Genomic DNA, 72,089 nt, shown 5'->3' on the forward strand with positions numbered 1-72,089 from the left:
ATCCACCCCTCCACTGCCTCATCCACGTGATTTGTCAAAATCCCGAAGAGTAAGCACCCCAGAACAGATCCCTGAGGCATAACACTGGTCACCGACCCCCATGCAGTATATGACCCGACAACAACCTCTCTTTGCCTTCTGTGGGCAAGCCAGTTCTCGATCCATAAAACAAAGTCCCCTTGGATTCCATACCTCCTTATTTTACCAATAAACCTTACAATGGCCACCTTATCAAATGCCTTGTTGATATCCATGTACACTACATCTACTGCTCTTCCTTCATCAATGTGTTTCGTCGCATCTTCAAAAAAAAAACAATCAGGCACAAAAGCCACGAACTGCCCATGCTAAATATTCCTAAGCATATTTTACCTCTCCAAATGTTCATAATTCCTGCCTCTCAGGATGTTGTCCATCAACTTACCAACAACTGAATTAAGAGTAACTGGTCTATACTTTCCTGGGCTATTACTACTCCCTTTCTTGAATAAAGTGAAAACATCCGCAAACCTGTAGTCCTCCAGAATATCTTCCGGCACCGTCTATGATGCAAAATCATCCCCAGAGGCCCAGCTATCTCCTCCCTGTTTCCCACAGTAGCGTGGGGTAGATCAAATCCTGTTCTGGAGACTCATCCAACTAGCTGCTTTCCAAAAGCTCCAGCACATCCTCTTTCTAAATATCCACATGCTCAAGTTTTCAGTCCGCTACAAATCATGGTTATAATCACCAAGATCCTTTTGCATTGTGAGTACTGAAGTAATGTATTCATTAAGTACATTTGCTATTTCCTCCGGTTCCATACATACATCCCCACTTTCACACTTGATAGGTCATATTCTTTCGCGTCTTATCCTCTTGTTCTTTGCATACTTGTTGAATGTCTTGGGACTTTCCTTAATCCTGCCCGCCATGTCCTTCTCATGGTCCCTTCTGGCTCTCCAAATTTCTTTCTTGAGCTCCTTCCTGCTTGGCTTATAATCTTCTAGATCTTTCAAATTACCTAGCTCTCTGAAAATTTTGAAAGCTTTTCTTTTCCTAACTATATGTATTACAGCTTTTGTACACCACAATTCATGTACCTTCCATAACTTCGCTGTCTCATTGGAACGTGTCTATGCAGAACTCCACACAGATATCCCTGGAACACTTCCACATTTCTTCCGTACTTTTCCCTGAGAACATCTGTTTCCAAATTAAGCGTCCAATTTCCTGCCTGATAGCCGCATAATTCCCCTCACATTTTTTTCTAACGTGTGTGTTCCTATCTCTCAACAATACTATTGTAATGGAGACAGAATTACGATTGCTATCCCCAAAATGCTCTCCCACTGAGAGATCTGGCGCCTGGCCAGATTCATTTCCCAATAACAAATTAAGTACAGTCTCTCCTCTTGTAGGCTGATCTGCATCTTGTGTGAAAAAGTCTTCCTGAACACCCCTAACAAACTCCACCCAATCTAAACTCCTTCCTCTAGGGAGATGGCAATTTCTATTCGGGAAATTAAAATCTCCTATCACGACAACTCTGTTATTACTACAACTTTCCAGGATCCGTTTCTCTATCTACTCCTCGGTATTCCTGTTACTATTGAGCGGCCTACAAAAAAAAATGATATTCAGATGCTGGTTTTGAAACAAAATGAGGCTGATCTCAGGGTTAGCCACAAACAAACGATGTTCTTATATAATATGAATTGTAAGACAACATTGAAGTAAGATTTTAAGTGTGCCAATAAGGCAGGAAATTGTCCTAGCCGACAAGCTGAAGGAAAATTCTCAGGGATTCTACAGATCAGCTATAAGGCACAAATTTGCAACGTAGAACATTGGTTGCATGGGAGACTGTAATGGTAATTCATGTGTTGAACTTAAAGGGATGGGGGAGATATTAAAGTATTGTATCTTTTTTCCATATTTATTTTTAAATAGACGTATATGGAGTCTATTAAAATTAGATAAAGCGTCATCAATTTCAGAGACCCGTACAGATTACAGCGAAGGAGGTGTTTGTTGCTGTGAGGAAAATCACCGGATACATCCCAAAGGCCTGACTATGTGTATCCTCGGCTCCTACGTGAGATAAGTGCAGAATTTACCAAGTCCCTATCAGAGATATTTAAATCATCCTTTTTGACAGAATACGTAGCAGCAGATAACGTTGTTCCGCAGTTTGTGAATGTCTCCAAACATAAACCAGGAAATTATTGGCCTGCCAGTATGCCATCAACTGTGGGAACGTTATTAGTCGGGATTCTCCCCGTGTGTGCATGGATTTCATCAGGGTGCTCCGTTTTCCTCCGACATTCCACGTACCATAAAACTATAAAGTTTAGAAGTAGAATTAGGCCATTCGGCGCAGCTTGTCTGTTGTGCTATTTCGTCATGGCTGATCCCATTTTCTTCTCAGCCCCAGTCTGCGTCCTTCACTCCGTAATCTTCAAAACCCTGGCAAATCAAGAGTCTATCAAACTTTGCCTTAAATACATATATCAGCTTCTCTATTAAACATATTGTACATGATACGACCTTCACAGCTGTCTGTGGATATAAATTCCACATACACACTGCTATCTGGCTAATTGAATTCCTCCTCATTTCCGTTCTCGAAATACGCCCTTCTATTCTGAAGCTATGTCCTCTTCCAGCACATCCTCGTCGCATCCACTCCATCAAGATCGTTCACCATTCGATAGATTTCAATTGGACATCCCTCATTCTTCTGCATTCCAGTCAATGCAGGCACAGAACCATCAAAAATTATTCAAATGACATAAGACATTAATTATAAGCACATTAATTGGTCGCCTCTATCTGGGTGGGTGACACGGCCTCGTTAGGTCGAACGGCCTTACTTTATTGAATTTCCAAATAATAAAAACGTGTTTTCCATAGAAACATAGAAAACCTACAGCACAATACAGGCCCTTCGGCCCTCAAAGTTGTGACGAGCATGTCCCTACCTTAGAAATTGCTAGGCTTACCTTTACCCCTCCATATTTCTGAGATCCATGTATCTATCCAAAATTCTCTTAAAATGCCCTATCGTGCCTGCCTCCACCACCGGAGTCGGCAGCCCATTCCACGCAGTTACACATTTCTGAGTAAAAACAAACTTACCTCGACAACTCCTCAGTATCTACTCCCCAGCACATTAAAGCTGCGTCCTCTTGTAGCAAGTATTTCTGTCCTGGGAAAAGGCCTCTGACTATCAACAGGGTCAATGCCTCTCATAATCTTAAACACCTCTATCAGGTCACTTCTCATCCATCGTCGCTCCACGGAGAAAACACCAAGTTCACTCAATCTAGTCTCGTAAGGATTGCTCCCCAATCCGGGCAACATCCTTGTAGATCTCCTCTGCACCCTTTCTATAGCTTCCATAGCCTTCTTGCAGTGAGGCGACCAGAATTGAGCACAGAACTCCGGATGGGGTCTGACCAGGGTACTATATAGCTGCAAAATTACCTCTCGGCTCCTAAGTTCAATTCCACAGCTGATGAAGGCCATTGAACCGTACGCCTTCTTAACCACAGAGTCAACCTGTTCAGTTGTTTTGTGCATCCTGTGGACTCGAACCCCAAGATTCCTCTGATCCTTCGCACTGCCAAGAGTCTTACGACTGATACTATATTCTGCTAGCATATTTGACTTACCAAAATGATCGACTTCACGCTTGTCTGGGTTGAACTCCATCTGCCACTTTTCAGCCCATTTTTGCATCTTATCAATGTCCCGCTTTACGCTCTGTCAGCTCTCCACACTATCCACAATACCTCCAACATTTGTATCATCAGCAAACTTACTCACCCGTCCCTCCACTTCCTCATTCAGGTCATTTATAAAAAGTCACGAAGAGTAAGGTTGCCAGAACAGATCCCTGTGGCCCCCATTGGTGAACAACTTCCGCGCAGAATATGACCCGACTATAACCTCTTCTTGCCTTCTGTGGGCAAACCTGTTCTGGATCTACAAAGCAATGTTCCCTTGGATCCCATGCCTTCTTACATTCTCAAGTAGCTTTGCAGGTGCTACTTTATCAAATCCATATAGACTAATTCCACTGCTCTTCCTTCATCAGTGTGTTTAGTCACATCCTCAAAAAAATTAAATCATGCTCTTAAAGCACGACTTGAGCTTGACAAAGCCATGTTGACTACCCCTAATCATATTATACCTCTCTGTATGTTCATAGGTCCTGCCTTTGAGGATCTTCTCCATCAACCTACCAACCACTAATGCAAAACTCACTGGTCTATAATTTCCTGGGCTATCTGTGCTCCCTTTGTTGAATAAAGGAATAACATGCGCAAACCTTCAATCCTCCGGAACCTCTCTTGTCCTCATTAATCATGCAAAGATTATCGCCAGAGGCTCAGTAATCTCCTCCATCGCCTCCCACAGTAACCTTGGGTACATCTCACTCGATCCTGGCAACTTATCTATCTTGGTTCTTTCTAAAAGCCTCAGCACATCTTTTTTTTTTAAATATCTACATCCTCAAGCTTTTCAGTCTGCTGCAAGTCATCAATACAACCACCAATAATATTTTGCACAGTGAATACTGAAGTAAAGTATCCATATACACTTTCCCACTATCACACTTAATTGGTCCTATTCTTTCACGTCTTATCCTCCTGCGTTTCACATAGTTGTAGAATGCCTTGGGCTTTCCTTAATCCTGCCCGTCAAGGCCTTCTCATGGCCCCTCTCCGAATTACTTCATAAGCTCCTTTCTATTAGCCTTATAATCTTCTGGATCTCTTACATTACCTAGCTCTCTGAACCTTTTGTAAGTTTTTTTTTTCTTCTTGACTAGATTTATTACAGCATTTGTACACCACGATTCCTGTACCCTATCATAACTTCCCTGTCTCATTGGAACGTACCTATAGAGAACTCCACAAATATATCCCCTGAATGTTTGCCACATTTCTTCCGTACTTCTGCCTGAGAATATCAGTTTCCAGTTTAAGCTTCCAATTTCCTGCCTGTTACCCTCATTATTCCCCTTACTCCAATTAAACGTTTGTTTAAGTTGTCTGCTCTTATCTCTCTCTAATGCTATTGCAAAGGAGACAGAATTATGATCACAATCTCCAAAATGCTCTCCCACTGAGAGATCTGACACCTTACCAGGTTCATTTCCCAATACCAAATTATCGTTTCCGGCTGACAACATAAACAGCTCCGTGGTCCATTGATTCCTTCGCTGGACCGTCACGTCAGCAAACCGTCAGAAACTTATTGCAAGTAGCTCGGCTTCCAAAACGCACACCCAGAAGCTCGGTACGAGAAACCAGTAACCAGAAACACGTGACATCAGCCAGTGTAGATGTCTGGACCATTATCAGAGCTATCGAGTATGGTGGACTCTGAGTTGCTTCTGTGCCTGTGGCTGCTTAAATAATTCTGTAGTTTTCCCGTCCAGTTCAGTTGCCGGCTGTCTGCCGCTGCTCCAAGTAGGGTAGGAAATCTGACTTTTTCGGGGCCAGCTGAGAATTGCTGGCTGTTAGCAGTAAGAAGAGTCCCGGCTCTGCGTCCAAGAAGTGTCTCAGCTCTGCATCCAATGTTGAGTCCCGGCTCTGTATCGAAGTTTGTGTCCCCACTCTGTATTCAAAGTTGTGTCCCGGCTCTGTGTCCAAGGTTCAGTCCTGTCTGTGTGTCCGATTTTCAAGTAAAGTTAAGTCAAGTCTGAATTTGAGTCGAGTTCTAAGTCAGGTAAAGCTTAAGTTTCAAGTCAAATCAAGCCTGAGTTCCAGGTCAAGCCAAACGCGCGTTCCAGGTCAAGCCAAACCCGTATTCCAGGTCAAGCCAAGCCATGGTTCCAGGTCAAGCAAAGTCTGAGTCTAAGTCAAGAGCCAATTCAAGACCACGCTACCGTGTCCCCGCCAAGACCGGGGTTCCGCGTCGTGACCCGAGTAGACAGTTACGTCCGTGTCCAACCCAAGCCAGGTCCGAGATTTGATGAAGAGCGAAGTCAAGACCCAGGTACCGAGTCCCTGCCAAAACCCGAGTTCCGAGTCATGAACCGAGTTCCCAGTCAGGTCCAAGTTCGAAGTCCTAGCCCAGGTTGTATCCTACGTCTATGTCCGTGTTGTCATCTTGTACTCGCTCCTTGGCTTCCCTAGTATTCTTAATAAACATCGTCCTGTTCATACTGCTTCAGTGTCTATGTCTTGTATTTGACGCGACCTTGTAACAAAAATACGGGAGGGCACAGTTTTAACGAGCTTTGAAACAATTACAGAGCAGATATTAGGGGTAAGTTTTTTTTTACGCTGAGACTGGTGAGTGTGTGGAATGGGCTGGCGGCGACGGTGGTGGATGCGGATAGATAGGGTCTTTTAAGAGTCTCCTGGATAGGTACATGGCGCTTAGTAAACTAGAGGGCTATGAGTAATCCTATGTAATTTCTAAGGTAAGGACATGTTCGGCACAGCTTTGTGAGCCTGTAATATGTTGCAGGTTTTCTATGTTTCCATGTTTCTAAGTTACGAAATGTATTTTTAAATATGTGAAAGCTAAAAGAGTGTTGAAGGTAGACATAGGATCAACAGAAAACGACTTTGAGGGTATTGTAATTAGAGACGCAGAGATGGCACAGGAACCAAATGCGAATTTTGCATCAGTCTTCACAGTGGAAGACGTGTAGTGCATTAGACATTCAAGAGTGTCAGGGAACTGAAGTATGTAGAGTGAGAATTACGACTGCGACGGTGCTCAGGCAGTTTAATGGTCCGAGGGTGGAGATATCTACTGGACCTGATGGAGTGCACCCTCGGGTTCTGAAAGAAATAGCTGGGGAGACTGCAGAGCCATTAACAATGACCTTTCAGGAATCGATAGATTCTGCATTGTATCGAATGGCAGGAACATATCAGATGTTTCTCCGCTATTTATGAAAGGTGGGAGGCAGGGGAAAGGATACTATAGACCTGTTAGCCTGACATTAGTAGTTGGAAAGTTGTTGGAATCTATCATTAGGGGTGAGATTACGTCTTACCATGAGGCAAATGACAAGGTCGGGTACAGCAAGAATCATTTCCTAAAAGTAAGTTCCTGCCTGACTGACCTACTGATTTTTTTTGAGGAAATTACAAGCAGGGTAGACATAGTAGATATAGTATACTTGGATATTGAGGATTTCCCTGACATGGGAATGTCACATTAGGCTGTAGCAAGATGGAATTTCAGGGAAGATACTAGCATAGATGGAGCATAAGCTGATCGGCATAAAACAGAGAGTATGAATGAAGGGATCCTATTCTGGCAGGCTGCCAGTTACCCTTGGAGATCCATAGGGATCGGTGTTGGGACCGCTGCTTTTTCCAATGTATGTCAATGATTTGGACTATGGGATTAATGGATTTTGCTGTGATACAAAGGTAAGTGGAGGAGCGACTACTGCTGAGGAAGCAGATACCCTGCAGATAGACTCAGATAGGTTAGGGGAACGGGCAAATAAGTGACAATTGAAATATAATGTTTAAAAGTAAATGGCCACACACTTTGATGGAAGTATTAAACGGGCAAACAATTATTTAGATTCAAGTTACAGAGCTACAAATGAACTTGGGAGTCCGTGCGCAGGACCTCCAGGTTTAGTCCGTTTGAAGAAGGCGTATGTATTATTGTCATTCATTTCCGAAGGAATAGAATGTAGAGCAGGGATGTGATATTCACGCTCAGAAAGGCACTCCTGAGACAACACTTGGAGTATTGTGTGCAGTTCTGGACGCCTTACTCCTGGAAAGATATCCTGACTTTGGACAGGGTTCAGAGAAGATTCGCGAGGATGATTTCAGGAATGAAAGGATTATTGTATGAGGAACGTCTGGCAGCTATTAGGCTGAATTCCCTGCAGTTCAGGAGACTGATGGGGGTTCTTATAGAAACAATCCGAATGTTAAAAGGCCTGAACAGATTAAATATGGCAAAAAAAAAAATTCCAATGTAACGGAGTCCAGGACAAGAGGGTTCAACTTCACGATTGAAGGATGTCCATTTAGAACAGAGATGCGGAGGTATGACTTTAGTCTGAGGGCGGTAAATCTGTGGAATCTGTTGCCAAGAACAGTTTGAAGTATCCTGGTTATTGGTGTATTTAAGGCAGAGATAGGAAGAGAGACAAAGGAAGAGATTGGAAAGAGAAGGCTGTTATAAATTGTTATTGTTTTTATTTTAATTCTGACAGCCAGAGCTAATTAGAATATTTCGCTGGAGTCGAAATATCAAATACCAGAGGAGAAGGTTAGAGGGGCAAAATTTGAAAAAACTCAAGTTTCTGATGCAGAGGCATGCGGGTGGCGGGAGTAAATTATCAGGAGTAGTAGAGGGAGAAGACAGTTTTCTGTTTAGGAGGATTTAGATAGACATAGAATTATGGAGTGAATAGAGCGATATGAATGATACACAAAAGGAGAAAATTTAGTATAACTGAGCATTAATAGCTGCATATCGTGCGCCAAATGGCCTGTCCAGTGTTTGAGGTTTTTTGGTTCTATGCTTTATTAACTATTGAAAATGAAAACACTCTGTTAGCGTTCCAAGGACGTTTGAAAGTTACAATTTTCTCAATGTAAACTTTAACAGACGAAGTACCGCCCTATTCCTACTTTTTCTTCTTGCAAAGCAAATCGCACAGAGTCTATCAATGCTTCTAACAGACATCATATCAAATTACTACTGGAAATTTCAGTGAGTAGTCCCCGGCTGCTCTCAAATGTTTCATGTTAACTACTCCTAACCTATTGTTAGTCAACCTTCTATCATCTAATTAATTAGCTCAGTTATTTAAACAGATTTGCATTTCTATCTATATCTGCACTAACCGTCTGTTCTCAATTATTCCATGTCACCTTTCAATTAGGTAAAACATATTAATCTAAGAAATGCAGATTTTAAGTAGCACATGGCCTCTCTTGAAAATTCCTCCACTGATCTGACGTTGACCGTTGTTAGCATGTCCTTCCAAAATGTCATGATAAGTCCAAACACCTGACAGAGATAAGCTGAAGCAGAAAATAAAGGGATTCTGATGGTTTATCGACACAGAATACCGATCCTTCATTCACCTGCATCGGTGCTCACCGGCATGATGAATTCCTCCAGCATTTTCATTGTTAGTGTGGAAATCATGCACCTGCTGTATCTCCTGCGTTTATAGATAAAAATCATCAGCTCACTCTGTACCTCTCTCCCTCCTTTATCTCCTCTCTCTCTATTTTTCGCTTCAACTCTCCATGTACAATGCCTGGTCCGCTGAGATATGGAGAGATTTAAAATCATAATAAATTGGATTAGAATGCTGCAACTGGGCCGCAACAATGAAAGGGAAAACGTGGAGTCTATTTCAGGCAGACGTTGAAACGTTCCTATTAGTTAAGGGGGTTGCAAAGAGAAGGAAGTAAACATGTGTTGAAGGGATAATAAATGGATCACACAGAAGGGCTGATGGGCCGAATTCTGCTTCAATGCTCAAATAACTTATGGCCTCTGTAGCGCGCGCGCACACACACGCACACACACACACACACAGACAAACACACACACAGACAAACACACAGACAGACACACACACACACACACACACACACACACACACACACACACACACACACACACACACACACACACACACACACACACACACACACAAACCTATGTGTGTGCGCGAAGTTCTCACTCCGACAAACACACACAGACGAATATTACAGACTTGTTTGTTTTTTGTTTATCTTCTTAAATTATCTGAGCTTGCATTGCAACTGTTGTAAAAGATTACGTGGTTATCCGCACATATACAAACCGTGCTTCAGTTAGATGTGAAACAGCTATGCGTGAGGCTGCTGGTATCAATAAAGCAAAGGACACGTGCTAGCCTTATCACTTTATGTGATCTATGCTTAGAATTGCAACAAACGCACAAATCAAAACAAGAAACAGTTGTCTGCATGAAGACTCTCGGCCCGAAACGTCGATAGTTGGCCCTTTACCGTAGATGCAGCCTCATCTGCTCCGTTGTTCCAGCATTTTGTATGCGTTGCCTAGGTTTACAGTAACTGCATGTTTTCTCGTCTATGTGCTGCAAAAATAAAAGTAATTCGGATTTCACTATCAATAAATATTAATCGGCATTTGGGGTGGAAACTGCGGAATGGATTCGGGGGAAAAGGCATCTCATGATAGAAAAAAAAAGTTTCAGACCGCTTATCAACGCCGACTCTCCACCGGATCAACAGCTGTGTCCCTGGATATTTCTTACTAATGCCGTCAGTTCGTTCCAATGGGACAGGGAAAAGAAGGTATGAAACAGGAACCGTGGTGTACAAAGGCTGTTGAAAATCTACTCAGGACGAAAAGAAAAGGTTCCGAAAGTTTCCAATAACGAGTTATGATAGGCATCTAGAAATTCATAAGGCCAGGAGGAATGAGCTTAGGAATGAAATAAGGAGAGCCAGAAGCGGACATGAGAAGGCTTTGGCTGCTGAATTAAGGAAAACCCTAAGGCATTCAACGAGTATGTGAAGAGCAAGAGGATAAGACGTGAGAGAATAGGACCAATCAAGTGTGACAGTGGAGAAGTGTGTATGAACCCGGAGAGATAGCAGGATACCTTGCTTCAGTATTAATGAATACTTTGCTTCAGAATTCAATACGGAAACAGATTTTGGCGATTGTAGGGATGACTTACAGCTGATTGAAGAGCTTGAACACCTAGACATATAGAGTGATTAGCTTGAGGATGTGCTGAAGCTTTTGGAAGACATACATTTGGATAGATGGCTACGTGTAACCCTAGGTAAATTCTAAAATATGTTTACATGTTCGGCATGGCATCGTGAGCCGAAGGGCATGTATTTTGCTGTAGATTTTGTATGTTTCTATATTTCTATCTATGATAACTTATGCCAAGTACCTATACAGTTCGACTGTCATTTCCTTGTTCAACATTTCTGACTCTCCAGCATCATTTTACAGCGGTACGTTATGGACCTTGGCCTTTCTTTTGCACTTTATATATTCGGAGACACTTCTTGTATTACCTTTAATATCATTGGCAAACTTACATAAGTATCCCATTAACATTTTGTTACTTATTTTTAAAGATTCCCAATACTTTAACTTCCCTCTAATTTTGGTGTATTATATCCCATCTCTTCGTCTTTTATGTTGATTTTGACTTCGTCGTGGCATCCTGACTTTAGGATACCACTGACTCTTTGGGATGTATATATCCTGTGACTCTCCAATCCCCTCCAGTTATTCCAGCCATTGCTGCTGTATGATCTTCACTCCAGGTTATTATCTTTATCATTATTTCTTTCATTCGCCAACTTCTTTTTTTCATATCTGTTATTTCCTTTATTGCATTGTAATACTGATACATCTGACTGTAACTTCTTGCTCTAAAATTTCACAAATTCAGCCTGAATTCGATTACTCACCACGTAAGGTTCGTTGACTTTAAGCTCTATAATCAATTGAGTTGTACTGCATAATACAAAATCCAGAACAGGTGATTCCTGAGTGGGTTCTAACAAGAGCTGCTCTAATAGGCCACCTCGTTAGCGTTCTAGAAATACTACCACTTGTGATAGAAACATAGAAAACCTACAGCACAATACAGGCCATTCGGCCCACAAAATTGTGTCGAACATGTCCTTACCTTTGAAATTACTAGGCTTACCTATAGCCCTCTATTTTCCTATGCTCCATGTATCTATCCAAAAGTCTCTTATAAGACCCTGTCGTATCCACCTCCAGCATCGTTGCCGGTAGCCCATTCCACGCACTCACCACTGTCTGATTAGAAGCCTTACTTCTGAAATCTCCTCTGTACCTATTCCCCAGCAACTTAAAAACGTGCCCTCCTGTGGCAAAAAAATTAATCCCTGGGGAAAAAAACTCTGTTTATCCACATGACCAATGCCTCAGGATCCAGCTGCAACCCAATTTTCCCATCTACCTGCACACAGAAAGCTCCCATAACTATTTTCGTATTGCACTTTTGGGTTGAATTTTCCATCTCCCGTTGAAATTTGTAGACCGTATCCTCCTTACTACTGTTTGCTGGTCTATAGGTAACTCACACCTGTGTCATTTTACCTTTCTAGTCCCTTAGCGCCGCACAAAACGATTCAACAACTTACGACCCTTGTTCCCTCTGTCTAATTGTTTGCTTCCATTATATTTACCAGCAGAGCCACGTCATCTGCCGTCCTGCTGGTCCTTTAGAGTCCAATTGTATGTTTCGATGTTATGCTCCAAGCTTTGATCTTCTTTCAGCCATGACACATTAATTCCCCGGCATCATATATGCCAATCAGTTAACAGTGCTACAAGTTCATTGATCTTTTTGCGTACACTGTGTGCATTCAAAACAAAATACCCTTATTATTTTGACTGCCTTTTCTATTGCACCTAATCTTGTTGACATCAATTTTGCCCCAGCAGCTACGTCCTGTTTCTAGAAAAACCACAGCATATTGCCTTCGTTTGCTAACTAATCCCTTGTCCTTAAAACTAACACTTCGTTTCACATTACCCTACAAAATTAGTTTAACACATACTGTTTGGGTGAATGTTGACACTTTTTGACCTTTGTCCGCGGTGAAAACTCTCTAAACGACGTTTTATCCAACCGAAATTTTATGAATTTTCCTTATGCGACCCAAAATGCGCAAAAATGAAATCACTTTAAAAAAAATGTACAGATGCTCCAATTTTGGCAAAACGGAGGCTGTTCTGGGTAAAATTTTCCCGTACCGATAGCAAGTCAGGGAAATATGGGATTAAGACATCGGGAGCCTGTGAAGCGCTTTCCAGGTATGCTTGGAATATGCAAGTGCATACTAGGAAGCCAGCTGTGGGAGACCCGGAGAGAAAACAAAGCATGCACGTCGTGTTGGGCATGTCAGAACGGCTGAAAGGATACAACGTGACCTGCGAGAACTTCTTCGTTTCAGGAGCTTGCTCAGGCGCTCCTGAAGAAGAAACTCACAATGGTGGATACTACGAGGCGGAACAAGATGGAGTTGCCAACAGCTCTGACTGAAAGAAGGGAGAGAGTCGTCTTGTTTTCTAAGTAAGCGTACGCCCATGACACCACAACTGTGTGGTATATGACAAAAAAGAAAAATAATGTGATCCTCATGCTCACTTTACGTAAGGCTGCAGAGGTAAACGATCAGGGGGACAGAAAACCAGCCATCATCCTGAATTACAATGCCAACAAAGGTGGGGGGGGGTGAGGAGTGTTGAGAAACTTGACAAAGTGACAGGCACATACAACTGAAAGAGGAGAAGAGCCCGCTAGCCTCTCGCTCTATTTCATATCATAACTTTCTTTCCCAAATACAATGCATTTGTCATCTGCAGTGACCTGAGCCTTACCTGGAGGGCAAGCAAGTGGAAGTGGAGAAGGTTCTTTTTGGAGGTGCTTGGAAAGGTCCTTGTGACTTCTTCTATGCAAAGACGAGAACACCCTCCCCTCACAGCATTCTCAGCAGCAGTGGTAAGGACAGTGCTGCAATGTGAACCTGACCCTGCTCAAATAGTCCCACAAGAGGCCAAATCATGGGAAAAAAAGAGAAGGAGATGCAACTTCTGCCCTGCAAGAAAGGACTGCAATGCATCGACTACTTGCAGTAAATGTGGTAGTCTCATATGCAAGGGCTACACACGCAATGTTTCCCACTACTGCTTTGAATGCAAAGACTAGTTTGTAAATAGCAACTGTTTTTTTTTTTTGTTTTAGTTTGTTGGTTAAATGTTATTTAATGTTGAATTAATAGTTAATAATAGTTATGATTAGATAGCAGTTAGTAGGATTCTTTTATGATATAGCAGTGAGGATAGTGTTTGTTGTTGCAATAGTTACAAATGGTTAATTAATAATGGTTATATAATAAACCCCAAAGTTTCAGAATGCTCTTGCCATTTTCAGCTAAAATAAAATATATTTAATTCTTTATGTTTGTTATGATTTCATGTCTTAGGTAAAATATGACATTATGTTGTGTGACACTGTATGCTTGTTCTCCAACGACCAGTGGTGTAAAACGTAATAATTACAGTGTCCTTCATCTCAAATACATTAATTAAGGATTCATCACACTTATACTAATGTCGTATGTGGTATGTTGACGTTGTAAATAGATCAGTGGCTCAAAATTTAGTATAGACACTTGTTATAGGGGGATTCTTGGGCCAGGGTCAAAATTGACCTTGACCATACTGGGAAGGTATAAAATGTGAACAGTATGTAAGAGCTAAAATTTCCTGAACAAATCTATACAACCTGTCAACAAGGCTACTGGACCCACTTGGATTCAACTGCAATCCATATAACCATATAAAAATTACAACACGGAAACGGGCCATCTCGGCCCTTTTAGTTCGTGCCGACGCTTCCACTCAACTAGTCCCACTGATCCGCACTCAGCCCATAACTCTCCATTCCTTTCCTGTCCATATACCTATCCAATTTTACTTTAAATGACAAAACCGAACCTGCCTCTACAACTTCTACTGGAAGCTCATTCCACACAGCTACCACTCTCTGAGTAAAGAAGTTCCCCGTCGTCTTACCCTTAAACTTTTGCCCCCTAACTCTCAAATCATGTCCTCTCGGTTGCATCTCCCCTGCTCTCAATGGAAAAAAAGCCTATCCACGTCAAATCGATCTATCCCCCTCATTATTTTAAATACCTCAATCAAGAACCCCCTCAACCTTCTACGCTACAAAGAATAAAGACCTAACTTGTTCAGCCTTTCCCTGTAACTTAGGTGCTGAAACCCAGGTAACATTCTAGTAAATCTTCTCTGCTCTGTGTCTTTTGTACAAATTGCACTTTCCCCAGAGGGATCTCATAATTCATAAAGTTGAAGCCATGTCCCCTAAACTCGCCTCTCAGCAACAGTTTCACGTACCAATAAATCCTATTTTACTCTCTCTAGCGCGTGGTGATATACGATAGAGTTATCTCAATCACACCCACAGAATATCAACTTTGTTCCCATTACTAGAGTAGCCTCTGGACACTGCAGAGCTCCTCACCTGCCTGATCTGATGAGCGACAGCACAACACCTATAGCCGAAGACCAGGTGGCTGTGGTTCCTCCAGGTTGATCGCTCCCCTAAATAGTATCGAGATTCTTAACTTGTTATTGTGTGTAAGTACCACAAGTGGACACTGCACTGGCTGTGCATTTCACTTCTTTCTCCTAATATTCAGCCAGTTACCACGTCCCTGAGACCTAGGGGTGCGGACATCCATGTAGCTCCATATCTATCACCTCATTATTCTCCCATATCATAATGCTTGGTCGTAGCCTAACTCAGGGAAACTGCCGCGATGCAACACGTTTTAAATCTTAACTTAATATAAAATAAATCAATTACATTGAAAGGTGGCTCATGCATCCAACTTAAATATTCTTCCCGACTCCGAGCCTAATCTGCTGTATGGCGATCTTCTCAAAAATTGTCTCAGGAAATGCAAGTGTAGAAAGCTCCGACTTCACCTCAACTCCATTGCTGAAACATGCAAAATATCAGGAGAACAAAAGCAGTGGGTACTTGCAGCGGTTGTTGCTGTCTTTGTCATTACCTCCAGCAGCATTTAAACTAGATGGCCTAACATTTGTCAAGGGTGATCTGACTGTAGGCTCAGATATATGTTCTCATTCGCATCTGGCAGCTACCCGGCCTCTTCTGCTTAGACAACCACCCCCCCCCCCCACTCACAGACACACACACACACACACACACACACACACACACACACACACACACACACACACACACACACACACACACAGACAAACACACACACACACTCACACACGCAGATACACGCACACTCGCGTGAAAACACACATGTACTTAAATCCGATATGTATCATACAGCCTTAAAGTTTTCTTTGTAATCACCGTTTCCAAACATCCACATGAATGTTCTAGACGTTAATTTGTAAACACAAGACCACCTGAATATCTTATAAGCTCCTCTACCTGCCCCTTCCGAAGCTGAGTTCTTTTCAATAAACGCTGAACTTACTTCAAACTTAAACATTTATTTTTGTACATGGACTGAAAGTTCTCTTGTTATCGCAAAAATATCACACTCATGCCACATCGTCCCCTCAGTAATCCTCTTCCGTCAGATTACCCGCTGTTTCCTGATCTGCAGCAGATCTAACTGCAGCATGACCACAGAACCATAGAACCATGGAACATTACAGCACAGAGATAACGACTTTTTGGCCCTTCTTGGCTGTGCAGGACCATTTTTCTGTCTGGTCCCACTGACCTGCACCTGGGCCAAATCCCTCTAAAACCCTCTCGTCCATATAACTGTCCAAGGTGTTCTTAAAAGTCAAAAGGGAGCCCGCATTCACCACTTCATCTGGCAGCTCATTCCACACTCTCATCACTCTCTGCTTGAAGAAGCCCTCCCCATGTTCCCTTTAAACTTTTCCCCCTTCACCCTTAACCCATGACCTCTGTTTTTTTTTCTCCCCTGGCCTCAGTGGAAAAAGCCTGCTTCTATTCACTCTATCTATATCCATCATAATTTAGTACTCCTCTATCAAATCACCCCTCATTCTCCTACACTCCAGGGAATGAAGTCCTAACCTTTTCAAACTTTCTCTGTAACTCAATTTTTGAAGTCCCGGCAACATCCAACATTAGACCAATATTAGGTACCCAGCTCTTTGGACATCAGTTCCAAATCCGCGGCAGGTAAACAATTAAAATGACAATCTTCTCGTTGCCGAAGCGGAGAAAATCTCTTTTCCACACGTAGTGTTCCAAATAATAATTTTTTTGTGGAGTGACTTAACCTACTCCCACTTCATGAATTAATTATTATCCTGGTTACTGATTATCGAAGGGAATATCCAGTCAATTTGCCACTATTATAAGGACGGTAAAAATCCAGACAAATTCGAACCCATAAAATTGCTGAAGGCATAAGGTGCATATTTGCGATTGAATCAGACGCAGAAACAGTCTATACACGAAAACGGAAAGTTTCGAAATTCTATCATTAACCAGACTGATTTCTGTCAAGGGTTTTTAACTTTGCCAGAATATACAGATTGGTGATGTACACTTCGTCTCACAAGCGTTCACGTCTTGACACTTAAAGTTTTTCTGCCTAAAGGCTGTATTCACAGTGGTAAGTTAGCTCCATCCTTATAATGGAAGTCGAAACAATCCAGTTCAAAATTGTGGTATCCAAGCCATCACCCTGCGCATTATTTTCCTGCAATACTAAGCACCCTGAATGCAGAGCTACATGATAAATTTAACCCACAAGCCAAGCTTAATCCAACAACATCTCACAAACCTCATTGTTTGGTATCACCAGATAGAGACGAAGCAGGTAGTTACTGCATTACAACATATAGGCTCTATTCAAATTTATTCGTATACCTGGCTTCCAATGCATTAACAATCCTTCGGTCCAAATAAAATAAAGAGGTCACTTTATAAAAAGGAACGGCAGGGTTTTAAATTAATCTACTGTGCCGGCCTGCACACGTGGCTCTCGAACCGCCGTCGGGAGTCGCGGGCAGACACGCGGTAACAGATTCGGTATTATCTGCTCGGGGCAGACCTTCCGGGGACAGATTAATGTCACGTACGCTCCGCTGCTCACAGGGGCCCATGGGAGGGGAGGTTTAAGCGCGCGAGTTTGAATCAGTAAAGACATTCTGAGTTCAGCTCTCTCTGCCTCCGTGTGTTTCTTTAGTAGCAGGTTGTGCGCGACTGCATTGGTGACCCCGACGTTCCAGACGGCATCTGGAGTCGGCGACTCAGTGACCAGCCATGAGTTCGAGCAACTCGCACAGCGCGGTCTCTCTGAAGCTCCCTACCTTCTTGGCCACTCAGCTCCACGTTTGGTTCGAACAGGCTGAGGTTCAGTTCAATATCAGAGACATCACAGCCGACGCCACGCGGTGCTACAACGTGGTCAGCACGCTGGACCAGGAGACGGCAGGCCGGATCATCGACTTCCTACGCCAGCCACCAACGGTGGACAGCTACACTTAGCTTAAGGCGCTCCTGATCATTACCTTTGGACTCTCCCGCCGCGAACGGACCGCGCATCTCCTACACATGGACGGCCTCTGCGACCGCGCGCCATTCGAGCTCATGAATGATATGCTGGCGCTCATAGGCGGCCATAAGCCGTGCCTTTTATTTGAACAGTTGTTACTCGAGCAAATGCCAGAGGACATTCGCCTCCTCCTCGCGAGCGAGGATTTCAGAGACCCACGTAGGGTCGCGACTAAAGCAGACGTCCTTTGCGAGAACAAGCAATATGGAGCAGCCTCCATTGGCATAGCGTGCCCAAAATCCCAGGCTCCGCAACCGCAGGCCGTCGAGACCCACGGGGGAAAAAGACGAATGCTCGGAGCAATGGTGTTTCTATCATCCAACATGGGATTCAGGAGCGCGCCGTCCACCATGTGCTTTTCCGGGAAACGCCAGGGGCAGCCTCCTGTACCTCTGGGACCGACAAGCCGGTCGGCGCTTCCTGGTTGACACCGGGGCTGAAGTCAGCGTACTCTCCTCCCCTCGAACATGGATACTCGTAGCGGTGCACTCACCGGTGCAAGTGGCACCAGTATTCGGACTTACGGCCCGCGAACTAACTCGCTGCATTTCGGGTCCAGCCGTTTCACTTGGACTTTCACGTTGGCAGCGGTGTCACAGCCAATACTAGGGGTAGATTTCCTACGAGCCATCTGCCTCATGGTCGACCTAAAAGGCCGGGGTTTTGTCCACGCCGAGACGTTCCAGACTTTCCAGCTCGGAGAAGCTAAGCTACCGGCGCTCTACCTGGATTCCGTGACCCTTTCAGGTCACGAATTCTCCAGGATGTTGGTTGAATTCCCCTCCATAGTCACCCCGCAGTTCTCCATCGCCGACCCCAAGCACGGCGTGCAGCAGCACATCCCCACGCAAGGACCGCTGCTGCAGGCCCGAGCTCGCAGGCTTCCACCCGACAAGCTCCACCTCGTCAAGGAGTAGTTCCATACGATGGAAGAGATGGGATTCGTACGTCGCTTAGACAGCCCGTGGGTATACCCGCTGCACATAGTGTTGAAGTCCGCAGGAGGATGGAGGCCTTGCGGTGACAGCAGAAGGGTGAATGACGCACAACCGCCGACAGATGCCCAGTTCCCCACATTCTGGACTTCACGGCGAACCTGCACAGAGCGTCAATCTTCTCGAAAATCGACCTGGTCAAGGGATTCAATTAGAGCCCAGTGCACACCGACGACGTGCCCAAGACAGCCCTTATCCCACAGTTCGGCTCATTCGAATTCCTGAGAATTCGAATACAGCCCAGACTTTTAAGAGTCCTGGAGGTCGGGACTGGTGCCAAGGTCCATATCTTGTCCCGCATCCTCATTAATACCGCTGCTGGAGTTTCTTCCGAAACTGGGGCCTCTGGTCCGAACTCGCCAGAATGAAAGGACTCATCCTGAGAGCAGATGCGGCGATGCGGAGGAATTGAGAGAAAGGGATAGCATTTTTGCAGGAGACAGGGTGGGAGGAGGAATATAGAATATCTACTTTCAGGATGAGGTCTTTCATTCTAGGAAAACGAAGATGTCTTTTTTCCTTCGTTCCCTTCGTCCACTATTAACTCTGCCCTCCATCGCATCTCCCGTATTTCACGCACCTCTGCCCATACCCCCGCAAGCCCAACAAGGATATAGTCACCTGGTCCTCACCTATCACCCTACCAGCCTACAGATCCAAGGTATAATCCTCCGTAACTTCCGCCAACTCCTACGGGATCCCACCACCAGACACATCTTCCCCTCCCCTCCCCCCACCCCACTCCCGGCTTCCGCAAGGATTGCTCCCTACGCGACACCCTTGTCCATTCATCCCCTCCATCCCTCTCCACTGACATCCCTCCAGGCACTTAACACTGCAAACGGATACACCCTGCCCCACCTGCCCCCACACTTCTTCCTTCACCACCATCCTAGGCTCCAGACAGTCCTTTCAGGTGATGCACCACTTCACCTGCGAGTCAGCTGGGGTGGTATACTGTATCCGGTGCTCCCGATGTGGCCCTTTATCCATTGGGGAGACCCGCCATAGACTGGGAGGCCGTTTCACCGAAGACCGGAACTCAGTTCTCCCGCAGTGGTGGGATTTCCCTGTGGCCACACACTTCAATTCCACAGACCACTCCCATTCCGATATGTCTGTCCATGGCCTCCTCTATTGTCAAGATGAGGCCACATGCAGGTTGATGGAGCAATACCTTATCTCACCCCTAAGTAACCTCCTACCTGCCGGCATGAACATTCAACTCACAGACCTCCGTTGATACCCCTGCCCCCTTACCCCATCCCTATCTATAATTTTAGTCTGTTTGTCTTTCACTCTCTTTCCCCCTTCAGTATAAATCACCCAACCCTACCTTTCTTTCTCTTTTATTTCCCATAATTCTCCACCTTCCCCCTAGCAGATTTCCCTTCAGCCTATCACTTCCCAGCTCTCTACTTCATCCCTCTCCCCACTTCTTATACCCCTCGACCATCCGATGTTACTTCACTCCTGATGAAGGGTTTCGGCCCGGAACGTCGTCACTACCTGCTCCCATAGATGCTGTCTGTCCTGCTGAGTTCTGCCAGCATTTTGTGTTTTTATTTATTCCCAGCATCTGCACATTCACTCGTGTTGCTAAAAATGTGAAAAGCTTTCATTTTGAACCTAACTACCTGTGACGCCACATTCAATGAATGAAAAATCTTTATTCTCAGATCGCCCTGTTCTACAGCACTCTTTACTGCCCTACCCTTCCCTGTGTAAGATATACCCTGGCTGGTCCTACAGAAGTGTAATCTCGCGCTTGTTATCGCTAACTTTTTTTCTGCGATCTTTAGCCAGTTTTTCTAGTTCGATCAGATTCCATTACAAGCTGTCATGATCTCCCTTGCTGTGCACTGCAACCCAAATCTCAGTGCCATCCACAAGTTTGCTGGTACAATTACATTGTCATCCAAATTATAGATCACAACCAACAACAAACACAGCATTGACAACGACACTAATCAAAGGCCTCCAGTCAGAGCGGCAATGGACCCTGGTTTCCCCTACAAAACCAATGTACAATCCAGTTTACAACATCGTCTTGAATGCCGAGTGACTGAACTTCCTTAACTCAACTCCATACGTGACTTGTCAAAAGCCTTGCTAAGGTCTATATAGACAACACACACCATTTTGTTTCAGCAAGTTTTCTGTTAATATCGTGGTTCCGATTGGCTGTTCCCCTTTAACGGTCCTCTCTCCCTGATTATGCCCTAACTTCAGTCATTAGATTTCCAATGCTGCACGTTTACTTAATTACTCTACACCTGGTTTTCATCAGAGATTATGAAATAAGTACGATGGCGTCACTATCACATGTTGCCTGTTTGTTGGTCTATTCTCGTGTGATATTTCGTTCCCTTGTCCGATTAGAACCGTTAGTTCTAAGTTCAGCTCCAGTTTCTAGATAGTCCCTGTAAATCCAGTCTCCTTGTCAAGATTCCCCCGGTTTGCTGTTCTACGTTGCCGTCTGCACCAGCATCCCCAACTCAATCGACGTGCCTGTGTCCTGCACTTGGTTTCTTCTCAGTCGCCCAGTACAACAGAACAAACTGGCCATAATGAACCCTGCGGACACGAATCCCCTGAAACAAGCCCTCGCCTGCCGGGGTCCCTGCTGGGCTTGCATGATCAGCTGCTCCGCGATGTCATGGGGAGCCTCCGTTCCCTGTCTGAGAACGTAAGAAAGGTCAGTGAACAGGTCGACCGGGTATCCTCCCATCTTACTCCGTCGACTCCGGGAACTCTGTCTGACCAGCCCAGACAGCCTGTAGTGGAGTCACCCGACGCGTCAACAACACGTCCGCTGAGAGAGCCGCACGTACCTGAAACACAACCATACGCCGGAGGCCTGGGAAAGTGCCGGTCTTTTCGAGCAACAGCCATCGACGTATGACATGGACAGATCAAAAATAGCTTACATTATGGGGTTGTTGCGAAGAAATGCCTTAGCATGAGCCACCGTGATTTGGGATAATCAGACAGTGACCCGCTCTTCCTTCCCTATCTTCGTCTCAGAAATAAGGAAGAATTTTGATCATCCCGTCTGCGGTAAATATGCCGCTGAGCGTCTACTCACCCTTAGTCTAGGCTCACGCAGTGTTGCCGAATACTCGGTGGAGTTCCGGACGCTAGCGGCCGACTCGGGCTGGAATGATGAGGCAGTCCACGAGGTATTCCGGCAAGATCTTTATGACAAGGTAAAGGATGAGTTGGCGGCTAGGAATGACACTAACAGCCTGGATTCAGTTATCTCCCGAGCCACCAGGCTGGACGTCTGACTCCGAGAACGTCAGAGAGAGAGAGAGAACTGGACGTCCTATTCCTTTAGCCACCCCACGGCACGCTTTGCCATCTACTTCCACACCTAGCCTCTCTTCTCCTCCTGTTCCTAGAGCAGAACCTGGCCCGGTCGTTTCCACCGCCCGGGAGAGGAAGCAATGCAACAGGGACAGAACCGTCTTTCTCCTACAGAGCGACTCCGGAGATTCAGAGCCGGGGATTGTTTCTATTCCGGTCACTCTGGCCATCTTCGTGCTACCTGTTCCTTTCGGCCGAAAGGGAGGGCTCACCAGTAGTAAGGGAACCCTGGTGAGTCAGACAACATTCCCTTCTGTCCCCCAATCCCGGATACAGATCCAAACTTCTGTCAGCTGCAACCAACAGTCCCTCCCCTTGTCTGACTTGATAGACCCCGGTGCTGAGGAGAATCTGTTGGATGAAAACATAGCTTTACAGGCCAGAATTGCTCGGGAGCCGTTGAAAACCCCTCTGGAAGCCAGGGCACTGGACGGAACACTTCTGACCCATGTCACTCACTGCACACCACCACTAGATTTGGTTCTCTTTGGGAACCGTGGGGGACAGGCACAATTTAAGTTTATTTCCTCTCCTCAACTTCCTATCGATCTTGGGTTACCCCTGGTTAAACCGCCATAATTCTTACGTTGATTGGTCCACCGGGAAGAAAGCCAGCTGGAGTCCGCTTTGTCACTCCACTTGTCTACAGTCGGCCCTTTTCACTGTAAGAACCACCACGACCACATCTGCCTTTGAACCCCCCGAATTGTCTAGGGTTCCAGCGGAGAACTACGACCTGGGACAAGTATTTAGTAAACAACGCTCTCTTTCCCTGCCTCCACACCGACCATACGATTGTGCTATCTTCCTTCTCCCCAGAGCTCCTTTACCCACCAGTCGGCTGTATAACATGTCCCTGCCAGAGCCGGAAGCAATGGAGGGTTACATCAGTGAATCTCTCGCGGCGGGCACTATCCGAACCTCATCCTTACTGGTGGGCGCAGATTTCTTTTCTGCAAGGAAGAAGGATGGTTCGCTCTGTCCTTGCATCGACTACCGAGGCTTAAATCATATAACTGCAAAGAACAAGTACCCACTGCCTCTTATAAGTTCTGCGTTCGGACCACTTCACAGAGCCACCATCTTCTCGAAGTTGGACTTACGAAGCGCCTACCATTTGGTCCGCATAAGGGAGGAGGACAAGTGGAAGACGGCATTCAATACCCCTTTAGGTCACTTCGAGTACTTGGACATACCTTTTGGCCTCACCAAATCTCCCGCAGTTTTTTAAGCCTTGATTAAAGACGTACGAAGAGACTTTATTAACCGCTTTGTATTTGTCCACCTGGATGACATCCTAATCTTTTCCAGCAGTCCCCAGTAATACGTTCATCATGTCCGTCAAGTCCTGCAGAGGCTGGGGGAGAATAAACTATTCGGAAAGGCGGAGAAATGCGAATTGCACGTACCCTCGGTTAGCTTCCTAGGTTATATCATCGAGAGCGGACAGGTGAGAGCTGATCCCGAGAAGATCTGGGCTGGGCGGAGTGGCCCAAACCCACGGACTGCAAGCAACTCCAACGGTTTCTGGGGCTTGGGAACTTCTATCGCCGGTTCATCAGAAACTACAGTCGGGTGGCGGGTCCCCGTAACCGACTTATCTGACCTGCCACACCTTTCTTTTGGAAATCCGAGGCGGATTCCGCATTCGCCGAACATAAGAGGAGTTTCACGTCTGCCCCCGTTCTGATTCAACCGGACCCCTCCTGTCAATTCATTCTGGAGGTTGACCCCTCCGACTCCGGGGTGGGAGTGGTAGTGTCCAACGTTCGGGCCCGGATCAGAAACTACATCCCTGTGCCTTCTTCTCTGGCCAACTCTCTCCCACTGAAAGGAGTTACGACGTGGGGAACCGGGAGCTACCGGCGGTCAAACTGGCGTTGTAAGAATGGAGGCACTATTTGGAGGGGCGGAACACCCGTTCATCGTCTGGACAGACCACAAGAACCTTGAATATATCCAGACCGCCAAACGCCTGAATTCCCGCCAGGCTTAGTGGGCATTATTTTTTGGCCATTTCAGGTTTACCCTCACCCATCTTACCGGGTCCAAGAACGGGAAGTCCGATGCTCCCTCCCATTAATACTTTTCCTAGGATGACCTTCCCTACCCCGAGAAAATCCTTCCACCACCCTGTGTAATGGCTGTCCTCACCTGGAAGATCGAGTCCAGAATCAAAGAGGCCCAACGGACTCAACCTGACCCAGGCATCGGACCTCCGAATCGGCTCTTTGTACCCGATTCTGTTCGATCGCAGTTTCTCCAGTGGGGGCACACATCTCGCTTCGCATGCAATCCTGGAATCGATCGGACTCTCACACCCCCCCTGAAGAGACATTTCTGGTGGCCCTCCATGGACACTGACGCCCGTTCCTATGTCTTTGCATGTTCTGTCTGCGCCCGTGTAAATGCTTCCCATCGGCCACCTGCAGGATTACTTCATCCCCTACCTGTCCCTGGCCGTTCCTGGTGACAGATCGCTCGAGATTTCGTCAACGGTCTACCACCCTCACATGGAAACACTGCCGTACTGACTGTGGTGGACCGTTTCTCCTAGTCGGTTCATTTTGTGGCCCTCCCTAAACTACTATCCGTGCAGGAAGCCGCAGAACTTCTCGTCACCCACGTTTTCCGACTTCACGGAAACCCTTCGGATATTGTCTCTGACCCACGACCTCAATTCATTTCGCAAGTCTGGAGATATTTTTTGCCGAGCCCTTGGTGCCTCAGTTAACCTGTCGTCCGGGTTTCACGCACAGACGAACGGGCAAACGGAGCAGATCAACCAGGAGTTGGAGGCGGCGTTACGTTGTATAACACACCACAACCCGTCTACCTGGAGCAACCATCTCGTATGGGTAGAATACGTCCACAACTCTCTGGTGAGCACCGCTAATGGAAAATCTCCTTTTGAAAGCTGTATTGGTTATCAACCCCCGCCGTTTCCTGCCCAGGAAGAGGAGATTGCGGTACCGTCAGGCCAGGCCCGTATACACATGTGCCGAAAAATCTGGGAAGACACAAGCACGGCCCTGCTTTGCCCAGCCAAACGTAACCTAAAAATTGCCGACTGCCATCGTATCCCTGCTCCTGAATATCGATCTGGGCGGATGGTGTTGCTCTCGTCTGGAGACATTCCCTTCAAGAACGAGCGAAGAAGCTCGCCCCCAGCTTCCTGGGACTTTTCAAGATTGAGAGCATTATCAATCCCACGGCAATCCGGCTCAATCTACTTACCTCTATGAAGTTCCATCCTACATTGAACGTGTCCCAGTTAAACTTGTTTCTGTCAGCCGCTTGTTCCCTCCGACCGAACCCTCTCCACCCCTTCACATCATCGGCTACAATCCGGCGTACACCGTCCGGCGGTTATTGGATGCCCGCAATCGGGGCAGGCGTCTCTAGTACCCGGTGCGGACCGGAAGAACGTTCCTGGATTCCCCGCTCCTTCATCCTGCACCCTTCTCTGATCCATCAGAACCATCCAGACAAGCCAGGAGGATCGCCTGGAAGCTCCCGTTGGGGGATGCGGGGGGGGAGGGGGGTTGTTACTGTCATGGTCCCGTCCAGTTACTCCCCATCTCGCTCCTGTGTCCTTGATTGTGCCTTAATTCACGTCGTTTGATTCCCAATCGCTGCTAGTTCAATTAATTACAGCACACCTGGTTCCCCTCAAAGAATATAGGATTTGATGAGCTACGTCAGAGCCATGGGTCGCCAGTTCGTTGGTCGATTCCAGGGAGTGTTAACCTCGGTTTCTGATCCCTTAGGACTGTTAGTTCTAAGCTCCGGTCTTTTCTCTAGATATTCTACGAAAACTCCCCTGGTTATTTGTTTCATGTTCGTAACTGTGCTAGCACCTTTCGAGCCTGTCTCCGTGCCTGTGTCCTGCTCGTGGGTTCGTCCCCAGCCACTCTCTTGCAACAACAACAGATATTGTCCTTGACAAGACTCTGAAATTATTTGCTTATCACTGAGGCGTGTGCTATAGAATGCCAGTCGTTCAGACGGATTACGTTGGTCTTTTTAGGTATAGGGACAATGGTGGATGTTTTGAAGCAGGGGTCTATGTACACAGGGAGAAGGAGAGATTGAAATGTCTGCTAACACACCTGTCAGTTGTGCTGCGCCCTGGGATGTTGTCCGGTCCCGCAGTTTTGCGGCTGTCCACTCGTTGGAAACACCTGCGTACCTTCACCTCAGAGTTGACCAAGTTGCTTCGGTGGCTCCGTGTTGCCGACATCGAACCGAGCGTATAAAAGAACATTATCGAACGAACGGACGAAACTCTACGTAGCCGCTCTTTTTCTTACTCCTAACAACCGTATTGTATATCTTGGGATTTTGACTTAACTTCCCTGCTGTATATTTTTCATGTCAGCTTTGCGTTCTAAAAAGTTCCATTCTGGTGGAACAATCAATTACGGCAGCACACAGAGCTAGTGCGAGGTTAAAAAACAATACAGTGCATAGTTGCAGATATGTAGTACAGAGACACACTCAGGTGCAAGGACGCAAGGGCAAGTGTCCAAATTATTCTACCAGGAAATCGTTCAGTAGTCGTATGATAGCATAATCGAGGCTGCCCTGGAATCTAGGTGTACGTAGAGAGATGACGAGCTGTTGTGCTCAGTTCTCTGCATGTTCCTGGAGTAAGGGGAGAAGTTGTTCTATAGCCAGCAGTAATGCATCCGGATTCGGTAGTATATCGACAAAAAAATATGATGGACAGCGTCTATAGGCCAATTATTTTTAGTTTCCCTAGGGCCCTGGTGATCCCATTCTCGGTTGCCGTTCCAACGTTTTTAGACCAGAACAGACTGTTTGTGATGTTGACTCCTAACCTGAACCTTTTGCCTCCACCCCCAACGGATTTCAGCAAGGTTCGTGTCACCGGAGTCATGTGCCCATTCTTGCCCTGAAGGCACTGAAAGTCGCAAGGCTCTTTGCACTCGTGAAAATTTAAGCGAAATATGCATTATGTCCTGCCATATTTCGTCCGACTATAACACATGCTTCATCTTTATGCCCCGATTGCTTGTGTACTCATTCTATTCATCCTCCTGTTACTTGCGTATGTGCTGAACACCTTAGGCTTTTCCTATTCCTCCTCGTCAAGCCCTTCTTATGTCCGTGTCGGGAACGGGGACAGGAATGGACCCAAGTGCAGGACGCAGGCACTGAAGTACTAGGGGTAGGACAGGAGGGGGATGCCATGGCATGCAAGGGGTAATGCTGGGGTTCAGACAGACAGAGTCTTAGTCGGGCAGGCAGAGAAGGATCCCAGAGTTCCGGCAGGCAGAGCAGGATTCCAGAGTCAGGCGAGGCAGGAGGATCCCAGATTTCAGGCAGAAGGCGGGGTCTTGAGGTACATGGCTTGGCTGGAGGAGAGACCCCCACACCCCGGGTAAGGTCGCCTCCCAGGCGGAAACACGGAGGCCTGGGCAAGACGCGGAATCCTAGGTGGTTGCGGGGCACAATCCCAGAAGAAGCGGGGGTGGGGGGGAGATGGAATGAGCAGAACACCCCGCCGGGCAGCGGCAGTCCGGCCGGACCTGCCCGACGGAGGCAATGGGGTTGAACGGGGACTAGGTCCGGGGTGACCAGCACGACAGCCATGATCTCCAGGTAACTCGGGAGAGGCAGGCAGAGAGCGCGACAGCGTGAGCAGGGCAAAACGGGCGGAGCAGCGGGACCAGCGCATGCGAGAAAAAGCAGGGGATCAAGAATAATCCTGGACAGAACAAATACAGAGCAGGTCCTAACCTGGGCAGGGTAAACAGGATGTGGAGCAGATCAGAACCCGGGGAGGGTTCGAAGGATACGGAGCAGAGTACGGAACCGGCAGAGAGTAGGAGACAGAGCAGGATACGGAACAAAACGACCACCCGCCTGGTCTCAGTCCCAAGGCCCCTTATAAACACCTGCAGCTGAATTCGCCACAGGTTTGCCTACTTAAGCTAGGAGGATCAAGGGTGACGAGAGGGCCAGCTGCAAGACCCGGAGTCCGAGCCTGCGGACCGGATCAAGACCCGGAACGCGGGCTCCGGACCCAACCGGACCGGACCCCGACAATCGGTTTCCAGCTCCCCCCGATCCTGTTTTCAACATCTTTCCTGGGTACATGATAACTTTCAAAAGTCCTGTCTGAACTTTGATTCTAAAATCTGAAGTATAACCCTGTCTGCTTCCAAAAAACCAAAATACTCCATCAGTCTTCTTCGCTATGTCACTTCGCCCTATCATCCTTTTCCTATTTCAATGGGACAATACATTCTGTAACATCCTGAAAGTTTCCCTAAACAAACTCCACATTTTTATTGTATAATCTCCTCAGAACCACTGTTCCACAATACGGAAGTTCCTGCTTAATATCATTATAATTCGCCTTCCCCTATTAAAATACTTTGCAAACTATCTGTTCTTATTCACGCCTAGATTGAGGAATTATGGTCACTGCCCCCAGAATGCTTGCCTACAGAAATATATGTCATCCATCAAGGTTCATTGCCCAGTACTTGGACAGTATGACTTCTCCACTAACAAGCTTGTCAGCATATTTTGTCAGTAATCCTTCCTGGACATGCTTAACAATCTCTGCCCCATCGAAGCGTCACGCAGCAAGGAGGCACCAATCAATAGGGAAGATGACGTATCCCATGACAATCCTGCTAGTGTGCACTTACAAATTTCCAAATTTTGTCTACTGTTCTGCCTTTTAGTGTACCTGTTGCTACGGCGATAAGGTTGCTATAGAACTGGGCTACTAAACACTCCCTTCCCACTGTTCTAGTCCTCTGAGATATTTCCCCTTGTGCCCGTTGATTAGTCATAGATGCGCACAGTGGCCGTTTTATGAGGTGCACATGTACACCTTCACGGTAATGCAAATATCTAATCAGCCAGACGCGGCAACTGCACAATTCATAAAATTTCAGTGGCTCATTTATTTCTCAGATTAAATATCCGAATGTGGAAGATATATGATGCAAGTTACTTTTTACCGTGGAATAATTGGTGGTGCCAGGCGGGGTGGCCTGACCGACTCAGAAACTGCTGATACCCAGGGATTTTCTCTCAGACCAGTGTCCAGAGTTTAGAGTGAATGGTGAGAAAAACAAACGAAAGCCAGTCCCTGTGAGTGAGTAAAAATGCCTTGTAAGTGAGAGAGCACAGAGGAAAATGGCCAGACTGATTCAAGGTGATCGGAAGGCAACAATAACTGAGGTAACCATGCATTCCAACAGCGGTGAGCAAAATAGCATGACTGAACGCACAGCACGTCGATGCTTGAAGTAGTTGGGCTGCAGCAGAGCAGCAGAAAACCACCAACATACGCTTATTTGTCACTTTATTAAGTCCAAGAGTTACAAGAGATGCCTGATAAAGAGTCGACGCAGTTTTCAGATATAATGGGAACCAGGGAAGCAAAGAGAGAATAGTACGTCTATTTCCGCTTTTTGATTGATCTACTCTATTTTTTACATCTGCCCGGACCAACCATCCCTCTGCGCAGGAAATTTTCACATTGCATAAAATCTGAACTGCATTATAAGGTTTTTTCTATATATTCATACTTTGAATATATAAAATAAAATTAAAAGAATCATAAACTTTTGAATTTATTTATAAATTGGAGAATACACTGAAATAGAGTACGACAAAGAACATTTTGCAACCTTTTGTCAACTTTTTTTTCCAGTTGTATCCAATTCCAGTTGCGCGGCCACAAAAGCTATTTGCGCGGGAATATTTCAGATACGACACGGTCAGGCACACTGTCCCAAACAGCTTAGAAGAAGCAATCGAATTAGAAGCTTTTAAAGATTTCATACTTAGCCATCGCTGCAATCCAGCAAAGAACCTCGCCAATTGGTTAACGGCACCATTCCTCCTTTAGGGTTCAAAGTTTAATTTGCCACTTCAGAACATGAACTTATAATCCAATTGTACATTTCACTATAATTATTTTAAAAAGAAGAAATTTGTTCCTGTTCCACCCAGTGTGTTAGACATATGGCACGTACTTCCACCATTTTTCCAGGAGAAGTTGGAGTACAGTCCTGTATATTTCCTTAAATTATTCATGAAGGAAACTATCTTGGGCACATTTCACAGATTTTACAAAGTCTGTAAGATGTAATTGACTGAAGCTAATGATGGGCTAACATTTTTAAAGTTACTCCTTTATTAGAACAGATTTTAAGTAAAATATTCAAAGATTCAACGACTATCATTTCTCTTATGCTGAGTTTTATTTCAGCTCACTTAATTATGTGCAAGAACAACCTATCCCTCGTGCATATAGCTTGTGATACATTTGAAACATGCAGAGATCTTTGAAGGAAAGCAGAACCAACAGAAAGTCCAGCTACTTAGTTTTATTTTGGATTTATGCAAAGCAGTTTCATATGTGTCGACCTACATTGGTATCAAGGGCAAGCTAGTACCACTTAAAAAGAGATAAACATATGGTTAATAAAACAACAATTGAGTACAGTTCTCAGAAACTTATTACTTGCATATAACTCATAAACATTGGAAATATTTGGCAACAATGTAAGCAAATCAATAACGAAGGAATGACGAATTTATCATCAATTATTTCCCAGACACATTTAACAATTGTCTTCATTAATCAATACTTCAGGTAGGTCGAACTTATATCTTCACATATTTATGACATTAAGTCAGTGCGTTATAATAGTTATCCATTCAATAAAAAGGCAATAGGTGAAAATTACAAAAGATATTGTAGCAAATGTATTTAATCTAAGCATTGATCCGTTAAAGGAGGAATAAGAAGAAAATTGTCATCGTTCAATTAATAAATCCTGCGAAGTACAACTTGGTGCGTCAAAAGCCAAAAATGTAGCAAATATTAAACTCATTCGAAAGCTGTTCCACATTTTGTGGCACAGCATTTGTCAAACTACTCATGGAAGATAGAACATAAAACACGTAAATGCACAGCACATTACAGGACCTTCGGCGCAGAATGTTGCGCTGACCATTTAACCTACTCCAGAACTGCCTGGAATTTCACCACCACATAGCTCCATGTACATATCTAAGAATCTCTTAAAAGACAGGAGTCATTCAGGACATGTTTTGCTTCATTCTCACGCAAGAATCTCACTGCAAAACACAGATGAGGTTGATTATTATTTACAATATTACCAGCAAATGAATTTCAAAACATATAGGTACGAGGCACCATGGTTCCAACAGACCATAAGACGATTAACCCAAGTGATTATAATTATAAGATCTTCAAGCAGAATTATGCAGTATCGTCATATTCTTCACTGAAATATTCGTCAAGCGTCAAAGCGAATTCTGAAAAATGACAGAAAATTCATGAGTACATTGCAGAAAATGATGCCGCAGGATAACAAACAAGGTGGGTAGCTGCCATTAAACTGGAGATTGAACATGAATTCGACGTAGTCTGGACAGAATAGTTCAGTACCTCATGCGATCTAAACTATGCATATATTAGGAATTGGAAATAAGGAACGAAAAGCTGGACACAAAAAAGAGAACGTCTGCAGGTACTGGAAAGAAAAACAACACACAGAAAATACTGGAGGAATTCAGCAGTGCAAGTGGCACCTAAAGAAAGAAATAAAGTACAGTCGAATTTTCGGTCCGAGACCTTTCGGCATGTCTTGTAATCATCGGCAGGCTTGACAACAATTGTCTAGACAGGAACAAAATTAACCTTTTAAATTGTTAATCCCTAAAATATTCAGCAAAGTAGCATAGCCTTTAGCATTACGATATCACAGAGCTAGCGAAATTAGCTCCATATCCGCTGCTGTTTACAAGGATTTTGATCGTTCTCCCCGGTGTCTGCATTGGTTTACTTCGGGGCTCCAGTTTCCTCACACAGTCAAAAGAAGTATTGTTTAGTAGGTTAGATGGCTGGTTAAAACCGTCTTGAGATAAAGTTAGGGATAAATAGGTTAGGGATATCATAGCTCCTATCACTTTTTATCTATCTTCCTGCACCTCAGCCATTCTTCCCTCTTCCTCTCCAATCCTGCAGAACAGCCTCGGCATGAAGAGTTCATTTTCATAGATGCCTGCGTGACGAGGTTAAACTGTGAGACTTTTGCAGCTGCCAGGTGATGAAGGGGGAATTTCCTTGGTCCAGCATTTAAATCTATCAACAACTCGTGTTATAGTAATGCAAATATATTTTTCCGAGTTCAGGAGTTCTTGGAGTTAACTGTTACTTCAACGTCCACATTAAGATACCAGTGACAAAAATATCTCAATGTGGGTAACAGTAAATCGCGCAATATTGAAAGAAAACGGGACGTATTGCACATTCTGTACATTGTATCTATTCTAACGAGATCAGTGCGTAATAGAAAGAGTCTGTATTTCGACTGAGATAATCTGAATGGATGTGAATCGACTCGAAATATTATCTTAGATTCTGTTTGTATAGTTGTGCTTCTTATTTGTTTCTGTGATGTTACTTGCTAATTGGGTTCGTCGGTATTTGGCTTACTGCTCTTTGAGGCATACTCGATGAGCTGAATGGCCTAATTCTGCTCAGCTGTTAAGGCTGCAGCATTTCTGGACCCCGATCAGACCGCACATGGAGTACTTGCCCAGTTCTGTTTGCCTCACTACAGGAAGGATGTGGAAACCTTAGAAAGGGTGCAGAGGAGATGTTAGAAGGATGCTGCTTGGATTGAGGAGTATGCCTCATGACAATAAGTTGAGTGAACTCGTTTTTTTCTCCTTGGAGCGACCGAGGATGAGAGGTGCCCTAATAGAGTTGAACATGATGATGAGAGGCATTCATCGTGTGGATAGTCAGAGGTTTTTATTCAGGGCTGAAATGGCCAGCACGAGAGGACACCCTTTTACGGTGCTTGGAGGTAGATACAGAGGAGATGTCAAGGGTAAGTGTGGTGAGTGCGTGGAATGGATTGAGAGCGACCATGTTGTAGGCGGATATGATAGAGTCTTTTAAGGGACTACTGGATGGAACTTAGCGAAGTGGAGGGCTATGGGTAACCGCTGGTAATTTCAAAGGTAAGGACATGTTCGGCACAGATTTGTGGTGTGAAGGTTTCTCTTATCCGATGTTTCTAGGTATTGTCATAACGCATGCTCCCGAAAGCAAGCAACATCTTTCTAAATCTCCTCTGCACCCTTTCTATGGATTCCACATCCTTCTTGTAGTGAGGCAACCAGAACTGAGCATAGTACTCCAAGTACGGTCAGGCCAGAGGTCCTATATAGCTGTAAATCTACCTCTCGGATCTTAGACTCAACCCCCCCGATTAGTGAAGGACTTATACTTTAAGCACAGAGTCAACCTAAGCAGCAGCTTTGAGTGTCCTATAGACTCTATCCCAAAGATTCCTCTGATGTTCCACACTGTCAAGAGTCCATATTTAATGTTATATTCTGCCATCATAGTTGACCTACCTAAATGAACGGGCTCACACGTATCTGGGTTGAAATCCATCTACAATTTCTCAGCGCAGATTTACATCCTATCAATGTTCTGCTGTAATCTCTGTTAGCTCTCCACACTATCCACAGCACCCCTAACACTTGTGTCATCAGCACATTTACTAACCCATCCCTCCAGTTCCTGATCCAGGTCCTTTATAAAAATCACGAAGAGAAGGGGTCCCAGAACAGATCCCTGAGGCACACAGCGGGCCACCGACCTCTATGCAGAATATGACACCTCTACAACCACTCTTTGCGTTCCGTGGGCAAGCCAGTTCTGGATCCACAAAACAATGTCCCCTTGGATCCCATGCCTCCTTACTTTGTAAATAAGCTTTGCATAGGGTACCTTATCAAATGCCTTGTTGAAATCCATATACTCTACGTCTAACGCTCTACGTTCATCAATGTGTTTCGTCACATCCTCATAAAATTCAATCAGGCTCGTAAGGCACGACCTGCCTGTTAGTATTCCTAATTATATTATGCCTGACTATTCCGAATCATATTATGCCTCTCTAAGTGTTCATAAATCATTCCTCTCAGGATCTTTTCCGTCAACTTACCAACCACTAAAGTAAGACTCACTGATCTATAATTTCCGGGGCTATCTCTACGCCCTTTCTTGGAAAAAGGAACAACATCTACAATCGTCCTGTCCTCCGATACCTCTCCCGTTCCGACTAATGTTGCATAGATCATCGCCAGAGCCTCGGCAGTCTGCTCCCTCGTTCCCACAGCAGCATGGGGTATATCTCGTCTGGTCCCTTTGACTTATCCAGCACATCCTCTTCCTTAATATATACATGCTCAAACTTTTCAGTCCGCTACAGATCATCCCTACATTTGCCAAGATCCTTTTCCACAGTAAAAACTGAAGCAAAGTACTCATTAAGTACATCTGCTCTACTACGGTTCCATAGACACTTTTCCACTGTCTCACTTGATTGGTCCTCTATTTCACGTCGTATCCTCTTGCTCTTCATATACTTGTAGAATACCTTGGGGTTTCCTTTACCCGGCCGCCGAGACCTTCTCATGGACTATCTTAATTTCATTTTTAAATTCCTTCCTGCTAGCCTTATAATCTAGATCTTTATGATTACCTAGTTTTTTGAACCTTTCGTAAACTCTTCTTTTCTTCTTGATCAGTTTTACAATAGCCTTTGTACACCACGGTTCCTGTACACTGCCATCGTTTCACTATCTCATTGGTAGGTACGGTGGCATGTAAACGTTTGGGCACCCCTGGACAAAATTTCTGTTACTGTGAATCACTAAGCGAGTGAAAGATTTCCTGATTTCCAAGTGGCATAAAGTTAAAGATGACACATTTCTTTAATAATTTCAGCAATATTATTTTTTTTTTAAATTTCCATCTTTTACAGTTTCAAAATAACAAAAATTGAAGAGGGCCCGAAGCAAATGTTTGGGCACCCTGCATGGTCAGTACTTAGTAACGCCCCCTCTGGTAATTATCACAACTTGTAAACGCTTTCTGTAGTCAGCCAACGGTCTTTCAATTTTTATTTGGGGGATTTTCGCCAATTATTCCTTGCAAGAGGTTTCTAGTTTAGTGAGATTCTTGGGCCGTCTTCCATGCTCTGCTCTGTTAAGGTCAATCCGCAGATTTTCAATGATGTTTAGGTCGTGGGACTGTGAGGGCCATGTCATAACCGTCAGCTTGCTCCTCTTGTGGTAGTCCAATGCGGATTTGAGATGTGTATAGGATCATTATCCTGTTGTAGAAGCCATCCTTTTTTCATATTCAATTTTTTTTACAGACGATGTTTTGTTTGCTTCCAGAATTTGCTGGTATTTGACTGAATTAATTATACCCTCTACCAGTGAATGACCTGTGCCACTGGATTCAACACAAGCCAAAAGCAAGATCGATCCACCCACGTGCTTAACAGTTGGAGAGCTGTTATTTTCTTGACATTCTACACCCTTTCTTCTCCGAACATACCTTTCTCATTGCGGCCAAAAAGTTCTAGGTTAACTTCATCAGTCCACAGTACTTGTTTCCAAAATGCATCATGTTTGTTTAGATGCTCCTTTGCAAACTTCTGATGTCGAAATTTGTGGTAAGAACACAGGAAAGGTTTTTTTTTCTGTTGACTCTCCCATGAAGGTCATATTTGTGCAGGTGTCGCTGCACAGTAGAACATTGCACCACCACCTCAGAGTCAGCTAAATCTTCCTGAAGGTCTTTTGCAGTCAAAACGGAGTTTTGATTTGCCTTTACAGCAATCCTACGAGCAGATCTATCGGAAAGTTTTCTTGGTCTTCCAGACCTCAACTTGACCTCCACGTTCCTGTTAACTGCCATTTCTTAATTACATTAGGAACTGAGGAAATGGCGAACGGAACATGCTTTGTTATCTTCTTATAGCCTTCTCCTGCTTTGTGGGCATCATTTATTTTAATTTTCAGAGTGCTAGGCAGATGCTTAGAGGAGCCCATGACTGTTGATTGTTGGGACAAGGTTTGAGGAGTCGGGGTATTTATAAAGCTTTGAAATTTGCATCACCTGGCCGTTCGTAACGATGACTGCGAATAAGCCAAACCCCTAACAAGCTAATAAATGTCTGAAACCTTGGTAAAAGTTTTCTGAGAGCTGAAATCTCTTCGGGTACCCAAACTATTGCATGGTGCTCTTTTCCTTTTTTTTCACTCTAATATTGTACAAAACAAAATTAATACAGTGACCTTGCTTAAACAGTTGAAAAATATTTCATCTTTAACTTTATGACTTTTGGAGATCAGTTCATCTTCTACTTACTTAACAATTCACAGTAACAGAAATTTTGACTGGGGTGCCCCAACTTTTGCATGCCACTGTATCTATGCAGAACCTTGCGCAAATATCCCTCGAGCATTTGACACGTTTCTTCCGTACATTTCTCTGAGAACTTCTGTTTCCAATTTATGCTTCCAGGTTCCTGCCTGATAGTCTCATATTTTCCTTTACTCTAACTAAACGCTTTCCTATCATCCCTGATCATATCCGTCTTCAATGATATAGTAAAGGAGATAGAATTGTGATCATTATCTCCAAAATATTCTTTCACTGAGTGATCTGACAACTGACCAGGTTCATTTCCCAATACCAAATCAAGTACAGCCTCTCGTCTTGTAGGCTTATCTATATATTATGTCGTGAAACCTTGCTGAACGCATACCTAACAAGCTCCACCGCATCTAAATCCCTCGCTCTAGGAAGATGCCAATGCATATTGGGGAATTAAAATCTCCCACCACAACAACCCTGTTATTATTAGACCTATCCAGAATCTGTCATCCCATCTGCTCCTCGATGTCCCTGTTACAATTGGGTGCTCTATAAAAAACACCCAGTGGAGTTATTGTCCCCTTCCTGCTCCTAACTTTCAAACACAGAGACTGCATAGACAATGCCTCCAGAACTTCCTCCTTTAGTGCAGCCGTGACACTATCTCTGATGAACAATGTAAAGTCCCCACCTCTTTTGACTCCCTCCCTGTTCTCTCTGAAACACCTAAGGCCTGGCACTCGACGTAACCATTCCTGCCCCTGAACCATCCAAGTCTCTGTAATGTCCACAGCATCATAGTTCCAAGCGTATTTGACACAACGTCATGAGTACAAGAACAAGATAATGAATCTTCATTATTCAAATAAAAATATAATCGAGTAAAATTTTGCCGAGCTTACGTTCCTCGTTTTCATATTTCTGAGCATTCACATCATCGTCCACGTCATACTCCACACTTTGTGCCGTGATTTGGGACTGCGAATCTGATGAAAGAAAAACCTTGACTTAATATAAAATAATTTACTTACGTTGAATGGTATCTCATGCATCCAGTTTAAATACAATTACCGAGTCCTGGTCCAGTTTCCTTAAAGCCGATCTCCTCATAAAACGGCCCAGGAACCTCAGTTATAGAAGGATATGACTTCCTACTGCCTGAAATATGAAAACAGTTAAATTACCAGCTGAATAAAAGCCGATAGAAATGTCACCAGTAATGCTTTCTTTTTTATTACCTCTAGCAACATCGGCTTTTGGGATCTAAGATTTAATAATTCATTCTTTGGGGCACTCCTCTCTTCGTGGATGATTGCGAAGAAATGTAACTAAATGTATATTAAATGGGACATTAAATGTACCTCTTCAAAACTTTTGATGATTATTTGACTGTTTATAGTGGAACTGTACAGCCGTTCTGCTTTTCTGTATAAAATATTTACTCAATATATCCAGTGGAGTGACAGAATGAATTCCTGCCTCTATGCTCTGGTTATATTAATGTTTCAAACAGGAAGTACATCTTCAAATTTCTGTTGTTGCTATCCTGCCGAGTGTTCAATATGGTCTTGATATTTGATATAAAGGTGAATAAGCTTCGGGACTCACAACAAACAAAGAATTGATAAATCACAGTTTCGCACTTCTTTCCCCTGTCCCTCCCACTTACCTTCCTCTTCATCTGTTCTCATCAGTCACCTGTCAAACTGTACACCTTCCCATAGCCCTTAGATTTTTTCTATTTTTTTTTTCCATTGCAGATGAACGATCTCCACCGAAACACAGACTGTTTATTTCTCTCAATAGATGCTGCGTTGCCTGGTGTGTTCATCACTTATTGAGTTTGTTTCTCTGGATTTGCAGCATCATTCGCTATTTCCAAAAGGAGAACGTGCGAACTCCATTTAGACTAGCATTTCTGTCTGCACATCATATCCAAATTCTCCAGATTTAAAAAAGTAAGATGACACTCTCAAATGAGGATGCCTTTAGATGCTGGGAATCCAATTCAAACACACAAAACACTTAGGAACTCAACAGCTCAGGCATTATCTGATGAAAAAAAAACTAAACAGAAGACGTTTCGGGCGAGGCCCTCTTCAGTCCTGGGAAGGAAGGTGGAAGATGCCAGAATACAAGGATAGAGGAGGTGATAGGTGGAGCCAAATGGGGTGTGAAAGCTCCATGGGTGCAGCACACAGAACCTGACAGGAGAGCAGAGTGGAGCCTAGAAGAAAGGGAAAGAGGTGGAGACACAGGGCAGGTGAGGAGAATGCAAAAGGTCTTAATGGGAATAGAGGAAGGGAGGGAGGGTGCAAAATGTGTCATGGATGGAGAAATCGATATTAATGCCATCAGGTTGGAGAGCAGCAAGACGGAATAGAAGGTGTTACCATTACCGAAGTGCACAACTTCACATTTCCCCATTTAATAACCCAGTTGACAAATAGCCTTTGACTCAATATAATTCTATTTTCTGAATTTATCACGTTGTTTTGAAAATCCACTTTGGACCATTTTTTGTGTATGGAAATTAAAAATAAAGCAGCTGGGCATTCCATATCTTCACGGAATCGATCTGCATTAGTTGAAAAATTATAATAGTCACAGATAGAGTGGAAAGCCAGGGACTTTATCCCACGGTGAAAAGGTAAACATGAGGGAACGTAATTTTAAAGTGATTGGAGAAAGGTGTCAGGCTAATATCGGCGGTATGTGATGAGTGCATGAAACGCCTTGCTTGAGATGGTTGTAGTGGCAGATATACAGTGGCATTTAAGAAGTTGCTAAATAGAGAGATTGCTGACAAATAGTAAGGTAGAACATAGAACATAGAAGAGAACAGCACATTACAGGCCCTAAGGCCCACAATGTTTTGCTGACCCTCAAACCCTGCCTCACATATAACCCCCCACCTTAAATTCCTCCATATACTTTTCTAGAAGTCTCTTAAACTTCAGTAGTGTGTCTGCCTCCACCACTGACTCAGGCAGTTCATTCCACGCACCAACCACTCTCTGAGTGAAAAAAAAAACCTTCCTCTAATATCCCCCTTGAACTTCCCTCCCCTTAACTTAAAGCCATGTCCTCTTGTACTGAGCAGTGGTGCCCTGGGGCAGAGGGGCTGGCTGTCCACTCTGTCTATTCCTCTTAATATCTTTTACACCTCAATCATGTATCCTCTCATCCTCCTTCACTCCAGAGAGTAAAGCCCTAGCTCCTTTAATCTCTGATCATAATCCATACTCTCTAAACCAGGCAGCATCCTGGCAAATCTCCTCTGTACCCTTTCCAATGCTTCCACATCCTTCCTATATTGAGGCGACCAGAACTGGACACAGTACCCCAAGTGTGGCATAACTAGAGTTTTACAGAGCTGCACCATTACATCGCGTCTCTTAAACTCTATCCCTCGACCTATGAAAGCTAACACCCCATAAGCTTTCTTAACTACCCTATCTACCTGTGAGGCAACTTTCAGGGATCTGTGGACATGTACCCCAGATCCCTCTGCTCCTCCACACTACCAAGTATCCTGCCATTTACTTTGTACTCTGTCTTGGAGTTTGTCCTTCCAAAGTGTACCATCTCACTCTTCTCCGGGTTGAACTCCATCTGTCACTTCTCAGCCCACTTCTGCATCCTATCTATGTCTCTGCAATCTTCGACAATCCTCTACACTATCTACAGCACCACCGACCTTTGTGTCGACTGCAAACTTGCCAACCCACCCTTCTACCCTCATGTGTAGGGATGTGTAGGACGGAAATGATCGATGATGATAATGTACCTTAAATATTCGGCACAACATTGTGGACCGAAGGGCTTAGACTGTGATGTAATGTTCCATGTTATATTTTCAACATGTAACATCAGCCACTCAGCCTAACGTATTCTTTTCTCGAATAACCTTAATGTTACTTCCCTGAACTCTGTATTTCATCCACCTTGGCGAACAGATGGATTTCTAGAAATATCTCGGCGTGAGCACCTTACATCAAACAGTACCTTCCAAGCTGCGTTGCTATACCAGCTTGGATTTTCTAGTTCAGTGTGCCAGAGAAAAATGCATTTGCAAGCTACACCTAAAAACCTAGACCACTCTGCAAGAGTAAATAGACTATTTGTAGTCTATTTGTACTTGTAGTCTATTTACGCGTTTGTAGACTGCCAATTCATTGAACCTACCATATTATAATGAATCTATAAGATGAATGTTAAATTAGTTCACCACTTTTCAGAGAGACTTATAATAAAAGATTTACCAACCATCCCAGAAGTGTCCTCGTAGTACTTTGACCAGGTAGAGAGAAACGATGACCGAAAGAGAACCAATAATGCAAGGTACAACGTAAATGAAGGTCCTGAGATAACTGAAAGGAACAGCTTTCGGCTGATAACCTGGGATAAAGACAATAAACAAAATATATATATATATATTGTGCTAGACGTGTCACGGAGGCATAATAGTAAGCAGAACGGTGTAATAACGCTAGCAACCAGCGCTCAATTCCCGCCGCTGTCTGTAAAAATATTGTACGCTTGTAGTTTCTCCCTTTCACTGAGTTTCGTTCGGTTGCACTTGTTTTACCTCCCACATTCTGAAGATATTCTGGTTAATAGGTTAATTGGTCACAGATGTAATTAGGCGGCGCAGATTTGCTGAGTCGTAAAGCATGCTGCTGTGTCGTATTTCTATTAAATATAAATGGCACTGAGCATAGCTTTCCCTTCCTTAAAGCACGGATGCGGCAAAGTAGAAAACAAAATGATCGGACTACATTAAGTAACACGAAATTGTTTCGAATTCTGCTCATGAGCATTGAACATGAGCATTATTAAGTGGGTGGGTGAGGAGTCAGAGATCATTGTCTTTGCGGAGAGCAATGACATAGGTGGAAAGACTGACGGGATTCTGCAAAGCGAGTTCAGGGATTTAGATGTTAGGTTCAAGTTCTGGTCCATTCGTATTGTGATCTCAGGTTTGCTACAGGTTCCACGTATGAGTGAGGCCAGAGCTAAGAATAGTTCACGCGCAGAATGCTGGAGGATCTGAGCAGGCCAGATAGCATCTATAGAAATGAGTAACCAGTCGAATTTTTGGACCGAGACCCTTCATCAGAATTGAGAAGAATGGACATTTTAACACATTACAGAGGAGTTGGTCCAGGAGGGAGGGGAAATATATTTGGGTGATTGAGTTCTTTTCCAGGGATTTTGGAACCTCTACAGAAGAGAGGATTTGCACAAGAACTGTAAGGGGCTAATATCCCAGCGTGAAGGTTTGGTTGTGGGATTGAAACTAGCATTGTAAGGGGTTGGGAACCCGCGTGTCTGAAGAATTAATGGAGAGTTCGAGGGGACTGGAGCTGGTAACACCTCAGTCAAAGTAAGGAATCAAAAGTTTGAACCTGGTGTGTCGTGGGCCCTGAGCTGTGTATACTTCAATACAACGCAGATAAGCTCCGGACATTGATCAAGACATGATTTATGATATTCTAACTGTTAGTGAGACTTAGTTGCAGGGGAGACAGCACAACATTACAGGATTCATTTGTTTTAACGTTGACTTAGCAGGAGATTAAAGAAAGAAGGGTGTTAATGCTAATCGGCGAAAATGTTAAACAGTGCTCCGTCAGGACAGAATAGAAAACTCGTTTAATGAGGAATTATTGCTTGAACTGTGAAGTAAGTAACATGGAACTGGAGCGGGTTCAAAGGAGGTTCACGAAATTGATTCCTGGAATAAATCGCTTGTCTTATGAATACAGTTGGATGACTCTGGGCCAATATTCTCTATAACCTACAACAATGAGTAGTACGGTGAACGGCCTTCAGCAAGTGGATGCGCAAAGGATTATTCCTATGCTGAGAGTGTCTGACCAGAGTGCACACATACAAAATAGAGGGGCGTCCTTTTAATGGGAAGATAAAGAGAAATTTCATAAGCCAGAGATTGGTGAGTCGGTGGAATTTGTTACTGTATTCAGAAAGGAGGCCAGATCTTTATTTACAGAGCTAAGACGTGGAAATCTGCAGATGCTGGTCCGCCAGAGAAAGCAGGATCTCCCAGTGGCCACACATTAAGTTAATGTTATGCAAATACGAATCTCCGACAAGTTTCTTCATTTTTTATTTGTTGCTCCGATATCCAGCATCTGCAGATTGTCAATTGTTTTTAGCTGAATGTAAAAGATGGGCTTCAACGAGATAACGCCCAAAGTAGAATAAAACCTTGCATAGGAAGAACATCGAATTGAATATATCTGTAGAAATGCAAAAGCAACCGAGGAATGGGACAGACAGTTCTGCAAAGGTTAGTGGAAAACACCCATTCAAAGACATTGTAGGGTTGTAGTGCAGAGATATTTCTAGACAATGGGTTAAATTGATAAAATGACCAGCGTAGTTAGATTACTGACCAGAACATATCACCACAACGTCTTCACTGTGTCCACAGTTATGGTGACCCTTTTCAGAAGATTGGCAATCCCACAGGAAGCTCTCACTCCCTTTGCATTTAACATCGTCCATCCAAATAGTGCCGTTTCCTTGGGGGAACAGCATCCCTCCAGAAGCCAAGACTGGATCTCCGCAGTTTAATTGTCTACAGACTACAACAGCATCGGGACTGTCCCAGGAATCGTCGCACACCGTTCCCCACGTCTCACGAAAGAAAACTTCCACTCTTCCTGAGCAATTATCGGACCCCGCCACGAGCCGAAGATCTGAAAGAAATGCGGCACACATTCATATTCGGAAATTGTCACTTGTACTCGTTCAGTTAATGTACCATGCAAACTATTTGTGATGAACCATATGTTTAAATCCTTTGAGATTCGAAACTTCTCCATTTATATTTGGTCAAAGCAATATGATATGGAAACAACATGTTCGGTGGGAGGTATCATCTTTCTATGTGGTTGTCAAAATTTAGATGCGATTTTGTAATTCAGGTCGATGTGATGCAAAGGCAAGCTGCATTGCGATAAGTAATATCCTGCATTACACCAATGAGAAGTAACCCTATCACACCGGAATTCAGATCTAAATCTTGTACGCAGCAGGATTTGTACTTACATCATTTTGCTCTTTTTATTTAAGCATGAATTCATGCGTGGCAATGGTAGTGCCTGGCGCACACTTCCCTGTCGTTCAGCAGTTGAGCCTACCGATTCTTTCCAAATTTCGTCCTTCAGCAACTTCTAATTCAATGCCATCAGTAACACTTTCCATTGTTTCGTCAAATGTAATTAGAAGCGGGGATGGTTGTGGAGGATTGGCGTATTGCTCATGTGGTTCCATTGTTTTAAAAGGGTTCTAAGAGTAAACCTCGCAATTATCGGCCTGTAGGTTTGACGTCAGTTGTGGGTAAATTAATGGAAAATGTTCTCAGAGATGCTGTATACAATTATCTGGATTGACAGGGTCTGATTCACAGCAGTGAACATGGATTTGTCCATGGAAGGTCATGTTTGACAAATCTTATTGAATTTTTTGAAGAGGTTACTAGGAAAGTTGACGAGGTTAAGGTAGTGGATATTGTCTATATGGACTTCAGTAAGGACTTTGACAAGGTTCGACACGGAAGGTTAGTTAGGAAGGTTCAATCGTTAGGTATTAATATCGAAGTAATGAAATAGATTCAGCAGTGGCTAAATGGGAAATGCCAGAGTGTAGTGGTGGATAACTGTTTGTCAGGTTTGAGACCGGTGACTAGTAGAGTGCCTCAGGAATCTGTACTGGGTCCAATGTTGTTTGTCATATACATTAATGATATGGATTATAGGGTGGCAAATTGGATTAGTAAGGAAGCAGATGATACAAAGATAGGTGGCTTTGTGGATAATGATGGAGGGTTTCAAAGCTTGCAGAGAGATTTAGGTCAGTTAGAAGAGTGGGCTGAAAGATGGCAGATGGAGTTTAATGCTGATAATTATGAAGTGCTACATTTCGGCAGGAATAAGCAAAATAGGACATACATGGTAAATGGTAGGGCATTGAGGAACGCAGTAGAACAAAGTGATCTAGGAATAATGAGGCATAGTTCCCTGAAGGTGGAATCTCATGTGCATAGGGTGTTAAAGAAAGCTTTTGGTATGCTGGCTTTATATATGAGAGTTTTGAGTATAGGAGTTGGGATGTAATGTTAAATATGTACAATGCATTGGTGAGGCCAAATTTGGAGTACTTTGTACAGTTCTGTCTCCGAATTATAGGACTGATGTCAAAAATTAGAGAGAGTAAAGAGAAGATTTATTGGGATATTACTTGGGTTTCAGCACCTAATCTACACAGAAAGGTTGAACAAGTTAGGTCTTTATTCTTTGGAGCGTAGAAGGCTGAGGGGAGACTTGATAGAGGTATTTAAAGTTATGAGGGGGACAGAAACAGTTGATGTGGATAGGTTGTTTCCATTGAGAGTAGGGGAGATTCAAACAAGAAGTCAAAAGTTGTGTTGTTAAGGGGCAAGTGTTTAGGGGTAACACGAACGGGAATTTCGTTATTCAGAAAGTGGCAGCTGTGTTGAACGAGCTTCCGGTAGAAGTGGTACAGGCAGGTTCGATTTTGTCATTTTTACTAAATGGATAAGCATATGGACAGGAAAGGATTGGAGGGTTATGGGCTGAGTGCAGGTAGGTGGGACTAGGTGAGAGTAAGCGTTCGGCACGGTCTAGAAGGGCCGAGATAGACTGTTTCCGTGCTGTAATTTTTATATGGTTTTATGGTTATAATTACCGGAATCTTCGGGAAATGGGTATACTTCTTTTTTCACCTGGGCCCAGTCAATTCGGTGTTTCGGCGGCCGTAATTCTGGAAAACAAATTAACATTACCATTTGAGTGATATGTTCCAAATACAGGTCATTAAGTTTGCAGATAATTACCTGAACAAATAATCCCGACATCCTCTTGGTGTTTGCAGTTGTGTTGGCCCCAAGCTGAAGATGGGCATTGCCATAAAAGTGAATCTTCAAAACGACATCTAATGTCATCCAACCAGATCGGTCCAGTCCCCTCTCCAAATGTGCCTTTGTCTCCGACTGATATTGCTGAGCCACAGTTGAGCTGGGAGCAAACGACTTGTGCATTCTCAATTCCAAATAAATCAGAGCAAACTGTTCCCCATGTTCCGTTAAAGAGAACCTGTAGTCTGCCCTGGCAGGGATTCTTCCCATTTACCAACCTTATTTCCCTATGTTCTGAAGAACAAATAATAAAAATGTTGCTTTAAATTCTAACATAATGGACGTTATAAACAATTAATCTCTCTCTCTCTCTCTCTCTCTCTCTCTCTCTCTCGCTCTCTCTCTCTCTCTCTCTCTCTCTCTCTCTCTCTCTCTCTCTCTCTCTCTCTCTCTCTCTCTCTCTCTCTCTCTCTCTCTCTCTCTCTCTCTGTCTCGCTCTCTCCCTCTCTCTCTCTCGCTCTCTCTGCCTGCTGCACTGGACAATAGTTTGCCCAGCATAGAGGATATCTTCGAAAGATATCATTTAAAAAATGCAGAGAGCTATGAGGTTTCAAATGCATGATGTTTCAAAGGTTTAATATTTAAGGATCAATTTCTCCCCGAGCACTATCTGACGACCATAGGGCCAATGAACCCATATACTCTACCTCATTATTTTTCCACTTTTGTCTCTTTGCTTTGCAACTCATTAAAGTTAAGTTATAAATTCATGTACAAATATAATTCTTAAAACAATTTATGTTTTTATATTTTTATACATTCCAATGTACTCCTATTGCAAAAAATACAATTTGCACGACATATGCCCAAGACTTTGAACATAGTATTGATTCTCATTCTGAAATAGCCTTTTAAAATGTAATTTTAACAGATGTTGGAATCCTGATGACATTCTAAGAACTTCAATTTCGATAGTAGTAGCAGTTTTATAGAAGTGTGTCAATGTCGAAATTGAGGAGGATGGAAGACCTAAACCTTAACTGCATAAGATCCTCTCACTTTGCTCTTTGCTGAATAAATCTCGACTCGTTCTGCATTCATCATAGAGTCTGCAAAATTGGGCAAAGGATTTTTTTTCAACTAACTAAAAGGGAAGGTAGAGTAAGTGCAGTATGGCTCATCCCAAAACAGGCTTTCCAAAGGTAAGAAAGGATTAAGTTTGCATGTGGCCACTCTGTTGAAATCGCTGGCTTGGGGCATGATCTTACTGTATATGAAACACTCACGCAAGAACGCGATCCGTTGAGGCACACTGGATAGGGTCCAGTTCAATATTCGCTCACAATATATTTTTATATTTTGTATATATGTATATTAATTCAGATTTTATTGGGGCGTTTGCACTAACAGTAGATCAAAATCAAATAGCTCCATTATCACGAATAGAAGTAACTATCGTTTACCATGCAGAAATTTCCTGACATCAAAAAGGTGCATGGCTTATTCACTCATAAACAACTGTACAATTTATGACCCTGCAATGGTTCCGCTATCATAATATGAAATCCAATGATGAACATGGCCTGTCCTCTTCATCACATGCATGTTGGAACTTGACCTTCAACTGTTGTGATAACCCATGCATGTTTGAAGTCATTCCTTACCCGAACAGATAACTCCAGCATCTTCTTTGTGAATGCAATTGTTGTCACCCCATGGTCTCGACGGACATTTCCACAAGGCGGAAGTGTTCGTTGAACAGTTCAGGTTATCCATCCAAATAGGGCCTACACCTTGGCCAAACCAACTGGAAACAGTGGCATTAACAGCAAACCCACAATTCATTTCTTTGCAGACAACATGAGCATCTGTTAAATCCCATGCGTCATCGCATACAGTCCCCCACGATCCATTGTAATAAACTTCTACCCTTCCGGCACAACGACTTCCGCCATTCATCAGCCTTACGGGAATATTATCTGCAACACGAAATAATATGAATTAACTCATTTGAAAACATCTTGATTAACACTTCCAATCAGGCAGCCTGAACAGATAGTTAACATATGGATCATCATATACGGTTGAAAAAGATTGGTTGTTGATAAGAAGAAAGGAGGATATGTTATTGAAGCTTGGATTCATTAGAGCTGTGCCTTCGGCCAATTGCGTTCTTCGCATTCAGAAAATCGCTGTATGCAGCAGAAAATAATGTAAACTTTAACCGTGTCGTATCTGAATGCGCTATGTAGCGCTTGGGATCTTAATTATCTGAAGGGATATTTAAATATCTGAAGAGACTTTTTAGCGGTACTCTGCGGCAGATAATAAAGTAGGCAGAAGTCAGCATGGTTTATTTAAGCGGAAAGCTCTCATGACAATTCTGTTGGATTTATTTGAGGAAATATCGGGCGACATATATATATATATATATATATATACATATATAAAGCAAAGTCAGTAGGTGTAGTTTACCGAGATTTCCAGAGTGCGCCACATGAGGCCATTAAACAAAATAAGAACACATGATATTTCAAGAAATATACTCTCATGGAAAGAAGATTAACTGAATTGCAGGACGCAAAATGTGGCAACAAGAATGACCGGGTGGTGCTCCACAGAGTCGGTGTTGGAACCCGCTCTTTTCACGTTTTATTTTTAATGATCCGAATGTCCAAATTGATGGATTTATGGACAATACAAAGCTTTTGAGGGGCAGGTAGTTTTCAGGAAGCAGAAGTCTGCTAAATTATTTGGTCAGATCAGAACTGACAAAGAAGTGGAAGATCGAATACGGGGTCGGGAAGAGTATGGTGATGCACTGGGATAGAAGGAATAGAGGCTACAGTATTTTCTAAACGAGTAGAAAATTAACAACCGGAGGTGTAAAGGGACCAGTGAACTCTCATTCAGAATTCCTTGAGGTTAATTAGTAGACTGGATCCATTGTATGGAAGAAAACTGAAATGCTGCAATTCATTTCCAGATGACAAGAATATAAAAGCACAAATGAAATGCTAAGGTTTTTTAAGATACTTGTTCCACACAAAGCGTATTGTGAGCAGTTCTGGGCCACTTAAACAAGATAAGATGTATCAACTGTGCAGAAATCCCAGAGGAATTTCACAAGTGTGATCCCAAGAAGCTCTGGACCTGAACTAGTTGGAGTTCAGAAAAATGGGGAGTGGTCGTTTCGGGTGCTATACATTCATAAATATCCATCGAATATTGAATGGGTAAGATAGTGTGGATGTGGCGAACATGTCTCCGATAGTGGGAAACTTTCACACCAGAGGGCACATCCTCAGAACAGAGCACTTTGAACAGAGATGAGGAAAGCGGTTAAGGGGAAGGTGGAAAGTTTGACGAGTAGCTAAGCGGCATGTCCATTAGACAGAGTAGTGATATTTAGAATGACTGCAGAACAGCTGCAAGAGATGAAAAGATTTATTGTGTAGGGTCCATGGCAATGTAGTGATAAGCACAACACTATTGAGATCGGAGCGTCTGAGGTCAGAGATCTGTTCTAATCTTTCCTGTCAGGAATTTGTACGTTCTTCCCGCAACCACATCTGTTTCAGATGGGGCCCTGGCGTCCTCGCACAGTCCAAAGTCGTATGGTTAGGATATTAATTGGTCCTTGTAAGTTGGCCTGGGATTCAACTAGCGTTAAGTACTGCAAGTGAGACGTTAGGTGGTGCAGATCGTGGGCCCAAAGTGTATTTTCCGCGCTATATCTGTAAATAAATAAATAAATAAATAAATAAATAAATAAATAAATAAATAAATAAATGGACAGATAAATAAACAAACACACAATTAGATATACCTATACATAGATATACAGATAGATAAAGAAATGAAGGAAAAATAAATAATGCTGTTTTCCCCTATATTTTAAGCTTGGTATATCTTTTCACGTATTTCCGGAAACGGTTAAAATATCCAAAATTTATGTTTTATTTCACATTTTCAACAATGTCAGATGATCGGCAATAGTGTTAATCACTATAATATGCAACGCCATTTTGAATTTTATGAAGGACTAAAAGTTCTTACCAGAACAAAATACGCCAACGTCATCACCGATAGTTAAGTTGTCTGGTTGTGTGAAATTGCATTTCCAAAGGTAGGGTTCACTCCCATTGCAACTGACATTGCTCATCAACACATTTCCTTTCCCGATTCCATACTTCCAGTGCTTGTAAATATTTACTGCGGAGCCACAGTTCAACTGTCTACATACCACATCTGCCTCTGTGAAATCCCACAGAGTATCAGTCACTCTGCCCCAGACACGTCTGTGATAAACCTCCACTCGGCCATCGCATCGGCCCTCTCCATCAGCTAGTCGCAACTGCCAGTGGTCCTCTGTAAAATTATAATTGTTTAATCCATATAATTTAAGGTTTCAATTCAGCAATTTGTGAAAAAAATACACGTGCACGTAACTGGGAAGAATACGTGGCCGAAATTAATCAAATAGAAGCGTTTGCAACTATTCTATCGAGTCGATTTCGGAAAGCAACAAATCTAATAGTTTTCCTATACATTAATCCAATGATCTGAAAATTATGATCCTCCCTTTAGTAATTTCGGCCTGGCGATGTGGGTAATAGTGGTCGGTGCATTGTGTCGATCCTTCTTATCATCTTGGTTGCTTATTATGATATCTTGCTGCATGCATAATGTAGGGATTATTTAGGAGTTATATGATTTTGGATATGAAGCGCTACAGAAGCGTAGTGGTGATTCCGACGGTATTATAGCTCTGGGTATGGGAGTTCGCAGTTCAATATGGACATTATCTTTAAGGAGTTTGTATGTTCTGACCATGGAACGCTTGGACCTCCTCCAGTTCCTCCAGTTTCCTCCAATAGTACAACGAAGTATTTGTTGGAAGCTAAATTGGTCATTGTAGATTGTCCTGTGATTAGGCCATCGATTAGTAGGGATTACTGGCTATGTGGCTGAGAGGATCGGAAGGGTGCCGTAACCCTAAATAAATTAATAAATCAGTAAAAACAAAACAAACTGACGAATGAATAATATAAATGATGCAGCAAAAAAAAAAGCAGGGGTTAGAGGAATATCGATAGATATTCTGGTGAGAAATTATAACCTTAACTTCTTGGAATTGGTACGAAGCATGGAACATGTCATAAGTCCATAATGCGCTCTTTACCTCCATAGCTATTTTGTTTAGGGCATTGATAATACGACGAATAATTATGCAGGATCTAGAAGTATTCAGCTGTTACGTTCATTTGGTTTTTAGCTTCAATCTTTCTTTAACTCTTTCTAACAATGTACTTACATTAACGGCGCAGAGATTCCCTTATTATAATTTACCTGCCACTTCATAACTTCGACTTAAAAATTATCACAGCCCGTCACATGGCTGCAGTGTAATTCCCACTAACGTTCTTTAAAAAAATTTATTTACATACTGATACGAATTACAAACTACTGTAATGGCCAAACTTCAAACTGGAAATTTGTCTCCCTTGTTACGAGGCTGAATTGTTTCTGTATGACGATTTACAATATTTAAAATTTTCTTCGCTGGCCCACCAACAGAGGCGGTGCGAATATCGGTACGATATTAAAATGAAGATTTCCAACAAGAATCTTTTCTACATTTAAGACTAAAGCGCGTAAGTGTTTAAGCATGTCTGATACTGAAAGGTGAATCACCTACCGGAACAGATCACACTGGCGTCCCGATCGTGCGTGCACTGATGTTGGCCCCATGATGCAATGAGGCATTCATTCAACCGCATCTCATTGCCACGACATTCGTTTATATCATTCCATATCATTCCGGTACCCTGACCAAAGAATGCTCCAACAGGAGCTGATAAGGCTTTTCCACAATGGAGATGATTGCAGACCACGGCCGCGTCCTTCAAATCCCAGTAAGCATCGCAGACTGTTCCCCAGGTTTCTCCCCGTAGCACTTCCACTCTACCGGAACAGGCGTTCTTGCCACCGACTAGTCGCGGCCCTTTTTGACCTTAAGTGTAGTGACAACGAAAACAATGATTTGTTACAATGGCAAACTTTCTTAAGCTTGCAGAAATAACAGGCTCCAGCCGTCCTGCTCGTGGACTGTTTTTGATGTTCTCATCAGGAAGAGGTTGACGTAGCATCCACGCCAGAACAGGCCGACTCAAAAGCAGTTACATTCCCAAGGCGTAAGGCTGGTGAACACCTCCACACATCCACTCACCAAAAGAAATGATTTTAAACAATATTGAACTTGAACTTCAGAACTAATATTTCTATATCGTCTTTAGATGAGTTCAACCTCAAATAAGCCTTGCACTTCTCAAATGCATTCATGAGGAACAACATTCTGCAGCGCAAATGCAAACAAAAATCATACCGCGAAATACAACAGAAAGGTGAACAAGACAGTTCATGTTGCAATGTGCAGAATGGACATTGAATATTATGAATATTATGAAGAACGGAACTTATAGCTCACCAGGTGGTAGTTTGTAAATAGATAAAAATCAAAACTGTTCAACTACAGTTTAAGATTGAATAGAATCAGATAATCCCGAAAATCCTCAGCAAGCCAGCTTCTGAAATGTTGTCAATGTTAGTTAGTTGTCATTTAAACGCTTATGTAATCTGAATACATAGAGCATAAATGTAAAACCACATTCAGTCATCAGAGAAGGAAAGTGAAAGGAAAACACGAACACCAGAGGTCACTAATGTTTGAACGCAAACGGAAGTTGTTTACCGGTAATGTCAAATCTGCATCAGTGTATGTCACTGTTCCATTATACCCCATATGTGGCCTTTAGCGCGGTTAGCGTAAATTTATTACAGCGAGAGAAATTGCGGAGTTCGGAGCTCGATTCCGATGCTATTTGTAAGACTTTTGTGAGTGTGTGGTTTTCCGTCGCGTGTTCCACTTTGTCCCCCCACTCCAATACCTACAGTTTATTACTTTAATTCGTCATTGTAAATAGTCTGGGGTTAGGCCAGTATTAACTATGCGAGCTTCTGGGCGCAGGAGCTCTGCGTTCACGTAAATCTTACAATAATAAAAATAAAAATCTCGTTACACTGTATTTGGCTGTTTTGTGTTCAGTTAACTATCTAATTATCAGTCCATACACGAATGTAGTATAAGCTATTTTGCGAACAGCCATGGGTTACTTTATTTTTAGGGGGAATTCGCTCGAAACGGGAAAAAATTGCATCTTTTTTACTTCGAGGGGAATGCACTGTGAGAAGCCAGATCATCATTGCAACACTGACAATCTGCTGGAGGAACTCAGCATGTCAAGCACATTCATAGAATGGAGTAAAAATCTGACGTCGACTCTTCGGACCGAGACCCTCCATCAGGTCTGGAAAGAAAGACGCTGGAATGAAGAGGTGGGAGGCAGGGACACAGTACAACCTAGAAAGTGACAGGTGAATCCAGGTGGGTGGGAATGATAAAGGACTGGTGAGAAAGGATTGCTGGGGATAAGTAACACAGAGGGTCCGGAAAATTAAAGGCTCAATGCAGCACAAAATGATAGATAGATAGATAGATAGATAGATAGATAGATAGATAGATAGATAGATAGATAGATAGATACTTTATTCATCCCCATGGGGAAATTCAACTTTTTTTCCAATGTCCCATACACTTGTTGTAGCAGAACTAATTACATACAATACTTAACTCAGTAAAAAAAAATATGATATGCATCTAAATCACCATCTTAAAAAGCATTAATAATAGCTTTTAAAAAGTTCTTAAGTCCTGGCGGTTGAATTGTAAAGCCTAATGGCATTGGGGAGTATTGACCTCTTCATCCTGTCTGAGGAGCATTGCATCGATAGTAACCTGTCGCTGAAACTGCTTCTCTGTCTCTGGATGGTGCTATGTAGAGGATGTTCAGAGTCATTCATAATTGACCGTAGCCTACTCAGCGCCCTTCGCTCAGCTACCGATGTTAAACTCTCCAGTACTTTGCCCACGACAGAGCCCGCCTTCCTTACCAGCTTATTAAGACGTGAGGCGTCCCTCTTCTTAATGCTTCCTCCCCAACACGCCACCACAAAGAAGAGGGCGCTCTCCACAACTGACCTATAGAACATCTTCAGCATCTCACTACAGACATTGAATGACGCCAACCTTCTTAGGAAGTACAGTCGACTCTGTGCCTTCCTGCACAAGGCATCTGTGTTTGCAGTCCAGTCTAGCTTCTCGTCTAACTGTTCTCCCAGATACTTGTAGGTCTTAACCTGCTCCACACATTCTCCATTAATGATCACTGGCTCCATATGAGGCCTAGATCTCCTAAAGTCCACCACCAACTCATTGGTCTTGGTGATATTGAGACGCAGGTAGTTTGAGTTGCACCATATCACAAAGTCCTGTATCAGTTTCCTATACTCCTCCTCCTGTCCATTCCTGACACACCCCACTATGGCCGTGTCATCAGCGAACTTCTGCACAGTGCAATCAAACAAACAATGTACGTTAAAAAGTGCGGAGAACGTCCCGAAAAGCTAAAATAACAGGTTTTACAAACATCCCGCTGAACAGCAAATCTGCCTGAAAAGGCAGATACTTGATATGAGGTTAATTTTCGCCACATGAACGAGAATGGTAGACTACCAGTCTTACAGGTGCAATGTTATTGCTTTGAATTCCATTGCTTTTGGAAAAAATAATTGTGCTACTCCAAAGACTCAAATTTCTCCACCGATCGAATTAATAAAACTGTTTCAAGGCAATGGTACAGCTTTTTAAAATTTTTATACACTACACAATAGATTGATTATGCAGCCTATATCTTTTGCTGTGTAAATTCTTCTCTTTACAAATATTATGGTTTAAAGATCCAAGCTGATATTTTGATTTGTCAAAAAGATCACATACTATGCCGCATATATGAGCGATTCTACTCTTGCTGTTTCCTGTTACCGCCACCTAAATCCAGGTTAAAAACAAACGAATGAAGCGCCTACCTGAACAAAATACGCTGACAGCCCTTTTACGTGAACAATTGGGTTCATTCCTTCGCGTGGTAGCACAATCCCATAAAAAGGTCTCATTGCCTTGACATTCATAGGAATCCTGCCACATGGGAGCACTGCCCTCTCCAAAATATGCCCCTCCGATTACTAATGTCGCGTCGCCGCATTTCAACGAACTGCACACCACAAGCGCGTCCTGCAAATCAAAATGCGAATCACACACCGTTCCCCAAGTCTCTCCATGTTGTACTTCTAGTCTTCCAGAACAGTTGTCGTAGCCATCAACCAGTCTGGGCTCTCTGTGTCCTGCGGATTATAAGCACAAGGTAAAAGATCTTCAGTAAAATGTGCTATGTTGAGCAGATTCAACGAGATTAAATAACTTTTTCCAACTGAAATTATCTATGTGTTCATGCATGCTGGACATGTTTTATATTTGGGAATAATAAAAAAGGTTTACAAGCGGATAGTGGATGTAACATATATGTGAGGACAGAGCAATGATGTGGATTGCACCAGAGAAGCGTTATTCCAAAGGGTAATGAATGGATGACTGATAATGCAATATTAAATGCGTGTAACGTTCGCAATAACGTGGACGTACTCGTGGCGCATTTAAAGATTGGTCGGTATGACGTTTGTTAGCATCACTGAATCGTGTCTAAGAAAAGTCCATGTTTGGGATCATAACATCAAATAATATACTTTGTAGCAAAGGGATAGGTAGGAAGCCATAGGCGGTGAAATGGCTTTGTTGGTAAGGGATGGAATTATATCTTTATTGTCATAGGGTCAGAGAACTTTGAACCTTTGTGGCTGGAGTTATTAAACTGGAAGGGTGAAAAGTAAAATAGAATGGCAAACATATACAACCCCCAAATAATGGGCAAGGTATACGGTTGAGGTTGCAATGGGAGAGGGATACTGCATGCATATAAGTACAATGACACAATTATTATCAGGGATTTCAATGTACAAGGGGATTGGGAAAATCAGGTTGTTGAAGCATCGCAAGGGAGGAAACTTGTTCAGTGCCCAGGAAATAGCTTTTCAGAGCAATTTGTGTTTCAGCTCAGTCACGGAAAGGCTGTCTTAGATTTGTTGCTCTGCAATAGCCCAGAACTTTTAGGGAGCTTAAAGTGAATAACCCTTGAGATGCTGTGATCATAATATGAATCGATTGATGTCTAATACTGCAATCTGATGGACTGAAGCAAAACACATATGAATCTGTGTCACAATGGAATAAAGGAATCGGCAGAAACAAAAGAGAGTAGATGGATTGGCAAAAGATACTGGTGGTTGGCGGCAGAGCAGAGATAACTGATATTTCTGGAAATAGTTCACAAAGCGCAGGAAAGTTACGTCCCACTGAGGAAGATGTTCGCAAATGGCCGGAGTAGGCAACCGTGGATGTCAAGGGCTACATAGAACATAGAACATAGAATAGTATAGCACATTACAGGCCCTTCGGCCCCCAATGTTGTGCCGACCCTCAAACCCTGCCTCCCATATAATCCCCACCTTAAATTCCTTATCTACCTGTCTAGTAGTCTCTTAAACTTCACTAGCATATCTGGCTCCACCACTGATTCAGGCTGTGCATTCCACGAAGCAACCACTCTATGAGTGAAAAACCTTTCTCTACTAGCCCCCTTGAACTTCTCTCCCCTTACCTTAAGGCCATGTCCTCTTGTACTGAGCAATGGTGCCCTGGGGAAGAGGCGCTGGCTGTCCACTCTGTGTATTCCTCTTAATATCTTGTACACCTCTATCATGTCTCCTCTCATCCTCCTTCACTCCAAAGAGTAAAGCCCTGGCTCCCTTAATCTCTAATCACAATCCATACTCTCTAAACCAGGCAGCATCCTGTTAAATCTCCGCTGTACCTTTTCGAATGCTTCCACATCCTTCCTGTAGTGAGGCGACCAGAACTGGACACAGTACTCCAAGTGTAACCTAACTAGAGTTTTATAGAGCTGCATCATTACATCGCGTCTCTTAAACTCTATCCCTCGACTTATGAAAGATAACACCCCATAAGCTTTCTTAACTACCCTATCTACCTGTGAGCCAACTTTCAGAGATCTGTGGACATGTTCCCCCAGATACCTCTGCTCCTCCACGCTACCAAGTATCCTGCTATTTACATTGTTCTCTGCCTTGGAGTTTGTCCTTCTAAAGTATACCACCTCACACTTCTCCGGGTTGAACTCCATCTGCCACTGCTCAGCCCACTTCTGCATCCTATCAATGTCTCTCTGCAATCTTCGACAATCCTCTACACGATCTACAACACCACCAACGTTTGTATCGTTTGCAAACTTGCCAACCCACCCTTCTACCCCCACATCGAGGTCGATAATAAAAATCACAAAAAGTAAATGTCCTAGAATAGATCTTTGTGGGACACCACTAGTCACAACCCTCCGATCTGAATCTACCCCCTCCAGCACAACCCCCTGCCTTCTCCAGGCAAGCAAATTCTAAATCCTCCTAGCCAAACGTCCCTGGATCACATGCCTTCTGACTTTCTGAATAAGCCTACCGTGTGGAATCTTGTCAAATGCCTTATCAAAAAGGTTGGAGAGGAAGGAATCTGATAGGAGGGAAGAGTGGGCTATAGGAGAAGGGGAAGAAGGAATGGACCCACCGGGAGATGATAGGCAGTTGAGAAGAGGTAAAGGGCTAGACAGCTAGGAATAGAAGAGGGAAAGGGGAACTTTCTTTTTACAGGAAGGAAAATTCAATATTCATGGAATCAGGTTGTAGGCTACTTAGATGGAATATGAGGTGTTGCTCCTCCATCTGGAGAGTGGCCTCATCATGGCAGAAGAGGAAGTCATGAACCAACATTTTGCAATGGGAATGGGGAAATAAATTAAAATTGTTGGCCAATGGGTATTTCTGCTTTTGGCGGATGGAGTGGAGGTGCTCGATAAAGCGATCTCCCAACTTTTGCTGGGTCTCACCATTGTCGGAGGACGCATTGGGAGAATCAGATATACTCGATGACCCAGTAGATTTTCAGGTGAAGTGCTGCCTCAACTGTTGAAGGACTGTTTGGTGCGCAGTAGGCTTGCAGGTAATGCACAGTACAAGGCAGATAGAGCACATATATGGTATCAGTAAAATAGAATCATGGATAAATATAATCCAAGACCAAGTCCCATGAACGTTGTGGCAATCTGCAGTAGAACAGAATACGACTATTCTTCTGCTGAGCAAACACTTGGGGGGGGGGGGATGTTGGGGCGGGGGTGGTTGTGAAGCACCAACTCAGGCCGCGTCATATTGCTTCCGGTGAGCGCACTGACTCCGGCATCTCTTTCTTGGGCCTAGCTAAACAGACAATACTGCAGCTTAGGACATTGTCTTCCCAATAACCAAGGCCAACTGTGGACCAATGACTTGGTGAATCAGATTTCCAGTATTCTACATTATCTACGTTCAACAGGGTCTTGCAATCAACAAGTGATCACAGCCATTAGACTACATGAAAGCCAAGAAAACGGCATATAAGGTAGCGGAGATCAGTGGGAAGACAGACGATTTGGAAGATCTAACAAAAGGCAAAAACAATTTAATAAGAAGATAAAAGTTGCAATATGAGGGCATACGATCCAGTAATGTAAGTGATTCAAAAGTATTGTCAGGTCGGATGGTGAGCAACCAGATATCGTGGTTGATGTAGGGACCAATGACGTGGATAGGCAGAATGAGGAGGTTCTGCAAAGAGATTGTAGGGAGTTAGGTGCAAAGCTGAAGGGCAGGACTTCCAGGTTTGCAATCTCAGGATTGCTCCCCGTGCCATGTGCTAGCGAGGCTAGAAATAGGATGATAATGCAGATAAATACGTGGCTAAGGAAATGGTGCATTATTGAGGGATTCATGTTTCTGCACAATTGGGAAATTGGTTGACACAATATGTATATAAGCCTACAAGAGGAGAGGCTGTACCTGATTTGGTATTGGGAAATCAACTTGGTGAGGTGTTAAATCTCTCAGTGGGAGAGTACATTGGACATAGCGATCATAATTCTATCTCCTTTACAATATAATTGCGGAGAGATAGGAACAAACAACTTAGAAAACCGTTTAGTTATAGGCAGCATGGAGTAAATGAGGTGTTCGAGGAATATAAAGAATGTCAAAAGAAACTTAAGAAAAAAATTAGAACAGCTAAAAGAAGATATGAGGTTGCTTTGGCAAGTAAGGTGAAAATAAATCCAAAGGGGTTCTAGAGTTATATTAATAACAAAAGGATAGTGAGGGATAAAATAGGTCCCTTAGAGAATCATAGTGGACAGCTGTGTGTGGAGCCAAAAGAGATAGGGGAGATTTTGAACAATACCTTTTCTTCGGTATTAACTAAGGAGAAGGATATTCAATTGTGTAATGTAAGGGAAACAAGTAGGGTAGTTATGGAAACTATGATGATTAAAGAAGAGGAGGTACTGCCGCTTTTAAACAATATAAAAATTGATAAGTCTCCGGGTCCTGACACGATATTCCTTAGGACCTTTAGGGAAGTTAGTGTAGAAATAGCAGGGGCTCTAACAGAAATATTTCAAATGACATTAGAAACGAGGGTGGTACCGGAGGATTGGCGTATTGCCCATGTGGTTCCATTTTTTTAAAAAAAAAAGGTTCTAAGAGTAGGCCTAGCAATTATTGACCTGTAAGTTTGACGTCAGTTGTTGGTAAGTTAATGGAAAATATTCTTAGAGATGGTATATATAATTATTTGGAGAGACAGGGTCTGATTACGAACAGTCAACATGGATATGTGTGTGGAATGTCATGTTTGACAAATCTTATTGAATATTTGAAGAGGATACTAGGAAAGTTTATGAGGATAAAGCAGGGGATGTTGTCTATATGGACTTCAGTAAGGCCTTTGATAAGGTTAAACACGGAAGGTTAGTTAGGAAGATTCAATCAAAAGACCATAAGACCATTCGACAAAGGAGCAGAAGACGGCCATTCGGTCCATCTATTCTGCTTCTCCATTTCATCATGAGCTGATCCAATCACCCCTTTAATCCCATTCCCCTACCTTCTCACCATAACCTTTGATGCCCTGACTACTCAGATACCTATCAATCTCTGCCTTAAATACACCCAATGACCCGACCTCCACTGCCGCCCGTGGCAACAAATTCCACAGATTCACCACCCTCTGTCTATTTGTTTTCGCTTCTCCGTTCTGAATGGGCGCCCTGCAATCCTCAAGTCATGTTCTCTCGTACTAGACTCTCCCGCCATGGAAAACAACTTTGCTACATCCACTCTGTCCATGCCTTTCAACATTCGAAATGTTTCTATGAGGTCCCCCCTCATTCTTCTAAACTCCAAATAGTACAGTCGAATAGCGGTCAAACGTTCCTCATATGTTAACGCTCTCATTCCCGAAATCATTCTAGTGAATCCTCTGAACCCTGTCCAACGTCAGCACATCCTTTCTTAAATAAGCAGCGCAAAACTGCACACAGTGAGGTCTTACCGATGCCTTATAGAACCTCAACTTCTCATCTCTGTTCCTATACTCTATTCCTCTAGAAAGGAATGCCAACATTGTATTCGTCTTCTCCACCACCAACACGACTTGGAGGTTAACGTTATGGGTATCCTGCACGATGACTTCCAAGTCCCGTTGCCTCTCAGAACTTTGAATTCTCTCTTCATTTAAATAATCGTCTTCCCGTTTATTTCTTCTACCAAAGTGCATGACCGTACATTTTCTGACATTGCATTTCATTTGCCACATCTTTGCCTATTCCCCCAATCTATCCAAGTCTCTGTGCAGACTCTCTGTTTCCTCAGCACTACCGACCCCTCCACATATCTTTGTATCTTCAGCAAACTTTGCCACAGAGCCATCTATTCCATAATCCAAATCGTTGATATACAACGTAAAAAGAAGCAGCCCCAACACGGACCCCTGCGGAACACCACTGGTAACCGGCAGCCAAACAGAAATGGGATCCCTTTATTTCCACTCTCCGTTTCCTGCCAATCAACCAAAGTTCTATCCACGTAGGTAACTTTCCTGTAATTCCATGCGCTCTTATCTTGTTTAGCAGCCTCAAGTGAGGCACCTTGTCAAAGGCCTACTGAAAATCCAAGTGCACAACATCCACTACATCTCCCTTGTCTAGCCTACTTGTAATTTCCTCAAAAAATTGCACTAGGTTTGTCAGGCACGCTTTTCATTTAAGGAAACAATGCTGAGTTCTGCCTATCTTGTCATATGCCTCCAGGTACTCCGTAGCCTCATCCTTGACAATTGACTCCAACAGCTTCCCAACCACCGATGTCAAGCTAACAGGTCTATAATTTGCTTTTTTCTTCCTTCTTAAATAGCGGAGTGACATTTGCAATCTTCCAGTCCTCCGGAACCAGGCCATAATCGTTAGGTATTAATATTGAAGTAGGAAAATCGATTCACCAGTGGGTGGATGGGAGATGCCAGAGTGTAGTGGTGGATAACTGTTTGTCAGGTTGGAGGCCGGTGACTAGTGGTGTGCCTCAGGGATCTGTACTGGGTCCAATGTTGTTTGTCATATACATTAATGATCTGGATGACGGGGTGGTAAATTGGATTAGTAAGTATGCAGATGGCACTAAGATAGGTGGCGTTGTGGATAATGAAGTAGGGTTTCAAAGCTTGCTGAGAGATTTAAGCCAATTAGAAGAGTGAGCTGAAAGATGGTAGATGGAGTTTAATGCTGATAAGTGTGAGGTGCTACATTTTGGTAGGACTAATCAAAATAGGACAAACATGGTAAATGGTAGGGCATTGAGGAATGCAGTAGAACAGAGTGATATAGGAATATTGGTGCATGGTTTTCTGAATGTGGAACCTCATGTGGTTAGCGTGGTGAAGAAACATTTTGGTATGCTGGCCTTTATAAATCAGAGCATTGAGTATAGGAGTGGGGATGTAATGTTAAAATAGTACACGGCATTGGTGAGGCCAAATTGGGAGTATTGTGTACAATTCTGGTCACCGAATTATAGGAAAGATGTCAACAAAATAGACAGAGTACAGAGGAGATTTACTAGAATGCTACATGGATTTCATCACCTACGTTACAAAATAACGTTGAACAAGTTAGGTCTTTATTCTTTGGAGTGCAGAAGGGGGCACTTGATAGAGGTATTTACAATTATGATGGGGATAGATAGAGTTGACGTGGATAGGCTTTTTCCAATGAGAGTAGGAGATTCAAACAAGAGGACATGAGTTCCGAGTTAAGAGGCAAATATTTAGGGGTAACAAGAGGGGGATCTTTTTCACTCAGAGAGTGGTAGCTGTGTGGAACGAGCTTCCAGTTGAAGTGGTAGAGGCAGGTTTGATATTGTCATTTAAAAAGAAATAGGACAGGTATATGGACAGGAAAAAATAGAGGGTTATGTGCTGAGCGCAGATCGGTGGGACCAGGTGAGAATAAGCGTTCGGCCCGGACTAAATGAGCCGAGATGTCCTGTTTCCGTGTTGTAATTGCTATGTGGTTTTATGGTTATATAGTTGGAGTAAGGTGAATTATGAGGCTATCTAGCAAGAAATTGGTTTCTTAAGCTGGAAACGGGTGTTCTCAAGGAAACGTACGGAAGAAAGGTGGCAAATGTTCATGGAATATTAGTGTGAAGTTCTGTGTAGGTACGTTTCAATGAGACAGGGTAGTTACGGTTCGGTGCAGGAACCGTGTTGTACAAAGGCTGTAATAAATCTGGTGTAGATGAAATAAAAGCCTACAAATGATTCAGAGAACTAGGTAATGTTAGAGATCTAGAATATTCTAATGCTAACAGTGAGGGGCTTAAGAAGGATATTAGGAGAGCTAGAAGAGGCCGTGAGAAGACCTTGGCGGGCAGAATTGTGGAAAACCTCAAGGCATTCTACAAGAATATGAAGAGCAGGAGGATAAAACCTGAAAGAATGGAACCTATATAATATGACAGTGGGAAAGTTTGTATGGCACCGGAGGAAATAGCAGGGGTACTTAATGAATACTTTACTTCGGTATTCTTTGGTGATAATTGCGACGACTTGTAGCAGAGTGAAAAGTTTGAGCATGTGGATATTAAGGAAGAGGATATTTTGGAGCCTTTGGAAAGCATCAAGTTGTATAAGTCGCCGGGCCCGCATGAGATGTACGCCAGTTTACTGTGGGAGCCGAGGGAGGAGATTGCTGAACCTCTGGCGATGGTCTTTCTATCATCAATCGGGACAGGAGAGTTTCCAGAGGATTGGAGTGTTGCGAATGTTGCTCGTTTATTCAACAAAGGGAGTAGAGTTAGAACAGGTAATTATAGACCAGTGAGTCTGACCTCGGTGTGTGTTAAGGTGATGAAGAAGATCTCGAAAGGCAGGATTTATGAACACTTGGAGAGGTATAATATGATTAGGAATAGTCAGTACGGCTTTGCCAAGGGCAGGTCGTGCCTTACGGGCCAGTTTGAATTTTTTGAGGATGTGACCGAACATATTGATAAAGGAAGAATAGTAGATGTAGTATATACCGTTTTCGGCAAGGCTTATTGAGAAAGTAAGGAGGATCCAAGGGAACATTACTTTGTGGATCCAGAACTGGCTTGCCCATAGAAGGTGAAGAGTGGTTGTAGACAGGTCATATTCTGCATGGCGGTCGGTGACCAGTGGAGTGCCTCAGGAATCTGTTCTGGGATCCGTACTCTTCGTGATTTTTATAAATGAACTGGATGAGGAAGTAGAGGGACGTGCTCGTAAGTTTTCGGACGGCACTAAGGTTGGAGGTGTTGCGGATAATGTGGAGGGTTGTCAGCGGTTATAGCGGGGCATTGAGATAATAGAAAACCTGGCTGAGAAGTGGCAGAAGGAGTTCAACCCAGAGAAGTGAAGTGGTTCATTTTGGTATATCTAATATGATGGCAGAATGCAATATTAATGATAAGACTCTTGTCAGTGTGGAGGAGCAGAGGGATCTTGGTATCCGAGTCCATAGGACCCTCAAAGCAGCTGCACAGTTTGACTCAGTGGTTAAGAAGGGCTACCGTGTATTGGACTTCATCAATCGTGGAACTGAATTTAGCAGCCAAGAGGTAATGTTGCAGCTATATAGGACCCGAGTCAGACTCGACTTGGAGTACTGTGCTCAGTTTAGGTCGCCTCACTACAAGAAGGATGTGGAATCCATAGAAAGGGTGCATAGGAGATTTACAAGGACGTTGCTCGGATTGGGGAGCATGTCTTATGTGGATAAGTTCAGTGAACTCGGCCTTTTCTGCTTGTTGCAACGGAGGAAGAGAGGTGACCTGATAGAGATGTATAAGATGTTGAGAGGCGTTGATCGTATGGATAGTCCGAGGCTTTTTGCCAGGATTCAAATGGTTGCCTCATGAGGACACCAGTTTACGTTGCTTGTGAGTAGGTACAGAGGAGATGTCAGGGGTATGTTTTTCTTTTTTAACCAGAGTTGTGAGTGCGTGGAATGGGCTGCCGGCAAAGTTGTTTGTCGTATCAAAGATACGATAGGTTCTTTTAAGAAACTTTTGGATAGGTGAATGAAAGTTAGAGGGCTATATGTCAACCGAGAAATTTCTAGGGTAGGGACATGATCGGCACAACCTTGTGGGCTGAAATGCCTGTATTGTGCGGCAAATTTTCTGTATTTCTATGTTTCTTTTTTATCACTTATATAAAGCGTAAAATTGAGTTGAAAGTTGATATTGGACCTCTGGAAATGATGCTGGTGAAGCATTAATGGTAACTAAGAAATGACAAATGAACTTAATGGGGTACTTTACCTCTTAGCATAATGGGTATGAGCTAGCGAATGTAGAAAGATGATGATGTGGCAGATAAATGCCTGTTTGAGAAGCAGGTCCGGGGACATGGCTTCAGGTTCTTGGATCTTTGGAATCAGTTCTCGGGGATCGGTGTGCTGTACAAACGGGACTGGTTGCACTTGAACGCGAGATGAATCAATATTTTCGCTGTCTGCTTTGTTGGAGCTGGGGAGAGTTTAACGTAATATATCGGGGGGAGGTGGGGTGGGGGTGGTGTGGACCGGAATGAAGGGACTGAGGAGAGGACGGACAATAAAAAAGGAAGATAGCGCCCAGTCTTTCTGTCTGAAAGGGCAGGCTGATGATGAGAGAAAATTGCAGCCGGAAGAGTATAAGTACAATATCAAAAGGAAAAAGACAAACTTAAAATAAAACAGCCCTCAAAGTGTTATGTCTAAATGTACAGAGTTTACGAAATAAGGTGGATGTTTTTCTTGCACGATTAAGTATTGTGTGGCCACCACTAAATCATGGCTGAAGGATTGATGTAGTTGGGAGCTGAATGTCAAAGTCTACACGTTATATCGCAGTAATTGGTAGTTAGCCACAGGGGCTGGTCTGGCTCTGCTGGCAAAGAAATGCATCAAATGTGTGTAAAGATATGATATAGGATCATAAAACCATAAGTTATTGGAGCAGTAGTAGGCCAATCGGCCCATCGAGTGAAGAAGATGTTGAAGTCGTAGGTGGAGATAGAAAACTACAAGAGTAAATTGACTCTGATGGCAGTTATATACAGGCCTCTCAACTGTAGCTGAGACGTGGAAAACAAGTTACAACAGAACGCAGAAAAGGCAGCAGATGGACAATGATATGATAGTCATGGAAGATTTTAACATGCAGGTCTATTGTGAAAATCAGATTGGAATGGATCTGAAGTTAAGAAGTTTGTTGAATGCCCTCAAGATAGCATTTTATACAGTTTGTCGTTGAACCTACTAGATGATCAGCAATTCTGGATTGGGTGCTATTTAATGAACTGCAGCTGACTAGGGAGTTTGAGGTAAACAGCCATTAGGAACCAATGTTAAAAATATGGTTCAGTTCAAAATGAAATTTGATAGGGAGCAAGTATATTACGATCTATCAGTATTTGAACGGAGTACGTCAAATTGCAGTGACGTGAGAGAGGAATTACCCAAATTACATTGGAAGGGAATTCCGGCAGGGATCACAGCAGACCAGCAATCACGTGAGTTTCTGGGGGAAATGAGGAAGGAGCAGGCAGATATATTCCAATAACGAATCGATACTCAAATGGCAAAGAGAGTGCACAGATTAAAGCAGCAATTAGCGTGAAGATATTAGATAGGGAAAATTTTAAAAACCTACACAGAACAACTAATAGAATGATTAGAACTAAAAAAGATGCTATAAAACAAAAGCAAGCAAGCAATATCAAACTGGATCGTAAAAGCTTTCTGAAATATGTAAAAAACAGAGGAGTGAAGAGAATGGATATAGGACCGGCATAAAATTATTCTGGATAAATAATTTCGAGAGACAATGTGTTAGCAGCTGAAAGAAAGGAAGATTTGGCATCAGTCCTTACTGTGAATGGCAGTAGCAGTGTGTCAGAATTGTAGTGTGTGGAGGAAGAGACATGAGTGCAGTTACTATTACAATACAGAAACCGCTATAAAAGCTGGAAGACCTAAGACCATAAGTCTATAAGACATAGGAGCAGAATTCTGCTCTCATGCCACTGCAACTTAATTTATTCCATTCAAATACAGATAGGTCAGACTTTGGCCCAATTGGCCCATTGGGACTGCTCCGCCATTCAATCGTTTGATCATTTTTCTTTATTTCCTCCTCAACCCCGTTGCCGGCCTTAGAAATATAGAAACATAAAAAAGAACATACAACAGAAAACAGGCCCTTTGGCCTACAAAGCTGTGCTGAACACGTCCCTGCCTTAGAACTATGTAGGCTGTATCCATAACCCTCTATATTTCTAAGCTTCATCTACACATCCAGGAGTCTCTTATAAGACCCTGACATCTCCTCCGTACCTACTCGCAAGCACCTTAAAAGTATGCCCTCTCGTGCTAGCCATTTCAGCCCTGGGGAAAAGCCTCTGACCATATACTCAATCAATGCCTTTCATTATCTTGTACACCTCTATCAAGTCCCCTCTGAACTTCTGTCGCTCCAAAGAAGAAAGGCCGATGTTACTCAATCTAATCTCATAAAGCATGCGCCCCAATCCCAGCAACATTCTTCTAAATCTCTTCTGCACCTTTTCTATATTTTGCACGTCCTTCTTATAGTGAGGCGAACAGAATTGAGCACAGAACTCCAAGTGGGCTCTGACCAAGGTCCTATATAGTTGCAACATTACCTCTCGGCTCTTAAACACAAACCTACGATTGAAGAAGGACAATGCACCATATGCCTTCTTAACCGGATAGTCACCCTGCGTAGCAGCTTTGAGTGTCCTATGGACTCGGACCACAAGATTACTCTGATCCTGCACACTGCCAAGAGTCTTACCATGAATGCTATATTCTGAAATCATATTTGACTTACCAAAATGTCACCTCATGTCACCACCTCACACTTGTCTGGGTTGACCTCCATCTGCCACTTGCAGCATGCAAGATCATTGCCAGAGCCTCAGCAATCTCCTCCCTTGCTCCCACAGTAGCCTGGCGTACATTTCGTCCGGTCCCGGCGACTTCTCCAACTTGATGTTTTCCAAAAGCTCAAGCTCATCCTCTTTCATAATAGCTACATGCTCAGGTTTTTCAGTCTGCTTCAATCATCACAAGAATCACTAAAAGGCACTTTTCCATAGTGAATACTGAAATAAAGTACTCATTGAATACCTCATTAAGTTTTTGCTCAGGTTTACCATTGTCACATTTGATAGATCCTATTGTCTTATCCTCTTGCTCTTCGCAAACTTGTAGAATGTCTTATACAGTCATAATCAGAATGAAGGCCGGTGTCCAATGTTGTGCCTCAGGGATCTGTTCTTGGTACCCTACTCTTTGTGATTTTTATAAATAGCATGGCTTTGGAAGTGGAGTGAATGGGTCAGTAAGTCTGCTGATGACACAAAGGTTGGAGGTGTTGTGGGTAGTGTGGAGGGCTGTCAGAGCTTACAATGTGACACGGATAAGATTCAAAACTGGGCTGAGAAGTAGCAGATGGAGTTCAACCCAGATTAGTGCGAAGTGATTCATTTTGTTAGGTCAAATACGATGGCAGAATATAGTATTATTGGTAAGATTCTTGGCAGTGTGGAGGATCAGAGGGATCTTGGGGTCCGAGTCCATAGGACGCTTAAAGAAATTGCGCAGTTTGACACTGTGGTTAAGAAGGCATATGGTGTATTGTCGTTCATCAATCGTGCAATTGAATTTAGCATTCGAGAGGTAATGTTGCAGCTATACAGGGCCCTAGTCAGACCCCACTTGGAGTATTGCACTAAGTTCTGGTCACCTCAATACAGGAAGGATGTGGAATCCATACACAGGGTGCAGAAGTGATTTACAAGGATGTTGCCTGTTTTGGGGAGAATGCTCTATGAGGGTAGATTGAGTGATCTCGGCTTTTTCTCCGTGGAGCGACGGAGGATGAGAGGAGACCTGATAGATGTGTATAAGATGTTGAGAGGCGTTGATCGTGTGGATTGTCGGTGGCTTTTTTCCAGGGCTGAAATGGTGCCACAAGAGGACACAGGTTTAAAGTGGTGAGGAATAGGTACAAAGGTGAGTCAGGGTTAAGTTTTTCACTCAGATAGTGGTTAGTACGTGAAATGGGTTGCCGGCAAATGTGGTGGAGGCTGATACAATAAGGTGTTTTAAGAGACTTTTGGATAGGTACATGGAGCTTAGAGAAATAGAGGGCTATAGGTTAGCCTGGTAATTTCTATGGTAGGGACATGTTGGGCACAATTTTGTGGGCCGAAATGCCAGTATCGTGCTGTAGGTTTTCTATATTTCTATGCTTCTAAGTAGAACCACTCTTTGCCGTCAGTGGGCAAGCCAGTTCTGGATCCACAAAGCAATGTCACCTTGGATCCCATGCTTCCTTACTTTTCTGATAAGCCTTGCATGAGGAACCATATATAAATACATTCCTAAAATCCATATAATCTATATCAACTGCTCTACCTTCATCAGTGTGCTTGGTCACATCGTGAAAAAATCCAGGCAGGCTCGTAAGGCACGATCTACTTTTGACAACACCACGTTGATTTTTCCTAATCATAGTATGTCTCTCCAAATGTGCATAAATCTTGCCTCTGAGGTTCTCCTCCAGCAGCTTACCAACCACTGAAATAAGACTCGCTGGCCTATAAATTTCTGGGCTATTTCTACTCCCTTTCTTGAATAAGGGAACAACATCCGCTACCCTCCAATCCTCCGGAAACTCCCTCGTCCTCATTGACAATGTAAAGATAATTGCCAGAAGCTGAGGGATCTCCTCCCTCACTTCCCACAATAGCCTGGAGTACATATTGTCCGGTCCAGGTGACTCATCCAAACTGATTTTTTCCAAAATCTCCAACACATCCTCTTTCTTAATATCTACATCCTCAAGCTCTACAGTCCACTGCACGCCATCCCTACAATTGCCAAGATCGCTTTCCGTAGTGAATTCTAAAGGAAAGTAATATTAAGTATATCCGCTATTTCCACCGATTACATAAGCAGTTTTCCATCGTCTCATTGATTGGTCCTTGTTCTCTCACGTCTTATCCACTTTCTCTTCACATACTTGTAGAATGACTTTGGATGTTCTTTAATCCTGTCCGCCATGGGTTATCTTGGCCCCTCTTGGCTCTCCTAATTTCATTCTTACCCTCCTTCCTGCTAGCATTACAATCATTTAGATTCATATCATTACCTAGTTTTTTCAGCCTTTTGTAAGATCTTCTTCTTGACTGGATTAGCAACGGCCTTTGTGCACCACGGATCTTGTACCCTACCACTTTTACGATATCTCATTGGAACGTATCTACTCGGAATCCCACGCAAATATCCGCTGAACATTTGCCATATTTCTTCGGTAGTTTTCCCTGAGAACATCGATTTCCAATTTATACTTCCCAGTCCCTGCTTGATAGGCTCTTAGCTTCCCTTACTCCTAATAAAGTGTTCCTAAATTTTCTGCTCCTATACCTCTCCAATGCTATAGTAGAAGAGATCACTATATCTAAAATGCTCTCCTACTGAGAGACCTGACACCTGGCTAAGTTCATTCTCAATGCCAGATCTAGTACAGCCTATCTTCTTGCAGGTTTATCTTCCTGAACTCACCTAACAAACTCCACCCTATCTAAACTCCTCGCTCTAGGAAAATGCTAAACAATATTCGGGAAATTAAAATCTATCAGCACAGCAACCCTGTTATTATTACCCCTTTCTAGAATCTGTCTCCTCATCTGCACGTCGAAGTTCCTGTTATTTTAGGTGGTCTGTAAAAAAACATCTAGTAGCGTTATTGACCCCTTCCTATGCATGACGTCCACCGACAGAGACTGCGGGTACAACCACTTTATGAATTCCTCTTTTTCTGCAGCCGTGACACTATTTCTGATCAACTGTGCCACGCCCCCACATCTTTAGCCTCTCCACCTATCCTTTCTGGAACATCTAAAAGCCGGCCCTTAAAGTGGTCATTCTTGCCCCTGCATCATCCAAGTCTCTGTAATGTCCAAAATATCATAGATCCTAGTGCTGATCCATGCTGTAAGCTCATCCGCTTTATTTATGATACCCGTCGCATTAAAATGGACACATCTCAAACCGCCAGACTTAGTCGTCCTTTCTCTATCACCTGCCTTTACTCCCTTTGGCACTGTCTCCAAACTTTCTCTATTTGTGCGCAAAACTCCCTTTTCTCCGATACCTCAGTTCGGTTCCCAGCCACAGCAATTCTAGTTTAACCTCTCCCCAATAGCCTTAGTAAACCTTCCCACCAGGATATTTTGTACCCCTCGGATTCAAGTGCATCCCGTCCTTTTTGTACAGGTAATTCCTGCCCCAGAAGAGGTCTCAAAGGTCCAGAAAACTGAATCCCTGCCCCCGCTCCAATCCCTCAGCCACTCATTTACCCTCTACCTCATTCTATTCCTATACGCATTGTCATGTGACACAGGCAGTAATCCCGAGATTACTATCTTTGTGGTCCTGCTTTTCAACTTCTTTCCTAACTCTCTGTAGTCTTTTTTTTGAGGAGCTCCTCCCTTTTCCTACCTATGTCGTTGGCAACATTTTGTACCACGACTTCTTGCTGTTCTCCTTCCCATTTCAAAATATCGTGGGATTTCCGCCGTAACCTTTGATGCCATTTCCATACAAGAACCTATCGATATCTGCCTTAAATACACGCAACGACCAGGCCTTGCTGCATGTGGCAACAAATTCCACTAATTTACTCCCCTTCGGCAAAATAATATTTTCCGCATCTCTGCTTTGAAATGGCGCCCCTCTATCCTGAGGCTGTGCCCACTGAGCTGTGATTGGTATAAGGCAGCGAGTGTGAATAAAATAATCCTCTTCTGGTCGGCTGCCAGTGAAAAGTGCTGTTCGCAGGGGTCGGTGTTGAGACTGCTTCACTTTATGCTGCAGATCAATGAATTACATGATTAAGTGTATTGGTTTTTAGCCAAATCTGTAGATGATACGAAGACTGGTAGATGGGCTGATAGTGTTGAGGAAACTGTTTGAATGCAGAAAAACTTAGACAGATTAGGAGAATGGGCAAGAAAGTGTCTAATGAAATGTAATGTTGGAAAATGTATGGCCATGTACTTTGGTGGGAGAAATACACCTGTAGACTACGTTCTAAACTGGCAGAAGATTCAAAAAATATTAGATGCAAAGGGACTTGAAAGGTTTTGTGCAGGACCCCCTAAAGATTAGTTTGCAGGTTGAGCCCGTGGTAAGTAAGGTAAATACAACGTTAGCATTCATTTCAAGAGGTTTGGAATCCAAGAGCAGGGATGTTATGCGGAGGATTTGTTACACACCCCTGAGGCGTCAACTTGAGATTGTGAACAGTTGTTGTCTCCTCATCTAAGAAACGACATACTGACATTGGAAAAGGGTCCAGAGGCGGTTCACAAATATGCTTGTTAGAATGATAAGTTTATCATACGAGGAACGTTTGATGGCAAAAGAGAATACAGTATTAGGATAGAGGGGTGTTAATATAAAACAGAACTACCGGGAAATTTCATTAACCAGAATGTTGTGAATTTGTGGGATTTGTTACCACATGCAGCTGTGCAGGCCAGATGGTTGGGTGTATTTAAGGCGGAGCTTAATCGGCTCTTGATTGGACGTTTGATAAAGGTAACGGGGCGAAGGCCAGGATTAAATGGCGGAATACACTCGCTGGGCCAAATGACCTAATTATGCTATAATATTATGGGATTATGGTCCAAAGTTCTTAGCACCTGCCTTCACTGTGAACGACACTAACATTGTGCGAGACGTCCATGAGTGTTACGGAGCAGAAGCGAGTGCCATTGCTATTACAAAGGATACAGTTCTTGGAACTCCAATTGTCTTAAGGTGGATATGTCCCCGGGGCCAGATTGAGAGTATCCC

General features: G+C 43.4%; 1 protein-coding gene across 1 annotated transcript; it reads right to left on the reverse strand.

The window, feature by feature from the left end:
* Positions 1-31,784: 31,784 nt before the first annotated feature.
* On the reverse strand, positions 31,785-51,509 carry LOC140724674 (scavenger receptor cysteine-rich type 1 protein M130-like). The gene is made up of 7 exons (XM_073039099.1): positions 51,389-51,509; positions 47,352-47,666; positions 45,667-45,981; positions 45,519-45,593; positions 37,851-37,937; positions 37,682-37,765; positions 31,785-31,840 (listed from the first exon to the last, which is right to left on the reverse strand). The coding sequence occupies exons 1-7, from the start codon at positions 51,507-51,509 to the stop codon at positions 31,785-31,787; spliced, it is 1,053 nt and encodes a 350-aa protein (XP_072895200.1).
* Between the last annotated feature and the right edge of the window lie 20,580 nt (positions 51,510-72,089).

The sequence above is a fragment of the Hemitrygon akajei genome, chromosome 3 (assembly GCF_048418815.1).
Source record: "Hemitrygon akajei chromosome 3, sHemAka1.3, whole genome shotgun sequence".
In the NCBI taxonomy this organism is placed as follows: Eukaryota; Metazoa; Chordata; class Chondrichthyes; order Myliobatiformes; family Dasyatidae; genus Hemitrygon; species Hemitrygon akajei.

Bases quoted from the DNA above. Each gene is read 5' to 3' on its own strand.
- LOC140724674 (XM_073039099.1), bottom strand. From the start codon at position 51,509: ATGATATGGAATGATATAAACGAATGTCGTGGCAATGAGATGCGGTTG. The intron at 47,667-51,388 runs GTAGGTGATTCA...TTCGTGTTGCAG, and splicing joins CGCCAGTGTGATCTGTTCCG to ATAATATTCCCGTAAGGCTG. The intron at 37,766-37,850 runs GTAATTGTATTT...TTCTTTCATCAG, and splicing joins GGAAACTGGACCAGGACTCG to ATTCGCAGTCCCAAATCACG.